Genomic DNA, 72,089 nt, shown 5'->3' with positions numbered 1-72,089 from the left:
CTTTTCCATCTCCTTACAATAGGCTAAAAGGTTACATTCCTGCTTGCCGGGGGGGCGAGCGCACTTCTGATTGACCGACAGTTCGGTGCAATCTTTGATGTTGCATGCAGAGGCAGCTTTGCTTCTATCTTCAGCATTGGAGGAGCTCAAGCAAATTGGCCAGCTTCAAAACAGCGCTTACAAGAACTATTGGAAAGAGTTTGTAAGTGTGGCACGTCTTGCCTAAGAGACCCTTGCAAATAGACTGTAGAGGTGGCCAGTAATCTAGGCAACGATCAGTATTCAATATTAGTAGCAAACTATGGTCCCTGAGAGCTGCAGGACTGTGGATCCAGTGGGTTTTAGGTATGGTGCAAATACTTTGCATTTTGGATTCAGGCTTGTTGATTTGACTCCTTCCAGTCTTCTAGGCTCCCAAGTGTCTCTGTTTGCAATAATTTCTCACCTTTTCCGATGTGTTCACTGTTTAAGAAGCTTATAATGAAGTCCTGTCAGTGTTAAGGCCCCGTCACACATAGCGAGATCGTTAGCGAGATCGCTGAAATGTCACAGATTTTGTGACGCAACAGTGACCTCGCCAGTGATCTCGCTACGTGTGACATATAGCGGCGACCGGCCCCCCCGCTGCGATATCGCTGATCGTTCTCGAATGTCCTAGGCCATTTTTTGACCGTTGGTGTCCCACTGGCCAGCATACATCACTGTGTTTGATACCGTAACGACGAGCGACCTCGTTGGCGACTCAGAACTAACACTTATCGAGGTCTGAGTCGTCAGAATAGCTGCTGTGTGACGAGGTCCCAACGACCGCCGAGGTCGTTATACGGATCGCCGTATTGTTGCTGCGTCGTTGAGTAGATCTGCCTGTTTGACAGCTTACTAGTGATCATGTAGTGACGCACCAGCGATCCTGACCAGGTCGTATCTTTGTCGGGATCGCTGGAGCGTCGCTATGTGTAACGGTACCCTAATGGATTTGCCTGAAGTCTAATTATAAAGGACTCCTAGAACGAGTTCATATACCCCACCTGGTGGCTGTCAGATATGACATCTGTAAGTCTATAACATTGATGTCAGACCTCTCTCCCCAGCACAATCGGGCCGTATGAGCGCGTCACCTGGACATGTGCAGGCTCAATGGCGCATGCTTTGTTTTTATTCTATTCTTTGCTTGTTTTACGCTTGTATGAAGACGGCAGGGTACGTACAAAGCTGTCACCGCCGTCATTGTCAGCGACATCACCAAACTTTGTATCCAGTGACAATGGAAATGAATGGGCAGATCTGAATTTTTTTCATCCTTGATGGACACGATATTTGGATTTTATGTTTCAGGTTTGCATCCAGTTTTTTGTGTTTTTTGCACCTTTTATAAAGTGTATTTTGTTTGCATGTTTTTTAACGTTCACTACTCTGGATAGAGTTTGGGATTTCCAAATTGTAACTTTTCTAAAAGTCTCAAAATTGTTGTGCCAATGTGCTCCCTCTCCACTGCCTCTAGTGATTTTATGTACCCTTCAAATTTCCGCATGAATTTACCTCCTGGACTCGAAAATCTGTAACGGCTCCCAGAAGTGCCGTTTATGATACTAATGTCTTCTTATGTGCAAGAGAACTATGGAGCCCCGCAATCACATGGATATGACTGACACCTAGGCAGCCCATAAAGCTACACCCCTGTGCACAGGCTCCGAATACTAAGACAAAATAGATTGTTAGGGTCCCCCTCGACACACAAGATGAGGGGCTTAGCCTCTCTCTGTCTAGAAAAAGAAAGTGGTTACAGCATTCTTCCAAAATGTGGCTGCGGTCCTTCAAATCCACGGGGAAATGGACAATACATAGAAGAGAAATAGGTAGCACTCCAAACATAGCAGAAAACGGGACAAAATATATATTCCAAGCCAAAGGTGCCAAAGTACCACAATCATTGCTATGTTTGGAGTGCAGCCTATTTTTTTCCTATCTATCTATCTATCTATCTATTATCTATCTGTCTTGGGCCCTGTGTTGTTCAACATCTTTATCAATGATTTAGATGAAGGAATTGAGGGTAAACTGATTACATTTGCTGATGATACAATGCTAGGAGGGATAGCTAATACTAGAGAAGAGAGAGAGAGGATTCAAAAAGATATAAATAAACTGGAGCAGTGGGCAGCAACTAACAGAATGGTTTTTAACAGGGAGAAATGCAAAGTACTACATCTGGGCAATAAAAATGAAAAAAGCATATACAGAATGGGAGGAATAGGGCTAAGTGACAGCACATGTGAAAAAGACTTGGGTATACTAATAGATCACAGACTGAATATGAGTCAACAGTGTGATGCAGCAGCAAAAAAGGCAAATGCAATTCTAGGATGTATTAACAGAAGCATACAGTCTAGATCACGTGAAGTCATTATTTCCCTCTACTGCTCTTTGGTCAGACCTCATCTGGAATACTGTGTCCAGTTTTGGGCACCACATTTTAAAAAAGACATCAACAAACTGGAGCAAGTTCAGAAAAGAGCGACCAGAATGGTGACCGGTCTGCAAACCCTGTCTTATGAGGAAAGGTTGCAGGATTTGGGAATGTTTAGCTTGCAGAAGAGAAGACTGAGAGGAGACTTGATAGCTGTCTACAAATATCTGAAGGGCTGTCACATTGTAGAAGGATCAACTTTATTCTCATTTGCACAAGGAAAGACTAGAAGCAATGGGATGAAACTGAATGGGAGGAGACACTGATTAGATATTAGAAACAACTTTTTGACAGTTAGAGTGATCAATGAGTGGACCAGGCTGCCAGGAGAGGTGGTGAGTTCTCCTTCAATAGAAGTCTTCAAACAGAGGCTGGACAGACATCTGACTGGGATGATTTAGCGAATCCTGCTTTGAGCAGGGGGTTGGACCAGATGACCCAGGAGGTCCCTTCCAACTCTACGATTCTATGATTCTATCTTTTATTGTCTATCTATATCTATCTCTTTATCTATTATCTATCTAGTATCTATTATCTATTTATTATCTATTATCTATCTATTATCAATATATCTATCTATCTGTTATCTATGTATCTACATATCTATCATCTATCTTTCTAGCTAATATCTATTATCTATCTATCATCTATCTATCTATTTATCCATCTTCTATCTTTTTTGTGCATTTTACTATAAATGTATTACAAAGCTTTAGTTTTCGTTAATTGATAGTAATGGCAGCCTACTGTAAATCCTTCCACCTGGGATGTGCTATAGATGTCAGCTGAATCATTTGCTCATGCAGAACATCTTGTCACATCATTTCAATTTAGTACAAAATGCAATAATTTAACACTGAAATTGTTTCCTTCCAAATGTTCCAAAATAACATAATGAACTATTACCTGAAGAAAAGAAAGTACGAACCTGCTGTGCTCCTTTTTTTTTTCCGCTTTGCTTCGTATTTGGTGGGTATATAGCAAAATAAGAGTGGTGAGTGTTGAATTTGCAGTAATGTTACATAACAGATATATTAGTAGACTGTATCATCGCCTATTAATATTTGACTCTGAACACCTACAGAGAGCCGAAAACGAGCCGGAGCGAAATAAAGAATGTGTTTTCATATGTGCACAGATGCTGCAATGTTCGGTTATTTTAAGTTAATCATCTTAATAAATTGATGACAGCAACAGACTGAGGCGGCACAATTATCCCGCTCGCTCCCATAATCCTCTTCAGAAAGAGCGCTCGATTCATGATGCAGCTGTGTATACAAAATTCATGCAAATGGGAGAATAAATTAGACTTTGGGGGGAAGAGACGAAATCGGAGAGGACCACTTTTCTAACGTCAATTAAAGGTGAAATGTAACACAATGTAACCACTTGGAAAAGTTTTATACTTTGGAAGAGTTGTTGGGGATTACAAAAAAAAGCAAGGGCTGTTTTAGAGACAAATTAGTTTTGTCTCCCAACCGCCTCGGTCCTGAAAAGCAGTTGAAATGCATCATGGACACATGACTTTGGTGCAGCAAGGCCATCCGGCTGCATCTTCAGAGGCTGTAGAAACTGCATGGCCATGGAGAAGTGGAGCAGTAGTGTGTCATGACACAGCTCCTTCCCTGGCCCTAACATTAGGAGGTGCCCTAGCTTGGCCTTCTCCCCAGAATACTTCTGAAGGTGAAGATGCCAGGGCTACCACCCTTGCCTTATCTCTTGAGTTAGCCCCCCATCTGTTCTCTTCCCCCATCCAGGGAAGAGGGGTGCTACAGTGCATTGTACTGCACCAACCCGACAAACAAGGCAACACAAACGGGTTAGCAGAAAACTCCAGGCATACAAAATATTCACTCACATATAACCAAGGAATTCAACAGGGTGTGGAGGTAGGGGAATAAACCAAAATAGAGAAGGATAAGGAATTACCACACATACAAACCAAGCAACAGTCACTGATAGCTCCTCCAACTCTCCTTCTCATATGAACTTCTCTCCCTTCGATAGCCATGCAGCAAATTATAGCTCTGACAAGGATTTGTAACGGAGCCCAGATTATAAAGGGGAAAGGAGTGTCTAACCGAGCTCAGCTGTGGGCACAGGGATTTCCAACATGGCCGATTAACCCCTATTTTGCCAGAAGGAATAAACACCATTAAAATGAAGGAGAAGTGCTTCTTCCCAGCACCAGAGTAGGCGCAATCAGACGCCATGGTCTTCTGGCTCCACACTGTTGCAGTAACCCCATGAGATACTGGCAGTGTTGAGTAATTCAGGAGATTCACTGAAGCAAGGTAGCAGAGTCCAGTGATGTAGCAAAGCTATATAGGTTCGAAGATTCACTGTAATGAAGGAGAAGAGTTGAGTATGTCAGGAGGCACACTGTGAGGCACACAAGGGCAAGTAGAGCAGTAGTGGCAGTGCTGGGTAATTCAGGAGATTCAGAATGAGGAGATGCCAGGCTTGGCTTGTCACTCTCCACAAGGAGAAATCTTACCCCGTAGACCCCAGTCCAGAGCCTCTCACCTAACCAAATCAGATCTCATACTTTTTTCCGATGAATTTCAACACCCCAAAATAAGTGTCTGTAAATTGAGACCCTAAGACCCCTGTCTAGAGCATCTCACCTAGCCAAATCAGATCTTATATTTTGCACTAATGAGGGTCAACACCCCGAAACACGTGTCTGCAAATTGAGATTCTGGTTTTGTCTTTTATCTTGTCATACTGCAAGGTTCGTTAAAGAGTCAATATTGACTTTTAGGATCGCTGCTTCCTATAGATGGAGCTAGAGTTCTAGTCCTCAGCTTCTCTGAAGAGACAATTTGCATATTTAATTTCAAAGAGGAGCATGCATGGCTTATAAGTCTCCTCACTCTGACATACCAGACTTGGTTTGTCACTCTTCACAAGGAGGAACGTTACTCTTTAGACCTCTGAAATTTTCAGAAACATTGTTATGGAGTAATATAAGGTGAGATAATGTCAACTCTACCCAAAAAATGGGCATTCTCGATTGTTTTGGGGCGTTCCTGGGGACAAGGCATGAACACACTTTTCTTACCAATGGTGATGTTACTAAATATGTAACTATATATTATTGAAGTACTTTGTATTTTTGTCATTACTCATTAAGCAACTCGCTGACTTCAATGTTTTACATATCCATTAAATATATAGGACGGTAGCGGGGTGCGGTAGCTGAACCACAGATAATAATTGAGAGCATGGAGACCGTAGCCGGCATTTTGCCGGTTCCCGCATCTTGTAGTCTCCTGTCTGTGACCCCCTGAGTTAAATCAGTGACTGGAGATGACTGATCTGCAATGTGCATCCGTTTTTCAGTCCATCAATGGAACATTATTAGTTAGAAGTAGCGAGGCGCGATGCATTAAAGCGACTCTCACATGTGTAGCAATGGATGGATCTGCTTGTTCCCCCATTTTATGCTCTGTTATAAGACTATAAATATTCATTGTAATGTAACTGAAAATTATTCAAGTGCAAAAAAAAAAAAAAAGGGAAGCAGGGAAGCCATTTGCTTCAATTCATAAACAGCATCTGTTAGGAAGTTATTCATAGATTGCTTCAGGCCCTGCTGAGCCGAAAACCAATGGAAAAGATGCCATTGCAAGTAAATTGGCCAAATCGGGCGACGGAGATGCTATTAAGCACGACTCGCTGACAGGCGGTGGGAATAATCAGGCGGTGGCTTATTTCATGTCTTTTATCACGGTGACACAGAAGTAGCCCCGAACCAAAGTTTCCAGCCATTCAGATTAGAAGCGCGGTCTGCTAAGTTCACTAAGGTCTGACGTTATTCCTCTAAGATGTTTCTCTGGGTTGGTTCATCTTCACTCCTGAACATAGTATTGGTGTTACCTTATCATTTGTGGTCTATCTGTTGGTAAAGTTAAAGGGGTATCCCGGTTAAAAAGGGGTTGGAGAAACTGGGCACGTTATCGTCTATCCACAGGAAAGATACAAGAAACCTTGAGGATAGTGGGGGGTCTAACCATTGGTGCTCCCATGGATCCAGTCAACAGGGTCAAACCTCTAACTCCCATTAAAGGGCTTCTCCCAAGCGGGCAAGCCTTCCTATCCACTAAAAAAATGAAGATCTTCTAAAATGGAGTGCATGTGCAACACGGCTCCCTTAGTTGGCCAACGTACTCTGGATGGAGAGAGTGGGACAGCGGCAGACATACCACAGGGTCCCAAGAGATAAGAGGCCCACTTCCACCTCCAAAACAAGTGAAATTGTGCATTATTATGAGCTACTGGACAGAAAAAGAGCCCATATATTGTTCTTGCACAAGGGCCCTACTCTGTTTGTGTCCAGTCCAACCCCAGTGCTTAGTCTACGGGACATCCCTATTTGGGATGGGGCAGAAGGATGGACCCCAGGTGGCCCCTCAGGACAGTGGTAACTTTACTTCAGGCTTCCGAGACAAAGCCCGCTATGGTACATAGGCCACAATGGCGTCAAGCAGGACACCAATACTTTCTTTGGTTCCAGATGGCTCTTCACTCATTCACTGCACATACAGCTCACTCACTTCTCACCCCACAGGTTTTTGTCCTTGTAGTGACACCCTGTTTATCTGCAGTACTTTCCCTTCTCGGTCTTTTGTAGTCTGACTGGCTTATACAATTTTGTCAGCAGACTTCAGGTAGCCATATCTCACCCACTCTGTTGACAGATTACGCTTACAGGTGTCAGCTTCTTTTTGCCCTTTCCTCATGGCTCTGACCTTCTGCCACTGAGGTACCTCTCTATAGGGGCAGCTCATTGCAAGTACAGCACCTCCTCCTCTCTTTATAGACAGCCCTAGATTATTTGCCTGGGACAATCACAGAGACAGACACCTCTCAATGTATAATTGAGGTGCATGTCCCACACCCATAAGTCTCTGGTTTGCGTGGGGCATACTGCTCAACTTACCACTCATGCCCTGTGCAAGTGACCCTGAGTGGTGGCAAATTAGTTCTTAAGTAACGTCCACCACAACAACATCTGCTATTTGTGTTCTCTGCAACTGACCCTGATTGACGGGAAATTTGTCCTTAAGTAACATGCGCCACAACTACAGTGCTCTCCACTTGCTAATTGTGTCCTCTGCAAGTGACCCTGAGTGGCGGGAAGTTGTCCTTAAGTGACATGCACCACAACTACAGTGCTCTCTACCTACTAATTGTGCCCTCTGCAAGTGACCCTGAGTGACGGGAAGTTTGTCTTTAATGTAACGCGCGCCACAACTACAGTGCTCCGCACCTGCTAATTGTGTCCTCTGCAAGTGACCCTCAGTGGCCATATGTTGGTCCTTTAATAACCTGTGCCACAACTACAGTGCCAACCCTCAAACATTTTCACCTGTTACAACTTGTCTCAGCAATTGGGACCCTGAGAAAGCCACCTTACGTGGCGACATGCGTCGGTCGTCTTTCTGCTACTATTTTAACCAATTTGTGAGTAGAGAACTTGATTACCATGACCATGAGCTTAATATTTCTTTGGGGGGGGGTTGTTACTTTAGCCCTGTGACCAGGACGTGATATACAACCTGGTGTACTCTATTACCATGTGCATTTAACAAGCCACCATTGGTGTGGTCGTGTGCTCAATGTAGGATTCACTTTACGATCTCAGACAGATGTCTGTCCAACCTCTGTCGGAAGACTTCCATTGAAGGAGAACTCACCATCTCTTGAGGAAGCCTGTTCCACTCATTGATCACCCTCAAAGTCAAAAAAGTTTTTTTCTAACATCTAATCTGCATCTTCTGTAATCAGAAGTTACCACAGACTACTGACATGGCAACTGAACCGGAGTCCTGTGAATTGATTTAGCTATCATAAAGAACAACTAATACGAGGTTGTACGAGGCGAGTATTCGACAGTTCGTTTTCACCCCTCTTACATGTAGCTGTGTTATAATGGAAAGTATAATAGAAGCCGCCTATTAGGAAGCCGCCGCATCCTAGTAGCTCGTGAGAAGTAACAGTCACATCCTGCTGATAATTAGAATTGTGCTTAGAACTTATTCCTCCTTGACAGCCGGCAAAATATAATCTGTGCGACTGCCGCGGCGTACGCTGCCATTTAGTGGGACGAACCATAATCAGCCGGTAAATTCACCAGGATTTAGGAATAATCATTGCAAGAAAAACTGTAACCGAAGTAATAGAAATCTCCCACTTGGAGTTTTCCTCCATAGTTATATCTCATTCTATAAAATCAGGGTGACGGCTTTCAGTCTATGGCTCCGAGACTGTCACCCAACTTTCCCGTCATCCAGAATTCTGCAAGAAAGAAATGTTCAATTGTTGGAACTATAGCATATAGTACTTTGCAAATTTGTTGGTTTTACGCCGAACGTGCGTCCTATAAATAAGCAAGACGGAAGATGGAGTAACGATATGGCTGAATATCAGACTACACAAGGTTTGTGTGTGTAATTATAGCTCTGCGCTGAAGCTGCATACACAAAACGGCAGGGGAGTCTTAATCAAGACTGTTTGCAAATATGCCTTATATAGAATAATTATGAATAGTCACATGGGGGCGACTTTCTACCTGTATTAATATACAGTAGTATTTATTAAAATGCGGCGCTAGATACGCAGCAGATCGTCAATGTAGCATCCATCGTCACATTCATTCATTTTGCATTGTTTGCTATGGGAGATCTGATTGACTGGTCACAAATGTCTATTCTGGGACTATCTCTTTAATAGGATTTCTGTGAATATGTCCCCTGTGTATACAGCATGCTTTAATGCGCATCTGTCATAGTGAAGATAGATTGTAAGCTTCAATGTGGCAAGGACTAATGTAAATGAATCCTATGTATACTATTTCCATATAGAATGTGCAGATGGTAGTAAAAGGAAATGCAGAGTCGTTGACGAGAATAGAGCAAATCTGGCATACCACTTGTACATGCAAAGGATTATACTGTATATAATGTCATATAAAAGTATATACTGTATATCTTAATTTTAAAGGGGTATTCTCAAGGTTAGGAATGATCACCCAAAACCCATGATTCTGCCAGAGAAGCAACCACTCCCGTATATGAAAATAAACTTTACTTTTCGGTAGACATTGTAGGAACCTATCTTCTGTGGATACGTGGTAGGTGCATAGCTTGTTGATTACATCTTCTGTCTTGCACATAGATGCACACATTGTAGTTACATGTGGCAGCACATTACTTATTAGAATTATTTCAATTAGGCAGCAAAGTTGACTTAGCCCTCCATTCTTCCAGCTCGCTTTCCTTCTGACCACAGTCCACTTCTGTGGAGTACCAATGCCCTAACACTGCAGGTTTTCGTCTCCCACATAGTGACCCCCCTCTCAGTAATAAGCCGTCACAGCATAATAGCTCAAAATCTCAATTTGGAGGCCACATTGGAAACCATTCAAAATCACTTACCCATAGCTGATTAGTATGCCACACGTGTAGCCCCTACGCGCGTTTCGCGTGGGCTTCGTCGGGGGGCTACACGTGTGGCATACTATGTCCCACTAGGTGGGATGTCTTGGATATTTTAGAGTAAGACTTGAAGCACTGGCACTTTATTCATATCTATATATCCAATATACACTTTTTACTCCATTGCTCATAGTATTGCTGCATGTGTTTTTTCTGCACCTGAATTCTTCATCATATGGAGCTCTTTAATTATGTGACCCGTCTTTATGTGTTTCTTGTTAAAATCATGAATCTTTGAGAATAAAACTATTTTAATTATTCTTCTTGGTGGATGTCTTTACTCCAAGTGTTTTTGTATACAAGGTTTCGTCTACACGTAGCCTCTGTTACAGTCTCCTCCTTCGCGGTCTCAGGGTCCCCACTAACCCATTGCTATACTTCTTGGGTCTCCGGTTCCATACTACTGAAGATGAGCTAGCCGATTTGTTCTCCTATCCCGCTCTCCTGGTCATGAAGACTTGACAGCTGTATTCAAATCCAACAGCAAGTATCCAATCCAGTTGCTTGCTTTTTGGTCTTCTTCCAACACACACACACCCTCTGAGGCCTTATTTGTCCGTCTCCTGTGAACTATTTAACTATAACAACTTCCTTGCAACATTCCTTTTTGCTCCCCTAACTCTGCCCAGCTGCAGGGCCTACAGTGCTTCTCTATAAATAAGACAGGGTCTTATATTATTTTTTGCTCTGAAAGATGGCTTAGGCTAGTTTCACACTTGCTTTTTTTTGCAGCGCGTTTTTCCCGCAAAAAAACGCATTGAAAAAACGCATACAAAAGCATACAACTGCTGCGTTTTTTTCAAGCATTTTTATGAGCATGCATGAAAAAAACGCAGCGTTTTTATGCGTTTGTATGCGTTTTTAGTGCGTTTTTACCGCGTTTGCGTTTTTTTCCAACATTAGGTGGCCCCTCACACTAACCCAAACCATGACTTTACTAACCCTAACCCTGACCCTAACCCTAACCCTAACCCTGACCCTAACCCTTAACCAAACCATACTTAACCCTAACCCAAACCCTAAACCCTAACTAACCCTAACCCTAACCCTAACCCTGACCCTAACCCTAACCCTAACCCTAACCCTGACCCTAACCCTAACCCTAACCCTGACCCTAACCCTTAACCAAACCATACTTAACCCTAACCCTGACCCTAACCCCAACCCTAACCCTGACCCTAACCCTTAACCAAACCATACTTAACCCTAACCCTGACCCTAACCCCAACCCTAACCCTGACCCTTAACCAAACCATACTTAACCCTAACCCTGACCCTAACCCCAACCCTAACCCTGACCCTGACCCTTAACCAAACCATACTTAACCCTAACCCTGACCCTAACCCCAATCCTAACCCTGACCCTGACCCTAACCCTAACCTCCCTTAACTAACCCTAACTCTAACCCAAACCCCTAAATTCCATGGTTAACAAAAAAAAACGCATGTGCAAAAAAACGCATACATGAGCATGCCAGTGCGCATGTATGCGCATCCATAGGCTATAATGGCCATTTTTAGCGCAAAACGTGCGCATATGTGCGCATGCGCTTTTTTGAAGGGCCAAAAAATGCAACATGCTGCGTCTGGAAAATACAAACGCACACCCCAAAAAAACGCAGCGCATGAAAATCGCATACATGCGCTTACCAGCGCGCAGGTATGCGCACCCATGTTAAATATAGGGGAAAAAACGCATGCGCACATATGCGTTTTTTTCCAGCGCAAAAAAACGCAAATGTGAAACCAGCCTTAGGGCTTATTTTCAGGGTATGTGTCTTTTATTTTTTTTTCCATAAACAATCCACATTTATTCTTGAATAAAACAACCACAATTATTCAAATATAATCATGTCTTCACATTCTGGAACATCGACATAACTTTCCAAACCCTGAATTCCGTTATGAATTTCTTGAGACCCTATTTCTTTTTTCCCCATGTACAACAATCTACTCTTTACACCTGCCAATAAAGAATGATGGGGTTAGAACGATCACTAATAGATCATTCTGTACCCATACACATCAAGTTATCGGCAGCACATCTCCTGCTTACACTGGGCGATGTGCTAACGGGAACAATGGCCCTGATTAATTTAGATTGGCCAGTCTCAATGAATGGGGGGCCGCTGGAGAAACACGCACCTAATTCACAAAAAGGCGGCCACCACTTGATAAATTCAGAATCTTACAAATGCCATGCGCCTCTGGCAGAAATGTACATACACATGTATATCCACACATAACACTGCATACACATACACGTGTATATACACACGTAATACTGCACGTACATACATGTGTATATACAGGTAAGAAGATGAGCCAAAACAGAGTCACCGGTTCTCTGTGCATGTTAGGGACGGAACTATCTTGCACTGTCGCCACTGTTGCCGGGGGACAATTTATCCGAGGGGAGAGGAGCTTTGCGCTGGATGGTAGGGGGCGTGGGGGAGATTAAAAGCACTGAGCGCGGGAACAGGAGGGATTTGGTGGGAAGGCGACACGAGAACAGGGTGAAGGTTGACTCCCTTCCCACTGCTCTGACTCGAGTTCCCTGCCGATTGACTTACCCTGGGAGAGCGTCCTGACTGAGTTGCCCTTGAATGTTGCTGTACCGGCCCGGTCCTTATCGCTCGCAGTGAAAGATACTTTTACTCGCCCTGAACATAGTGAACCCGTTAGAGGTCCGCACGCTGCCGTGGCCTGCGTGCCTGCATGCTGCTCTTGTTGTGCCACATCCCAGAGGAATCAACAAAAGAGACTGTTCCCACATAACAACGTACTCAAGTCAAGCGAGCCTGGATACATCGGCACGGTCGGGAGACAGTGCATTTCGTTCCTCCGCAACAGAGCCAGAGACATTGTCCACGGACTACAATGCGAGATATTCCAGCCTCTCCCCAACAAGAACTTCAAGCGATAAGTTACCTCTTTCATACACCCCCTTCCCCCCCAAATATTGTGTTTTTGTGCATATTCTGTTGTTGCGCTCAGTGTTCCTGCGCCATTTCGTTGTCGATTTCATCTCCCCGTGCGGAGTATCCCTTGTACTCAAAAAATCCTGTTTAAAGTAAACTCTGTTCACCCCTTCTCTGCCTCCTGCTCTTCATTGCATCCAACGAACCTTACTCCCAGTCTTACATACACATACATTGCACATACATACCAACCTGTCTCTTCTTCAGCTCTAGACTCCTGCGGGTAAGAGATCTTAAGCAACATCAGGGTCACATGACTGTGAAGTCACCCAAGGTTCATAGCAGTCATAACCTCAGAATAGTAACGCTGGGGGCCCCTAACAGAGTGGGGGCACTGAGCAATTGCCCTGACTTTAACTAGGGCTTATTTTTTGAGTAGGGCTTATATTTGAAGCATACTTTAAAAATTCTGTAAAATCATGGTGGGGCTGATTTTAGGGGTAGGTCTTATTTTTGGGGAAACTAACTGTTAACTCACTCTGTCTCTGGAACTTGCACAATTAGGAGAATATACAACATTAATTAAGAATGTAATTTGGTGCACCAGTCTTAATAAGGGGAATGCAGGATTAAGATGCCGCGAATTCATTAAAAGGCACACGCCACTTATTGAGTTCAGCTCTTATCAGTGCCTTCGTGCACCTCACCAGAAATGTCGGACTGGAGTAACATTTCTGGCATAAGAAAAGTAGCCACTTTCCATGAATTTGATGGATGACAAGATGTGACGAAACTCTGGCTCCTACCCTTTCCCACCTATTTTGATGGAGCTGCTTGAAACTGGCATGAAAATGACAAATGACAAGTCAAAGTGTTTTATACCAGTTTTCTTGCATAAAAACGTTGATGTATTGGTCTAATAGTGTATTATACATTACATCCAGCATGAAATCCGTTGTAATTACATGATGGAAACACACTTGCATGATTCCCAACTGTTCAGATCCAGGAGGACCATCCCACTATCCTGGAAGGATTATGTTCCAGTTTCCACTGTATCTGTGCTATTATGATGCAGATACTGTTTAGTACAATGGTGGAGCAGGGAGCAATGAGCAACCTGCTCCACCATGCAGACAGTGTCTGTGTCCTGTGCGGTCCGAGAAGGGGCAATGGCATCCTTTGAAACTGCCTGCTACACTGACCCTCCTACAGCGTAGGACATCACAAGTTTACTCATCACAGGAAAGGGGCTCAGACAGTGGTTGTTTGTTTTTGCCCATTGTGGGTGGGGTGGTGATATGGAGGTATCATACTGTGTAAGGGGCCCTAGTAGGACATCATACTGTGATGGGGCAGGCTGGTGGCATCGTACTGAATGGGAGACACTATGAGAGCATTATGTGATGTAATATTAGGGCAGTTACATGATGGAAACCCAAATGTGATGTCTCAATAGCATAGCTGATGAGAACACTTTTGTGACGTCACAGCAGCTTCTTAACATAATTGTGATTTTGCTGTAACAGGAGCATAGTTGATCAAAACATACTTGTGATGTCATAGCAGTTACCTGAGGCATGCCCCATAACCCCACACCTACATTATGATGCCCAAGCATGACTCCACACCTCCTTCCCACACAGCTCTAATCACATGCTGACGCGCCACCAATGTCAGATGAGCAGCCAGCCCCCTTCCTGCACAGCTCTCATCACAAGGTGACGCCTCCACCAATGTCAGATGAGCAGCCAACCCCCTTCCCGCACAGCTCTCATCACAAGGTGACACCTCCACCAATGTCAGATGAGCAGCCAGCCCCCTTCCTGCACAGCTCTCATCACAAGGTGACGCCTCCACCAGTGTCAGATGAGCAGCCAGCCCCCTTCCCGCACAGCTCTGATCACATGCTGACGCCGCCACCAATGTCAGGTGAGCAGCCAGCCCCCTTCCTGCACAGCTCTCATCACAAGGTGACGCCTCCACCAATGTCAGATGAGCAGCCAGCCCTCTTCCTGCACAGCTCTCATCACAAGGTGACGCCTCCACCAATGTCAGATGAGCAGCCAGCCCCCTTCCCGCACAGCTCTGATCACATGCTGATGCCGCCACCAACGTCAGGTGAGCAGCCAGCCCCCTTCCCGCACAGCTCTGATTACATGCTGACGCCGTCACCAATGTCAGATGAGCAGCCAGCCCCCTTCCCGCACAGCTCTGATCACATGCTGATGCCGCCACCAACGTCAGGTGAGCAGCCAGCCCCCTTCCGGCACAGCTCTGATCACATGCTGACGCCGCCACCAATGTCAGATGAGCAGCCAGCCCCCTTCCCGCACAGCTCTGATCACATGCTGACGCCGCCAGTGCCTTCTGACGGACCCCATGTACAGGCTGCACTATTCTCCCCAGTAAATGATGGATTCTATGTCAGAGTCTACAACGCCGACGCGAAAACAGCCTAATAGACCTACATTATCGGCGTGTTATGCCATAGAAATGTAACAATGCTCCTAATCCTAATTACAAAGTGATGATCTCACCATCTAAACGCGGTTTTATCACTGTTTTCGCCCTGCAATAATATAATTTAGTAGGGGAATTTCACAGCAGGAGCATTAATCATCTATATTAACATCGGAACATATTGCATATTTGTTCTTGCTTGTAATATTGCAGATGAAAACATTTCACAGTTACTTTTCGGAAGGCATTCCACATTACTTAGACTTAATTCTTTAAAGCTATTAACATCTGTTAAATATGCTGGAAGTATCACGAAAAGTGCAACAATAATATATTTCTCTGTTCCTCGGAGGGGAAAAAAAAGTTATAAAGTCTGATGCTTGAGAAAAATGGAGCAACTAATCCAGTTAGAATTTTTATTGTTCAAATGGAATTCGAAAAATGAGAGGTGAGATCCGATTGGCTGTTTTGAGCAACGGCTCAATTCTTAGAATTTTGATGAATGCCATGCAAAGTTATTTTTTGTTTTCTGATGAATATAATGTTTTGATTCGCAGCATTCTATGAAGTTATACTCGACTGTTAGATCTCTTCAGGCTTGGACTGGCCCATGGGAAAACAGGAGAATCCTCCGGTGGGCCACCATCCTCTTATATGAGATGTACTTGGCACAATATTCTCTAATCACTATGTCCAGAGAAAGGAGGTATCTTATTCATTTATCAATCTACCCAATTTATTACTAATTTTGTGAGTGCGGATAAAGTCATATTTGCATGTAGCTGAAAATTGGGACCCTGGAGTTGATGTTTCTGGTGGGCCCTTGACATCCCAGTCCGACACTGGATCTTTTCAAGGTTTGTTTTCCAACTGGGTGTGGTTCTCAAAAAAGACTCCAAAAGAGAAGAGATGACGGACATGCCCACTTGGTTAATAAAACTAGATTTCTATTCAAGGAAGTGAGACCCTTATCTCAGGAAAGGAGAGGCACAGGAACAAAAGTAAAACAACTATTCAGAAGAACACACCAGGTTAAAAATTATCATTTTTATAACAAGTGATAGTTTCTCTTTAAAGGGATTATCTGAGATTAGAGCTAAAACTTCTGATCCTTCCTCCCTAGAAACAGCGCCAATCTATTCCTTAGGCTGTGATGCCCCCTGAAGAAGTGTAGACGAAACGCGCATCGGGGTGGAGGGACACGGCACGAACTCCACACACTTAAGCAGGTAATATTATGTGGAGCTTTTTTGTACTATTTAAATTGTGGCATTGCATGCAGAGGATGGTGAAACTACAGAACTGCTTAAATTGAATTGTCTCTGGATAGACACTTTTTTAGCTTTATAATATCATTCCCCTTTCTGCATTGTGCACTTTAATTAAGTACTGTATAATTTGCTCTAATAATAGCAATATTTACCCCACCTATTTATGAGTGTGTTTAAAGGAGCCAGTAGCATTTCGTGTCCCTCAGTACTTTGAGGTTACTATTGATTGTAACTGATAGATTTTTGTCAAATACATTTTGTCTAATTAATATCTAAGATATTTATTTGGAATCTTTGTGTTTATTCTGTCCACTTTCACTTTTAGTGGAGTTTAAGTGGAACAGACGGATTTTTTTGTTATTAAATTAACACAAATTACTTTTGTGATGACCTTGCTTGAAATAATCCTTAGGCTGTGTCTGGTATTGCAATTTGCTTAGTCCCATTCAAGTGACTGCAATACCAGACACAGCCTATAGGTGGAGAGGCTGTTATGATGAGTCACCGAAGGAGGAAAAAACAAAATACCAGCTAAGTCCAGAAAAACCAGAGAGGTTGGCAGCTATCGGATTGCAGACCCCTGAACCTATCCACAACAACTAGCAGTAGCCATGGGGGGTTCCTACGGTGCCCTAGACCCCTCGATCACAGCCGGAGAACTACATAGCCTAAAGACAGAAAGGGGAAAAACTAAACTGCCCCAGAGCAGACCCCAAAGCAATAGGCAGCCCCCAACATATAATGACGGTGAAGCAAGATGAAAACACTAACACAGATAGAAAGATAGGTTGAGCAAATGATGGGGCCCAAGCTAACTACATAGGACAGGATAGGAAAGCTGCTGTCTGCCATCCGCAAAAACCCTATCAAAATGAGCCAACTGACTGATAGGAAAAACAGGCCCTGAAGTCGCTAGGCTTCAAAAGACCATATCAGCACTCAGGTATATTCTGAAGACAGAGCAAAAGATCAACAGATCAGAGACAAAAATGGAATTCAGCTCACCCCTGGCCGGGGATGGCAGAACTCCCAAAAAACAAGGCAAAACAAAAACAAAACTGAAGAGTACAAAGCAGAGCAGAAAAACTTAGCTTTGAGACGCAGGAATCAGACTGGTCTCCAAGAATCCAGCAGGAAAATCACCATCCAGGAAGAAGGGCGTCGGCAGCCTTATATCCAGTCCTCAATTCCAGCCACCCAGTCATCATCTAGTTGCCCAGGTGTTTGGTAATCAGTCTCACTACCTTCCTTCACTAGAGGAGGGAGTTCATCAGACCTCAATGGTGAAGGGAAAAATGAACTCACAACAAGAGGCGCTCTTTCTGGAATAAGAAGAAAGCCCACTTTTCTAATTATGGACAACTTGGATTTAAGGTGGACACTGTGTACTTCTATCTGGGGTATTAGATGTCTGACCCCAAATAATCATAATTTTATATCATAATTTTATCCTAGCTTCTGCCTAGCTATAAGTTGGCATTAGTTTCCAATATAATTCCCAACTATTTCAGGCATCATTCTAGTAAATCATTTGGGACATGGTTGATCCTGCCTCTCCCACTAGCACTGCACACTTTTATAAGAAGCGGTAAGAGTGGCGTAAAATTTCTGAAAATCTCAGGATATAATTTATCTTCTTTCATATTAAATACTTGAACAAAGGAAGGAAGGATAGAATATCTTCAGGCCTGGTTTGGTATATTACTTATTAGGCAGTAAAATTCTGATATTTGACTTTATGTAAAAAACACCTAAATTTATGCACAGAATGCCCATGTTCACGAATGGGTATAAATATACAGACACTCTGGGAATCTCTTGGAAATTATTGGAAATTGAATTTCTGTGTATTTCTTCTATTCTCTATGAATCCCATAAGTTTTAATTTAAGGGAAGGTTCACACGAGCATACAGTATAAAAAAATCGAGTGACATCCCGGAAAGTGGGATTTTTTATTTTCTCACTTGACAATCCGTTTTTTACAGCAGCAGCGATTCATCATTAACGGGACTGTTTAAAGATTCCTATGTTACAGAATTGCAGTGTATTTGTAAAAAAATGGATCCTTTACTGTGTCTCTGTGTTAGGAGTCAGGTTCCTGCGTCTGCTCTGCAGGAATCCAGACCCTTACATTTTGCGGTCTCTTGCTCTTTATCTACCGCAGAAGAGATTGCCTTGCAGCAAATCTCTCCAGGGGCTAAGTCCCTCTCTCCTCCTACTGAGCATGCTAATGAGACGGTTTCCCATTGGAGATCGGGAGTCATGTGCTCAGGTCCTGCTCCAGATCTGGAAGCTTCCGGAAGGTACCGGCTGCTATAAAAAGCGCGCATGGCCGTTCCGCCATGCGCTAGTATAGACTATACTGCTTTGTGTGAATGGTGACTGATGTATGATTCTGGTGACTGACTTATTATGAAACCCCTTCCCTCTGATATTACGCATGTGGTTAGGGAATTAGTTCAGTAGTCTGCACCAGTCTGTGGCAAGTCTTAGGCCACTGTGCACACCGCACCTCTGCGCTAGCGTCCGACATAGCGCCTGCTTTGTAGCTTTGTCGTCCAGCGGCAGTGTCCTGCGCCGTGCTGCAGTTGCAGCCCTTCTTGGCGTTCGCAGTAGTGACGCCGCACACACGGTAGGTCTAGACAGACGCAGCTCCTCTGTCTTAGGTCCTGCTCCTGTGACCTTACACCGTGTGTGCATTTACCTGAGGCCTGTGACTCTAACAGGCTCAGCCTTTTGTATGTTTTTGTTGCGGCGCCTCTGTGTGTGAACAGAGCCCACTCTGCGCACTTCGGGTGAAGTTGAACCCGTGTGCGTTATATCGCCATATTGCTCATCTGCCACCACTTAGCAGCAGTTACACCACCTACTGCACGGTGGACCCCGAGCAGCGAACGCACTTTATTATTTTTATTTAGTGCGTTCCGCCGTTCCTAACATTATACTAGCACCAGGGTCTGGCTAGTGATGGCAGATCAGCAGCAACTCCTTCAGTGCATTCGCCAGCTAGAGGGCCGGTTGGCTACTCTTGAGAGTGTTATCGCAGTGGCGAAGTCTTCAGAGGCTGCTGTACAGGCGACCGCAGAGGCGGTTTCTTGTATGTCCACGTCCTCCCACGCGCCGACAGTTACCCGCCTCCCGTTGCCCGATAAGTTTTCTGGCGATGGCGCCTCCTGTAGGGGTTTCGTCAGCCAGTGCTCTATCCAGCTGGAGTTACTGGCTGCGCAATTCCCTACGAAGCAGGCCAAGGTGGGGTTTATTGTTTCCCTTCTGTCGGGTAAGGCGTTGGAGTAGGCTACGCCACTATGGGAGCGTGGTGACCCAGAGGTTCAGACCGCTGCTCAGTTTTTAACAGCTATTAAGCAGGTCTTCCTGGGAACACGGGTCATGCACGACACCTCTCTACAGCTACTGGCTTTGACTCAGGGTTCCCTCTCGGTTAGTCAGTCTGCCGTTCGTTTTCGGACACTGGCTTCCGAGCTGGAGTGGTCTGATAAAGCCCTCATCCCTGTGTTTTGGAGAGGTTTAGCTGAGCATGTTAAGGATGCTCTTTCTGCCAGAGAGGTTCCTGCAAGTCTGGAGGAGCTGATTGCCATTGCTACCCGTATTGATCTCCGTTTTTCGGAGCGCGGGCTGGAGCATGCTCAATCTAGACCAGGGGTCCTCAAACTTTTTAAACAGGGGGCCAGATCACGGTCCCTCGGACCATTGGAGGGCCGGAATATAGTTTAAAAAAAATTATGAATAAATTCCTGTGCACACTGCACATATCTTATTTAGAAGTAATAAAACAAAAATAGGAACAAATACAATATTAAAAATGAAGTTAAATCATCAAACTTACCGATTTTTTGGGTTCTTCGAATATCCTACACTTCGAGTCAATTTTTTCTCTTTCTTGATATCATTGTTTCCTAGGGATTCAAAATTGCTATTAGTAAAATACCAACATATATACAGCGCTACAAAAACAATATACCAGCAATAAAATTGCCCACACAGAGACGTACAGACTTCACTGCCCATCAATGCAGCCTGATCAGTGCCCATCAATGCAGCCTGATCAGTGCCCATCAATGCAGCCTGATCAGTGCCCATCAATGCAGCCTGATCAGTGCCCATCAATGCAGCCTGATCAGTGCCCATCAATGCAGCCTGATCAGTGCCCATCAATGCAACCTGATCAGTGCCCATCAGCGCAGCCTGATCAGTGCCCATCAATGCAGCCTGATCAGTGCCCATCAATGCAGCCTGATCAGTGCACATCAATGCAGCCTGATCAGTGCCCATCAATGCAGCCTGATCAGTGCCCATCAATGCAGCCTCACCAGTGCCCATATTGGTGGAACACCACTTTTACCTCAGGCTCAGACTGGTGTGGTGCAAGAATCCCCAATAGGCAGCACAGGTCCCCAATAGACAGGTAAATGTCCCCAATAGGCAGCATAGGTCCCCAATAGGCAGGTAAATGTCCCCAATAGGCAGCACAGGTCCCCAATAGGCAGGTAAATGTCCCCAATATGCAGCACAGGTCCCCATTAGGCAGCACAGGTTCCCAATTAGGCAGGTAAATGTCCCCAATAGGCAGGTAAATGTCCCCATTAGGCAGCACAAGTCCCCAATAGGCAGGTAGATGTCCCCATTAGGCAGGTAAATGTCCCCATTAGGCAGGTAAATGTCCCCAATAGGCAGGTAAATGTCCCCAATAGGCAGGTAAATGTCTCCAATAGGCAGCACAGGTCCCCATTAGGCAGCACAGGTCCCCATTAGGCAGCACAGGTCCCCAATAGGCAGGTAAATGTCCCCATTAGGCAGCACAGGTCCCCATTAGGCAGCACAGGTCCCCAATAGGCAGGTAAATGTCCCCATTAGGCAGCACAGGTCCCCAATAGGCAGGTAAATGTCCCCAATAGGCAGCACAGGTCCCCAATAGGCAGCACAGGTCCCCATTAGGCAGGTAAATGTCCCCATTAGGCAGCACAGGTCCCCATTAGGCAGCACAGGTCCCCAATAGGCAGGTAAATGTCCCCATTAGGCAGCATAGGTCCCCATTAGGCAGGTAAATGTCCCCATTAGGCAGATAAATGTCCCCATTAGGCAGCAAAGGTCCCCAATAGGCAGGTAAATGTCCCCAATAGGCAGCACAGGTCCCCAATAGGCAGCACAGTCCCCATTAGGCAGCACAGGTCCCCATTAGGCAGGTAAATGTCCCCATTAGGCAGCACAAGTCTCCAATAGGCAGGTAGATGTCCCCATTAGGCAGATAAATGTCCCCAATAGGCAGCACAGTCCCCATTAGGCAGCACAGGTCCCCATTAGGCAGGTAAATGTCCCCATTAGGCAGCACAGGTCCCCATTAGGCAGCACAGGTCCCCATTAGGCAGGTAAATGTCCCCATTAAGCAGCATAGGTCCCCATTAGGCAGGTAAATGTCCCCATTAGGCAGATAAATGTCCCCATTAGGCAGCACAGGTCCCCAATAGGCAGGTAAATGTCCCCATTAGGCAGGTAAATGTCCCCATTAGGCAGATAAATGTCCCCATTAGGCAGCACAGGTCCCCAATAGGCAGCACAGGTCCCCAATAGGCAGGTAAATGTCCCCATTAGGCAGCACATGTCCCCATTAGGCAGGTAAATGTCCCCATTAGGCAGGTAAATGTCCCCATTAGGCAGCACAGGTCCCCATTAGGCAGGTAAATGTCCCCATTAGGCGGATAAATGTCCCCAATAGGCAGCACAGGTCCCCATTAGGCAGCACATGTCCCCATTAGGCAGGTAAATGACCCCAATAGGACCCGGCGTTAAAAAAAAAAAAAGTACTCACCTATGTCCCCCGCTGCTCTGAAGAGGCGCCCGCTCATCTCAGTCTTCTTCCTGCACAGGCACACAGGCGGCGTGACGTCATCAGGCCGCGCAGGCGGCGTGATGATAATCAGGCCGTCTGTGTGCACTGTGCTCTGCTGCATACGGAGGGCTGCGTAACGCCTTTCCTCGGCGCCTCGTCCTGCCCGCGATTACAGGGCCCGCCGGCATTGAACTGCAGTGCAGTTCATAAGTTCAATGTCGGCCTGGCGGGGGGCCGGATAAAAGTCCTTGGCGGGCCGCATGTGGCCCACGGGCCGTAGTTTGAGGACCCCTGATCTAGACGGAAGGTTACTCCGGCTCCAAACCTCTTTGAACCTCTGGAATCACCCGAGCCAGAGTGTTCACTCCCAGAGCCCATGGAAGTGTCTCGTGCCAGTCTCGAGGCGCGTCTGACACTAAGTTCCACTTGCGGCTGCCACTGTCAGCACTCTGTTCACCAGGATAACGGGGCCCCGCAATGGCCAAACTCTTTGCCGCCGGGCAAGACCTTTGTCCCCCCTCGCCTTCGGCTGAAGGTCCTCGCGTGGGCACACGCGTCCAGGGCGGGTGGTCACTGTGGCTACATGCATACCACAAAACTCCTGGCAGGCTTGTATTGGTGGCCGCACAGGGCTCGGGACATTAAGAAATATATTCAGGCATGCGCCTCGTGTGCTCGGGTAAGCTTCCTTAAACAGAGAGTGGAAACATTCGCCGACACACTGCGGTGTCCCACTTCAACTTATGCTCCGGGTGGTTTTTCCGCTCCCGTTGTCTCCCACGTGTCCCTTCTTAAACCTGGCGATCTTGCCGCCTCTGATACCTTCCACGTGTCCCGGTTTTCCGTGTCTCCTACCGGGACATCAGATTTGCCTTCGGACGAGTCTGAGGCCTATGCCTCTGATGGGCACAGGGTGGTGGATTGGAAGGCTCAGAGAGAAGGGGGCCCTAGGAGGGGGGGTAATGTTAGGAGTCAGGTTCCTGTGTCTGCTCTGCAGGAATCCAGACCCTTACATTCTGCGGTCTCTTGCTCTTTATCTACCGCAGAGGAGATTGCCTTGCAGCAAATCTCTCCAGGGGCTAAGTCCCTCTGTCCTCCTACTGAGCATGCTCATGAGACGGTTTCCCATTGGAGATCGGGAGTCATGTGCTCAGGTCCTGCTCCAGATCTCATTGGTCCATCTCAGAGATCTGGAAGCTTCCGGAAGGTCCCGGCTGCTATAAAAAGCGCGCATGGCCGTTCCGCCATGCGCTAGTATAGACTATACTGCTATGTGTGAATGGTGACGGATATAAGATTCTGGTGACTGACTTATTATGAAACCCCTTCCCTCTGATATTACGCATGTGGTTAGGGAATTAGTTCAGTAGTCTGCGCCAGTCTGTGGCAAGCCTTAGGCCACTCTGCACACCGCACCTCTGCGCTAGCGTCCGACATAGCGCCTGCTTTGTAGCTGTGTCGTCCAGCGGCAGTGTCCTGCGCCGTGCTGCAGTTGCAGCCCTTCTTGGTGTTCGCAGTAGCGACGCCGCACACGCGGTAGGTCTAGACGGACGCAGCCCCTCTGTCTTAGTTCCTGCTCCTGTGACCTTACACCGTGTGTGCATTTACCTGAGGCCTGTGACTCTAACAGGCTCAGCCTTTTTGTATGTTTTTGTTGCGGCGCCTCTGTGTGTGAACAGAGCCCGCTCTGCGCACTTCGGGTGAAGTTGAACCCGTGCGCATTATACCGCCATATTGCTCGTCTGCCATTACTCAGCAGCGATTGTAATACCTACTGCACAGTGGACCCCCAAGCAGCGAACGCACTTTATTATTATTTTTATTTAGTGAGTTCCACCATTCCTAACACTCTGTTTGGCATCCAATTTTTTCTGTACTGCCCCATTGGATAACAAGACACCGCCTTAATTTACGATATGATACACTTTATTGATCCCAAGGGAAATTATGGTATCACAGCAGTGTTACAACAGCATTACAAACAAAACATTAAGAACAGCATTACTACATTACAAACAGCATTACATAGAGTAATTACCAGACACAGACCTTGCACATGACTAACCACAATACGTAACAAGCAAAGGTACGCAAGATCCTTTACATTAGTGCGCCATCCCTAGGTCGCAGCCATCTTTCACCCTTAGTGAATTGTTATACATCCCCATAGCAGTAGGCACAAACGAGTTTCTGAATTTTTCCTTCTTGCACCTTAGTAGGATTAGACGGCTGCTGAATGTGCTCTTCTGATTCAAGAACAGCCCGAATAGTGGGTGTGTATTATTGTTCATTATTCCCTGCACTTCTTCTGAATCCTATCTTCCACTACCTCCTCAAAAGAGTCAAGATGGAGGCCAACAGCCGCACTTGCCTTCTTGATAAGTTTGTTGAGTTTATTAGCGTCAGCTGCTCGCACACTACTGCCCCAGCAGATGATAGCAAAAAAGATGGCGCTCGCTACAACGGACTGGTAGAACATTTCCAGCATTTTACTGCACACATTGAACGACCTGAGCTTCTGCAGAAAGTACAGTCTGCGCATTCCCTTCTTTTGAACCTTCTCTGTATGACACCTCCAATCAAGTTTGCTGTCAATGTGAACCCCCAAATATTTGTAGCTCTCAACCATTTCCACCTCCTGGCCAGCAATAGTGATCGGTAAGTAATCCTCCTTTTTCCTTCTATAACTCACCACCATCTCCCTTGGTTTTCTTTACATTTAGTTCTAGACAGTTAGTCTGGCACCAATCTACAAAGTCAGAAACCACCCTTCTATTTTCCTCCTCACCCCGGTCCCCCACAATGCCCCCTACAATCACGGAGTCATCTGAGAATTTTTGGAAGTGACAGAGATCGGATTTATACCGAAAGACAGCTGTATACAATGTGAAGAGGAAGAGTGACAGCACTGTACACTGAATGGCTCCCACAATGCTCCGTACACTGCCAGATACCACCTCCCCCATCCTTACAAACTGTGGCCTGTCCGTCAGGTAGTCACTTATCCAGTTCACCATCCCCTCATCCACTGCCATATCAGTCAACTTATTTCTTGCAGTGCAAGAAATGTGTGTATGAGTGCCCACTTACAAATCTCTTACATATTGGGCATCTGCGACACTTATCACTAACGCAAACAGGGCCAGTACCCAGTTTTCATGGGCCCCGGGCGAAAGAATCTCAGTGGGCCCCTTTAAAACCTACCACGATTCATGATGCACAGAGAAATAAAGGTATAGCACAATGCCAAAGATTTCACTTACTTCTTACAATACATTAGTGATATGTAATGTAAATTTTACAATAGCTCAGGAAACTGTGAGCGCGTGTCATAGGGGCATTCAAAAGTTTTCATTTTAGACCGGACAGTATAGTCCTCCACACAGTATTATGGGCACCACATAAGACCTCCATACAGTATAATGGACCCCATAAAACGCTCCATACAGAATATCGGACCTCATATAATGCTCCATACAGAATTATGGGCACCATATAATGCGCCATACAAAATAATGAACCCCATATTCTGCTCCATACAGAATGGGCCCCATATAATACTCTATACAAGACAGGCCCTCAAACTGCTCCATACAGAATGAGACCTAAATATTGCTCCATACAGAATGGGCCCCTTATAATGCACCAAACAGAATGGACCCCATATATTGCTTCAAACAGAATAGGCTCCTTATAATGCTCCATACAGAATGGGCCCCATATAATACTCCATAAAGGACAGGCCCGCAAACTACTCCATACAGAATGGACCCCATATATTTCTCCATACAGAATGGGCCCCATATAATATGGGGAGTTTGTTTTAGACACACATGGACCAATCATATGATAATGTAATCAATTGATTATTCTCACTGAGCATCATTGTGCTTGGAACCATCATAGAGAAACCCTCGAACCAGGAATTATGTACCTGGCGGGACCACAATACGCACCACACTGAAAAATGATCCCATGTCGTATAGCTTACAATTCAATGAAATTAAACACATTATTTATTGCTAAATATTTGCCAATCATCATTCAGGATGACATATTGAAAAAAAAATACACAAAGATTGCAGGTATATAGCCAGGAGAGGCCGATCCCTAGGCAATATTCTCTCTCCCAGTCTTTTTTACGCACAATCTTCTATTTCCAAAAGGTTGTCAAAAGACACCAATTTCATCTAGCACAAGGTGACAGCCGCACTATTGACTCCTTTATTAATTGAGACTTTCATCATGTTATATACTGCATCGAATGCTGTGTCGTGAGGATGTCACGTCCCTCTGGAAGACCTAGAGTTAGATAGTCACGTCGGGTAATGAATCACAGGTTTTCTTTAGAAATGGAGTGATTCATGCCCTATTCTAAATGGATTTGGTTTCCTTCGGTTCTGAGCGGGTTAAGGACTCTTTTCATGCTGGCTGAGACCATTCAGCCGGGTTGGTCTCAGCTGCAACATCTTATCATTTACTCCCTCTTTATAAGCTGGCTCTGGTCGGTTAGTCCCTGCCGGTGAAAGATTTGTCTTCCTGTGCGTAGTGCTAAAGCTAAGTGATTAGAGTAGAGTTGTTGTAGTATTGATCTGTAGATTGCTGTAGTACACGTGTGGTTATCTCCTGGTCCCTTTTACAATTTAGTTTTTTTTCTCCCTGTCCCTATCCTCCTCCCTATTGTTGCTTAGTACTTTTGTGTGATAGAGGTTTTCTGTTATCCCTGTTTTGTATTTGTGCCTTATTTATCTTATATTTCTGTCTCAAGCCTCATGGGGTGGTGGAGGGGACAGATCAGGGTTTAACAGGAGCATAGAAAGGTCGGAGACTCAGGCCTCTCTACCTTCAGGAGTACCCCTGAGACAAGGATATTTAGGGTCCCAGTTCCATGGATAGTTTGAGGCCCCCCTTCCTTACTGAAGACTGTCACAGCCTGATATGCTGTGACTGTAATGTCCAGAACATCGGGTGTACAACTCAAACATTTAAATAAAAATTAATTGCTGAACATTTGTCAAACATTTCTAATAAAAACAGCTTCTATTCTAGATCTAAACCCTTTGTTAAAAATACATAATAGTGACGTCTCATAGATGCTGCGGCGCGCTGAGCTGTCAGTGTCGGGAGTGACGGTTTAGCTGTCCAATCAGGGCCAGGGTGTGCCGGAGCTTCATCCATGTGTCTCCTGTCCAGAGTTATTACCTGGCTATTTAACCATCTCTCTGCTTTACATTGCTGACAATTGTAGCTTTGCTCATGAGGTGTGTGCGCTCTGTGCTCCTAGTCTGGTATTCTGATCTATGCTGTTCAACCATGGATTTGTCTTGACCATCCATTTGCCTAGCCCTTTTGGCATGACCTTCTTGGAACTCTGACCTGGGACAGTTTCCTGACTATGCCTTTGTCTCACCCCTCTGTCTATGACTTACTCTCTTGGCTTTTGACCTCGGACCTCTTGACTACCCAACCTCAGGACTTATCCATGAGTAGTGACTAGAGTCACATCCATTTAATCCTCTCACAGGCAGTATTACTCAGTGTTAATAATTAATTACATTACCCTATGATTGGTCCATGTGTGTTTAAAACAAACACCCCATGATTCCTTGGATCATACTATGTTTAAGTGCGGACAGATCAGTTTGTTTTAAAGATTTTTCAATAAAGGATTCACCATTTTATGGGATGTCTGTGCTGTCTTGAATCTGCTTTTCCTTCATGTCATTACTTCTCTGCACCGGTGAGATTCGGCACCCACCAATGATGTTGTCTCAGCTCCTTTTCTTCAAGCGTGGTGCGCTCTTTTCTGTTTACCTTTACTTATTGTTGCAGATTATAGTAGACATAGGGAGCAGCAGTGGAGACGCAACTCCGGACCCGGTGAGGGTAAGCAGAGTAAAACTGCAGCCAGAGGAGAGTCGTACTCCAAAATTGAAAATCGGTGCCACCGCAGTTCATAGGCTTCATGTTTGTCATCGAAGATCAGTGTCATTCATTCAATTGAGCAAGATGGAGAAAAAGAAGACCTTTTTTTTTTTTTTTAAGGCATCAACCTCTGTTACAACTGCCGAATCCATTTCACAACCTAAAAAGACATTAATTAGTGCGAAGAAAAACTGTTTGAACTCTCATTCTCATTCGCGCTAAGTTGTTAAATCCTGGAAGGCCACAGAGAGGCAATTGTTGAGAATTCTACCTTTCACACATGTGTCTGCTTTCCCGGAGTCTTATGTTCACATTCATCAAAAGAACTATTCTTTTAATAGCGGAGAGATTTCAAAAAGGACGTGACAGTTGTTTTTGTCAGTGGTTTTCTAGAACAGACTGTGTTCTAATTGTCAGAAGTCGAGAAATCTGTCTTAAAACAACTATTAACATATGGAGATCTTGGCTGAGTACACAGAACGCAATGAGAGACATTTTCCTTTCCGCCTCAAATGGGGGCCTGTAACTAATGGCTGTGTGTTAGAGATGTCTGGGATTGTGTGGTAGATATTACGGATACAGAGAAAGTGCAAAATTGAGAAATCAAAATTGAGAAATCAAACTTTTCGGATTTTGGCGCGCACGGCGCACCGTCAAAAGTGCGCAGCGCAGGTCAAAGCGCAACTAGCGCATGGCCTGCGCACGATCTGCGCACCCTATGCTAAAGATAGGGTGCGCCGATCGCAGGCGCCGCTGTCCGCTAGTAGGCGGCGCTACAAGCAAGGGGCGGGCACGCCGGGCAGAGAGCCGGCTCGGGGGCGGAGCTACCCCCGGCCGTGCGTGCGCTTAAAAAGCGCTAATGTGAAACCGGCCTAAGTGAAGCCTCAATGTGAAGAGAATTATCACATCAAAGACAGCCACAGACAGGTTAGTGAGGAACTGTGACACGGTCGCTTGTTGAATGGCCTGCCAGAGTGGGGAAGTTGCCAGACAAGAGCTGTAAAGATGGTGTCTTTAGCCCCATGAGACTATGAGAAGGGGCAGTGACAATTCTATTATTGCGTGCTTAGCTTTACTCTTATGAGATCAAGAGTTAGAGTCCTTGTGAAGGAAGTGCTGCTGAAGTGTTTGCCAGCAGATTGTTGCAAATATGAGCAACGAGTTGCCAGTGTAGTTCATTGCTGTATCATACTATCTACTAAAATTAAAAGCAGTTCACTGAAAAGGGCATCAAATTGAAAAAAAAAAAAACAGTCTTACCAATATCAGGTCACAATACTTATTCATGAAAGGAGGCAGCAGGTCCCAATGATTAAAGGTGAAGGTAGAATACTGATGAAACAACCACTCACACACCTATTATTTGTGATTTGAGTGGTGCCATATCATTATAAATACACACAGATAAGGCTTGTATAAGGTACCAACCACCAGATAAGAGTAGTTCAAAACGCCAACGTTCAGGATATTGATGATGCCTATTCTGCCTTCAGGAACGCTGACACGATGTGCAATCCAGCATACAGTATAAACCACAGCTCTGTCTTCCAAAATAAGCAGACTGTTCTCTGTAGTCTAACTTGTTTATTTGTGAAGAGTATAGAACATGCGCGGTAAAACTACAAGGAATACAAATAACATGCATAAGTATTGGGTAGATTATCACAACTAACACAATCACAGAAGTGTACATTGTGATACAAACATTACATAGGAATACATTAGTTTATGATTAAATTTACTGAGAACTGGCAACTAAAGGGTTAATGACATCTCTTGGCTGCTAGACAGTAAATAACACCTCTCAATCACTGCATTGCAAGAAAACATTGACTCTCACCAGATATGCTTTAGCTGGGTAGTGACTCAAGTAGAGAAGTTGCAGGAAAAACAAAGGTTACACAGGAGGACAAAATAACATGTGCATCCTATGAGATCCACAGAAACAAAATGGCCCTTCTTCATCCCAGAATACATTGCTTCCTTCCCACAAAGCACTGCTTTAATCCCATAGTGCATTGCTTCTGTTAAAGTCACAGGCTTTATAATGCTATTGAAGACACTGCTATAAATTCAGCCACCACTAGATGGTGTTATAATTAACCTAGCACATAATAAAGCATTCTTTGCCCTATTAAGAGGGCAGAACACTCCCCGCTTGGCATTAACTAATGCCACTTACAGGCTCTTTAGGCGAAAGCAATAGAATTAGCTCTGCAACTGGTCTGAGGAATAGTTTACTCTCCCCAGCCTTCCACACTTTGACCTCGACCTTGCGCACCTTCTTATCTTTGCTTGGGAACACATTGGTGACGAGGCCCAGAGGCCACTCATTTCGATGTGACTGACTTCCCTTCATGAGGACAATATCACCGGGTTTGATGTTCGACTTGTCGATGTGACGGACTCAGCTCCTGCTGAGCCCATTTTTTGAGTGGACCCTCTGGGTCGTGGCACCCACCCACCGAGGGCGAGCTGACCTTGTGAGAATCCACCCCCTATACAGGGAGTGTCAGGGGCAAGACCAAGGGGGCGAGCCACCACGACTGCTGGGACCAGATGGCCAGCTCGGGGGTCACTAGACGAGTGTCTGACGACAAGGACGAGCAGGAAGCAAGACGAGACTAGACGTAGGTGCAAGGTATCTTCATTAGAATAACTCAGGATCACATACAGTGTAAACAAGCAAAACGTGCAAGGTGCGCGCGTGGGCACGCCAAGGTCCATAACATGGTACGTGCCAGGTGGCATGCCTAGGTACAGGTAATGGCATCGGACTCCGGACTGCTGGCAAACCGACAGGGTCCAGGGATCAGGCTGCGGACGTCAGCTCCGGACATCAGGCCGTAGTCATCTGGTTCCGGACCTCTGGCAACGGTCGGCAGGTTCCGGGCATCCGGCAGGCAAACCAGGGTTCAGGCAAGGAGGCACGACAGATATCCAAGCAGGGTGCGTGTTTAGGGAACACACCAAGGTCCAAGGCTAGGTGCGTGTGTAGGGGACACGCCAGGGTTCAAGGCTAAGTGCGTGTGTAGGGGACACACCAAGGTTCACAAACGAGACAGGGTGCGTGTGTAGAGCCACGCCAAAGCATACGATAAGACAGAGTGCGTGTAGAGACACGCCAAGGCACAAGACAGAGTGTGTGTAGAGACACGCCAAGGCACAAGGTACAAGACAGAGAGCATGTAGAGACACGCCAAGGCACAAGACAGGGTGCGTGTAGCGACACGCCAGGGTCCAAGGTACAAGACAGAGTGCGTGTAGAGACACGCCAAGGTTCAAGGCAGAGTGCGTGCTAAGAGCCACGCCAGGGTTCAAGGCGGGGCTGCGTGCTAGGAGCCACGCAGAGACGCACACCTCACTGGCCAATGCACATGGCTGTAACGCCAGCACGAGGCACGACTAAGGCACAGGAGGCGGGCAAAGGAACCTTCGTGCTAGGAGCCACGCCAGGTTCAGGGCAGGGTGCGTGCTAGGAGCCACGCAGGGGGCACGCCACACTGGCCAGTGCACACGGCTGTACACAAACACGTGGCACTTACCACGGCACAGGAGACGGCCAAGGGGAACCCACGCCGGGGTTCAATGCAAGGACAAGGCAGGGAACAAGGCAAGGAACAAGCAGAAACAGAGCCAGGTCAGAGCCTAGCAGCGGAGCGTAGGCAGAAGCCCAGAGCCGGGCCAAGGGAAGACCTTGGGACTAGACAAAGAAACGAGCACTAAGGAGAGGAGAAATGGTGCGTGTGCCAGGGAGCACTACAGAGCACCATAGGAGAGAGCGATGCAGAGCAAGCAAAGACTGAGACCATAGGGAGGAACACAAAGCAAGGAATAGCAAGGCAGAGAACACAGGGAGGACTACAAGTCAAAGCATAGCAAAAGCAAGACATGGCAAAACAGGCGAGGCAGAGAACACAGGAAGGACTACAAGTCAAAGCATAGCTAAGGCGAGACAAAGCAAAACAGACTAAGACAGAGAACAGCAGAAAGACTACAAGGCAAAGCAAGGCAAAGACAAACAGGGCACGAGAGACAACACAAGACATGGCACAAGACAAGAGGCGGAATACGAGCACGGAGCGTGTGCAGAGACGCACTACAGAGCAAAGTGCAAGGGCACAGAATAGAGGGAGCAACCCCACAGACCCAGAGCCTTGCAGGGAAGCAACACAATAATCAGGCCCTGAGCATAGGAAGGGGCGGCCTGATATAGGGCATAGCACCTCCTCCTCAGGTCAGGACCAGGGGAGCACTTCCGGGATTCTAGGCATGACGAGATGATAGCAGAACCAGACAGTACAGGATCTTAGGAAACGTCACATGATCAGGGTTTCAGACATGACGAGATGATCACCGAACCAGCCAGTGCAGGATCCTAGGAAGAACACATGATCCGGGACTCTAGACATGACGAGATGATTGCAGAACCAGACAGTGCAGGATCTTAAGAAACGTCACATGATCAAGGACTCCAGACATGACGAGAAGATCACAGAAGGCAGAGCAGAAACGCAGGCATCCTGCAGCTAGACATGAGGTGAGTGTGCACACTGCTCTAAGGAACATGCAGGACAGCAGACAAAACATGCGCATGCACATCGCTCCAGGAGTTCTTGAGACGAACAGACATGGCAGACATGGCGGACGTGACAGTCGATCTGTAACTTCTTCCTAGGCTGTAAGGTTGAGAGGTATTGCTTTCTCAATCTGTCCCAGAAAGTATTGGAGAGACTTTGAACTTGTCTCCATTGACGTCTGTAGAGGACCTTGCTGCTGAATTCTCCCAGTGGAGCGCTAGGAGCGTCAGTTTTCTGAGTAACATAGCGGGAGTGAGAATGGTTGGATCTTCAGCATCACTGGAGAGTGCAGTCAATGGTCTGGCATTTATGATGGCAGAAACTTCTGCCAAGAATGTAGTCAAACCTTCGTGTGTGAGTCTTGTGCTACCTTCTTGCAAGAAGATAGAATCTAAGATTCTGCGTGCTATTCCTATCATCCTGTCCCAAGCACCTCCCATGTGAGAAGAGTGTGGTAAATTGAAGGTCCAGGTACATCCCTGTTCACTCAGGTATCTTTCCACACTGGTAATGTCAAGGTTGAAAGGAATTTGGAGTTCTTTCACTGCTCCTATGACATTTGTGCCTCTGAGTGCATTTATGAAACTTGATGTGTCCATGGATTCAATCACTTCGATGATTGCTGGCACGAGCCGGTGTGTGACAGTCATGTCTAGTGTGCGGTGCATCACCATACCTGTAAGATGCTTGTGACTCTGGATAGTCTGTGCGGGTACCTTGTTGGTGAAGAAGGTGTCTCTTTAAGGCGGCATGGGAGCTGTACCTTCTTTTCAGTGGAACAGTAGCTGTAGTCGACATCTCTGTGCTGGACGTCTCCTCGCCTATGGTAGTGAAGGTGGGGGTTGGATCGCTGGTAATCGGCATGGGCTGATTGATATGATGCGCCTGGGCTGTCATCTACGCTGGAATGTTGACGGACGTACTCTGCGACGTGTTGCGCTGGATCTTGCTGCTCTAGATCTGGTTCGAGAATGTTGCTGTGCATTCATAATCAGGATCTTTCATAGCTTCCAAATACTCTGCTTTAGCTATTGCAGCTGCTGTCTCTTTGTCTGCAGCAAGTCTTTCTAGTTCTGCCTGCAGGCATGCAGTTTCCGCTTCTCTCTCTGCCTGCAAACGTATGGTTTCGGCTTGCAGGCATGCAGCTTCCATATCTTGATCTGCTTGTCTCAGCTTTAAAGTAGATGCATATCTCGTTCGGCAAAGGAAAATCTTGCTTTGGCTGCCTCAGCGCGAGCGGCGGCAGCTAGCTCTGCTAATGACGATCTGCAGGAGCTTGCTTGTGACCTCGTTTTGAGTGAGGATGTGCTTTTCCGAGACATTGTGCGTTTGGCTGAGTACTGCTGAGTATATTGGAGGGAAATAGTCTATGTATGGCAGCTTCCGCATGGCGGGCGAAGATGTAGCACTTCCTGGCGGGCTGCGGTAGCATTCTGCGGCTGTATGGCGGCTGCTGTGATACCCGTATGCGGAGCAGTGTGGGTGTTAGCGGTCCCGTACAGTCAATGCAATCACCGCGTGCGACCGGCGGTCCTTTACTGAGCCCTGGGCTTGTCTCCTGCGGCTGCTGTAGTACCTGTGTGCGGAGCAGTCTGGGTGATAGCGGTCCCTTACAGCTTGAATTCACTGTCGCAGGCGTATGGCGTAACTGTTTTACTAGGCCCTGGACTTGTCTCCTGCGACTGTATGGCGGCTGCTGTAGTACCCGTATGCGGAGTAGTCTGGGTGATAGCGGTCCCTTACAGCTTTAATTCACTATCGCAGGCGTCTGGCTTTCTGTTTTACTATTCTGCCTTCAGTCACGCTGACACGATGTGCAATCCAGCATACAGTATAAACCACAGCTCTGTCTTCCAAAATAAGCAGACTGTTCTCTGTAGTCTAACTTGTTTATTTGTGAAGAGTATAGAACATGCGTGGTAAAACTACAATGAATACAAATAACATGCATAAGTATTGGGCAGATGATCACAGCTAACACAATCACAGAAGTGTACATTGTGATGCAAACATTACATAGGAATACATTAGTTTATGATTACATTTACTGAGAACTGGCATCTAAAGGGTTAATGACATCTCTTGGCTGCTAGACAGTAAATAACACCTCTCTGAATCACTGCATTGCAAGAAAACAATGACTCTCACCAGATATTCTTTAGCCGGGTAGTGACTCAAAGAGAGAAGTTGCAGGAAAAACAAAGGTTACACAGGAGGACAAAAAAACATGTGCATCCTATGAGATCCACAGAAGCAAAATGGCCCTTCTTCATCCCAGAATACATTGCTTCCTTCCCACAAAGCACTGCTTTAATCCCATAGTGCATTGCTTCTGTTATAGTCACAGGCTTTATAATGCTATTGAAGACACTGCTATAAATTCAGCCACCACTAGATGGTGTTATAATTAACCCAGCACATAATAAAACATTCTTTGCCCTATTAAGAGGGCAGAACAATGCCCATATTATTAGATCAGAGGGGTTGACCAGTACTATATAAGTGCACCTCACAAGGACGGGCACCTCAGTTTTCCCCATCAACATTACAGGACCTGTGAACTGTTTTTAATTTTAGCTTGGATCTCGCAACACAATGAGCACCTTTCATGTGCTTTGCAAGCTTGTGTATTTTTTCATCTTAACAGAATGGGGTGTATATCCTTGTGGGGGTACACTTATATAGTGCTGGGCAGTCTGCCTGATCGTATGATGATCGTATGGGCATCACTAATTACATGTTGCAGCACACATATGTGTGAATAGCTCCTTATACAAGCTTCATCCATGTGAATTTACGGTACTAAGCATCCAGGTTCAATGGATGGTCCGCATGTGAGTAGTTGCTCATCAGTATTTTGCATTTGTTCTCCCTTCGCCTTATATCATTGGGACTACTGCATCCTGCAAGTGAATTAGCATTGTGACCTGGTAGTAGTAAGTATTGCAGCTCTAACGTGAAAACATCAGGAGTTAGCTAGTCTGTGTGAAGGAAGTGCTGCTGAAGTGTTTGCCAGCAGACAGTTGCAAGTATGAGCAAAGTGTCACCAGTGTATTTCATTGTTGTACCAGACTGTTTACTGAAATTAAAAGCAATTCACTGAAAAGAGCATCAAATAAAAAAAACAGCCATACTTTTCAATAGCAGGTAAGACCACACCATCCAGTGCACCCCTGATAGAAATTTTTCACACATTGCTACTCAACAGCAAATATTATACAAAACCTACAAAAGAACCTACAAAATGAAAAAACCCCTGCTGTAATTAAATAGGTAAAAAGCAAAAGTGCATTTAAATCATACAGAGTTCTTAGTAATACTGTATTTGATCAAACATAGCATAAAAGCCGTCCCACCATCGACAATGGTGACTCTATGGTCGGGGTGGTCCTACACTGTCTAATATTAAAAACCTTATCATGTGTCAAAGTTGACGCCTGTGTGAATAAGGGCAGACAAGGACCAGGTCCCAACCACTTGACCCCAGTCAGGGGAAGCCTTTAAATACAATTTCCAGCTCAGGAGAGGGAGGCCACACCCCAGCTTGCACAGAATGCAAAAATGCAAAAAAAAACCACAAAAATGAGCTTGGTTTGAGTTGGTACACATGCAGCATATAAATGCAGAGTTCTTAGTCAGACCGCCCCGACCACAGAGTCACCTTGTCGATGGTGGGACGGCTTTTATGCTGTTTGATCAAATACAGTATTACTAAGAACTCTGCATGATTTAAATGCACTTTTCCTCTTTACTTATTTAATTACAGCAGGGTTTTTTTCATTTTGTCTTTTGTAGGCTTTGTATGCTTTTTGGCCATGTGAACATGCATTTATATGCTGCAGGTGTACCAACTCAAACCAAGCTCATTTTTGTGTTTTTTCTCAACAGCAGATATTGTCGTGTTACATTAGAAAAAATCTCCATGTACACCCAGCCTTAAAAGCGTTGCTTGCTTTGGACAATCCCTCCTTATTAAAGCCATCTCTTTAAACTTAGCTGAACACAAATTGCCCCCCTTGTAGGAACTGTCAGCTATTTGTTATGATCTGTAGGAAAGTTGTTCAAATTCCCTTCGGTGCCACTACAGGGCAAATGAACAATTACACACTATTCATTATGGACGTGCTGCGAAAATAAACTGTTTGTAAGCGATGAAGGTCGTGAACACCGGGCGCCTTATTGGCACATTGAAAATGTCTTGTCTCTTCTAAACAACCCATTTAAGATTATGTACATGATTAAAAAATAGCACCACGTTTCTCATTGGGTTGTGTCTGTTATTGCATGTGTTTTAGCTGCAATACCAGACACACCCTGTGAACTGTGGGCTGTTTCTGTTAAAGGGAATCTGTCACCGGAAATTGGCGGCCTATATAAATGGCCGGTGTCCGGTCCGATGGGCGGTGTTTCTTCTTTTTTTCTCCACCCCATCCGTGGCCCCCATCCGCAATCTTTTCCGGAATTCTAGTAGTTCGAGTCCATAGTTTGCGCGTGTGCAAAGCAATCTTGCTTCACGCATGCGCAGTATGCTTTGCCCAACCGAAAATCATTACTGCACATGCACCGGTACATTATGTCCCAGAAGTATTTCGCTGTGATCCGGGACATAGTGTAACGGCGCATTCGCAATCATGATTTTTGGCTTTGCCCGCAGTTGGGTAAAGCATGCTGCGCGTGCGCGAAACAAGATTGCTTTGCGCACACGCGAACTATGAAGTTGAACTACTAGAATTCCGGAAAAGATCGCGGACGGGGACCACGGATGGGGTGGAGAAAAAAAGAAGAAACACCGCCCATCGGACCGGACACAGACCATTTACATAGGCCGCCAACTTCCAGTGACAGATTCCCTTTAGGTGAGACTAAACTGCAATACCAGACATAGCCAAGACATAAGAGTGGCGCTGTGCCAGGAAAAAAGAAAAAATTGAACTGCTCTAATTTCTTGCGATGAAACCTTCTACTATCCGAGTGAAATCCAGCTTTTTTTCAAAATAAACCATCATGGAATGCTTATAAATGTATACGTAGAAACCAATATCCATTTGTTATAGTCTTCATTGTTTAAAATAATGCACCTTGCCAAAACCCATAAACTATTGTTTCTGCTGTCTGCTATTAAGTGGCTTTAAAAAGCTGCCTGAAGGTCAAGTGATTTATCTGCGTAGCCAGAACATTGGGATCAAGTTTCATCTTGATAACAAGAACATATGCATTATCATAAGACCTCGAGTAATGAATAGAGGACCGCGTACATCAGAGAACTCACCCTGCCAGGAAAATACATTGTTTATAGGAAACATTTATTGCGCTGGAAACCTGAGTTTGATAAGTGACTTTTTTTTTTTTTTTACAATGTATTTCTGGAACCGGAACAGCGATAATAAATGTCAGGTCACAAAAAAGATCCCATTGACAAAACATCGCCATAAAATGCCAAAAATACACCTAAACCCATAATTTGTGCATCTGTCAGTAAGAGATAAATGTCCTTACTGCGCCTCCACAGGCGATATGAAGCATTGCACAACTGTGTGAAAAAGGTAAACCCCATGGAAGCATTCTGGGTCTTAAACGCTATGCTTTTTTACAAATGTTAAAAACTAAACTTCAGTTAAGAAAATTGCACTGTTTCTGTCTGCAAACTTCCTTCTTTCATTCATTTTCAGACTCCCGGATATGCAGTTTGCATCATGATCGAATTTTAAGATTTTTCTCTTACGGGAGTGTCTCTCTCAGTAATACAGGCTGAATGTGGATCAAGGGTGGTAAGATTTTTCTCTTATGAGAGTGCCTCTCTCAGTAAAACAAGCTGGATGTGTATCCAGGGTGCTAAGATTTTTCTCTTATGAGAGTGTCTCTCTCAGTAAGACAGGCTGGATGTGGATCCAGGATGCTAGGATTTTTCTCTTATGAGAGTGTCTCTCTCAGCAAGATAGGCTGGATGTGGATCCAGGGTGCTAGGATTTTTCTCTTATGGGAGTGTTTCTCCCAGTAATAAAGGCTGGATATGTTTCCAGGGTTCCAAGATTGTTCTATTATAGCAGTATCTCTCCCAGTAATACAGGCTTGATGTGTATCCAGGGTGCTAAGATTGTTCTCTTATGGCAGTGTCTCTCTGAGGAATACAGGCTGGATGTGTACAAGGGTGCTAAGATTCTTCTCATATGGCAGGGTCAATCCCAGGAATACAGGCTGGATGTGGATCCAGGGTGCTAAGATTTTTTTTCTTATGCCAGTGTCAATCCCAGTAATACAGGCTGGATGTGTACCAGGGTGCTAAGATTGTTCTCTTATGGCAGTGTCAATCCCAGGAATACAGGCTGGATGTGGATCCAGGGTGCTAAGATTTTTTTTCTTATGGCAGTGTCAATCCCAGGAATACAGGCTAGATGTGTTCCAGTGTGCTAAGATTGTTCCCTTATGGCAGTGTCTCTCAAAGTAATACAGGCTGGATGTGAATCCAGGGTGCTTAGTTCTTATATCAGTACAGCGTCTATCCTGCCCTCATTTCTTCTTCATGTGATTTCTGCCCTATTAAAAAAAAATAGATGCCTTGCAGTTTTCTCGCTGCTCACTGGGGATAATACTAGACTCATTCTTCCTGTTCTTTCAGTAAATTCACATGGACATTAACAGCAATAGATTGTAACATACATTATCTTTTGCATAGAAGCCTAGTCATTGTACTTCTGCCTGTGATGCTAACGAGACTGGTAAAAAGTGTGAAGATAGCAAGATAACTAGTTTAAAAAAATACAGATTATAAATTTTAAAAAAATAAGTAAAATAAACATTTTAATAAATAATGACATAAAACCCTGATCTAAAGTGTCATTCCAGGAGAACTTGCAGCAGAATGTAAGTCCCTGCCTCTAGCTCCTCCCCTCTCCATAGAATCTTATAAGCACCAACTGTCATCTCCTATCTCAGTAATGGAAAAGTCTGTACTCACTAATGACATGTTTTCTCAGTGAATTGAGACTTTTGAGAATAAAACAATCAGTCCAAGATGTGAAAATAAGAGGATATTTTTAATAATATATTTATGAAATTTATGAAATACAAATGTATTCAACAGTTACTCTTTAAAGAGTACTCAAGGAAATATGCACCTCTATAATATAGCTTATTAGATCAATTTGCTTCTTTCTCCTCTTGGACTGATCCCAGTTTCAATTAATGGATAAAATCTGTATTCAGTGAAGACAGCCTTTCCCCATTACTGAGATTCGAAATGACAGTTGGTGCTTATGAAGTTCTATGGAGAGATGAAGCTCCTGTGTCTTCTGTCTTCTGAAGCAGAAATTTGCATATCTTCTGTGAACACAAACTTTCCCATTTCTGAAATAGGATATGACAGTTGGTGCTTTTAAAATTCTATGGAGGACTAGGAGCTTCATCTCTCCATAGGACTTCATAAGCACCAACTGTCATTTCCTATTTCAGTAATGGGAAAGTTTGTGTTCACAGAAGATATGCAAATTTCCTCTTCAGAAGACAGAAGATACAGGAGCTTCATCTCTCCATAGAACTTCATAAGCACCAACTGTCATCTTCTATTTCAGTAATGGGAAAGTTTGTGTTCACAGAAGACACATTTTACCTGTAAAACCAGTCCTGGAGGAGAAAGAAGCAGATCTCTCTGATAAGATATTTTACAAAGTTTATTATTTTCACTTCTACTACTGATTTATGAAAACAATGGTGACTCATAAACAATAGGCCATTTTCTGCTGATGTTTTCCCTTTAAGATCTACAGGAGTGGACTTCTATGCGATAACTGCAATGTGGAGCCACTGAAGTGAGTAGATCCGTTTTTTTCCTAGGGACATGGAATGTTGTTCAAGAATGCACACAGGGCCGCAGCATATGTTGGCGCCATTAAATAACACATATTGAATAATAAATAATATTTGGGATGACGGTTTCCTGTAAAACCATCGTAGGCGATTATGTCTGAGGTCCTCGAATCCATTTCTCGATTATTACACGAGCCTCGGATGTCAATCTATAAATCTTAAATTTACCGAGTATTCTGGAATCAAAGCGGTAATGTTCCCCCGATCGATAAGCAGCCCCACGTAAACCACAAGCCGTAATGATAAATAAACCATTTCTTGTATTAATTGTAAATAATTGATCTGTAACAGAAGAACATGGGGGATATCAAACTGTCATCATCAGAGGAACGGGATGAGTTCAGGATTATCAGCCAGTCTATTTCCCACCGATCCCACGGGATTGATGCAGCCGACTGTAAGTACCTTCCAGTAATGGATATGCTGGCAAGGCTGGGACCCGCAGTGATTACACGATGGATGAAAAAGAAGTCATCGAGAGCGGAACCGGACTGGATGAATCGTCACGTCGCCTCCTTGCCATTTTGTAATTACCTCTTTTGATTTTGCCAGTACCGAGCCCCCTCCACCAGATTTACCTTCTTTATATTTTGGATCCGCCGTCCCGCACGCTGCCTGCTTTGCAGAATATAAATAACTTCCACTTATACATTATTAATAATAAAAAAAAAACATTCCTTTTCATTTTTCCTACTGACAGGAGCACGGCAGAATTGATAGTATGGCTGTTCGGAAGCAATGTGTTTTCTGAGCGTCACCGAGTACAAGAGCAATGCAAGACACGGAGAACGTCGGCTACATGTGTATTCTGTGAACTCATCCACGCGTATTAGTAGTGCCGACCGTAGTATGGAAGCCAATGCTAGAACAATGAAGACTGGAAACTCATAAAAAAAATGTTTCCTGCAAAACAGAAGAACCGTTCATCATCTTTACTCAAAATATAATTGAAGGATTTAAAAATGGGATTATTTTGGAAGGGGCCGTGGAAACTTTTCCTTATCTAATATCCGTAGGGTAGTAAATGGGTTAATGTCAAGTGTCCTGGTGGTCTATGTACAGGAGAGAGATCAACGGCAACATCCTTAGTAGTCTAACATATTGGAGAGGTCTCTGATGCTCTAGGGCAGGAAAGGGGTTGTTTATAGTATCCCTGGTGGTCTACGATGGGGGGGATATCACTACCTCTGGTGCTATAGGGCAGGGAAGGAACTGTTTACAGTATCCCCGGTGGTCTAGGATGGGGAGGGGGGATATCACTACCTCTGGTGCTATAGGGCAGGAAAGGGGTTGTTTATAGTATCCCTGGTGGTCTAAGATGGGGGATATCACTACCTCTGGTGCTATAGGGCAGGGAAGGAACTGTTTACAGTATCCCCGGTGGTCTAGGATGGGGAGGGGGGATATCACTACCTCTGGTGCTATAGGGAAGGGGTTGTTTATAGTATCCCTGGTGGTCTAGGATGGGGAGATATCATTACCTCTTGTGCTCTAGGGCAGGAAATGAGTTTTTGAGAGTATCCCTTGTGGTCTAGGATGGGGAAAAGGGGGATATCACCAACTATCACCAGTATCCCTGGTGGTTTAGGATGGGTAAGGGGGTTATAAGCACCGCTGGTAATCCTGAGCAGGGAAGAGGTTAATGTCACCTTTCCTGGAGATCTGAGCTCTGATGGGGTCTCAGCTAAATGCGTAAATGGTCTAACATAATGGAGAGGTCGATGAAAAAACCACTGGTGGTCTAGGGGTGAGAATGGGTTAATGTCATCAATCATGGTGGTCTTAGGCTAGTTTCACATTTCAGGTTTTAAAATCTGGCGTGCTGCGGCGAAAAGTTGCCAAACCGGATCCGGCAGAAGCCGCAGACACTGGATCATCATTTTCGGACGGATGCAGTGCAGCAGAGATTTAAAGTGACATTGCATTAGAAACCAGGAATAGCGATCGGGGAGGGGGAGTGAGAGAGAATTTTTTTTCTTCGTTGTCACTTCCAGGGTTAAAATTCACATTCTCCGGGCATGTGCTGTTCAAAAATGCAGTCCGGCACTGTAAAAAAACGTTGCATGGAACGTTATTTGCAGCCGCCGGACAGACAATTTTTGCCGTTTCCGGCAAAAGCCGGACACGACACATGACCATCCGGCGCAAAGCGGCGACAATGAAAGTATATGGGTAAAAAAAAGCGGATCCAGGGGGGAACCAGCTCTGGATCCGTTTTTTTACATATTACGCCGCATTGCGCCTGATGCTAAAAAACTGAAGTGTGAAAGTAGCCTTATGCAGGGAAAAAGTGATTGCAAATCTTCCTAGTTTACTAGTACAGGAAAGTGGTTTATGTCAGCTTCCCCCCCCCCGGGTCTGGGTATTGAAGAGATCAATGCCAGCACTTTAAGGTGCCTAGTGTATTGGCGAGGTCACTGACATGTCCCCTGCTAGCCTAAGAGAGGGAAGGTTTAGGATGGGGAAAGGGAGAATATCAGCACCTCTATGGATCAAGGGCAGGCGAAAGGTTAATGCTAGCATTCCTGGTAGTCTAGGGAAACGGAAGAGTCGATTTCAGCATCCCTGGTGATCTAGGTACTTAATAGAGTCACAGCCAAACCCTATCGTGTTGGAATGATCGGTGACAAAATCCCTGGTGGTCTAGGGCTGACAATGGGTTAACGTCAACATCCCTGGTGGTCTTAAGCAGAGAAACGGTTAGAGGATTTTTTTTTTTTACGGGATAGAGCATCAATATCAGATCAGTAATCAGTCAATAATAGGAGCTGATCTGCAGCACCTGGCAGCGGCCACTACGTGGTGTGATGTATCGGTGGTGCTCACTTTTTACATCCATCCCCTGCTGGAGGTTATAAGAGATGATTGGTGGTTGAACCAGGTGTCGAACCTCAACTGGTCTGTAATTGATGACTTGTCTTTGAGATAAGTCACGGATCTAAAAGTAGTGGAATAACCCCTTTAAGATTTGATCTTTCTATTTCTTAGATTGTTTTAGTCTCTTGCTTGATACATTTCACTCTGTATCAATATTTCAGAGGTTTCCTTAAAACATAATACCCTACTGAATGCACAACATAAATCCCCTGTACTGTCCTCCATCCCAAGTGCAGGAGCCGCTTTCTAGTCAACCTCCATAAGCAGGCATGACAAACAGTATAAAAGCGTTGTATATATGGGAGGCAGCATAGAGATCTCTTGTAAAGCAATTATACTCCTATAAATCAATACCATGGCTCCAACACATCACGTTCAAACAGTTCATTGGTAACTGGATTAGATGGGTCCTCACTGGTACTTAGCACACGAGAGAGAGCGCTGACTCCCGGAGAGATGGAGCAAGATTAAATATTGCTTTATAACCACCGTGTACATATAAAGCGGTGGGGATAACATTACCACAGTGTTGTGAGATCCGAGCCGTCCAGGTTTTATGGGTCACAATGAATATTTCAGTTACTGATTACTTTCTATATATTGGAAGTTGGTATCAGAGAGGAGGTGAGAGTTTCTTCAAAGTGGTGTGCAAAATTATAGTAGCTTCATCGTAGGGAAACATATGTGCATAAGAAACAGTCATTTTGAAAATTTATTGTCAATTTTGAGAGTCCTGGCCTTCCCAATTTGGGTCCCACTTCTGTGATTGGCACATATCGGTAAAAGAGGCGGGCTTGGATTGGCCCACTCGAGAACAGGTGAATCATCTGCTGGGCCTCTGTAAGCAAGTTACCCCCCAATATGAGCAGTAGTTGATCCAATACATTTGATTTTTACGTACAAACGAAAACAGAACCTCATCATTAATTAGTTAATTCATTCATTTATTTATTCATTCATTCATTTATTCAACAAAGTCCTATTATATAGAAGCAGAGAGAAATTTGTGAGTGAGGGTAATGTAATATTTGCATGTAGCTGAATAGTAGGTTCTCAGAGTCAGTGTTACTGGTGGGCCATTACCACTCCAGTATGGCTACTTTCACACTTGCTTTTTATTGCAGCGTGTTTTTCCCGCAAAAAAACGCATGGAAAAAACGCATACAAATGCTGTGTTTTTTTTCAAACATTTTTATGCTCATGCATGAAAAAAACGCAGCGTTTTTATGCGTTTTTAGTGCGTTTTTACCGCGTTTGCATTTTTTTCCAACATTAGTTGGCCTCACCAAAAAAATCAAGATAGGGTTAGGATTAACAATAACCCAAACCATTACTTTACTAACCCTAACCATACTAACCCTAACCCTTAACCAAACCATACTAACCCTAACCCTTAACCAAACCCTACTAACCCTAACCCAAACCCTAACCCTAAACCCTAACTAGCCCTAAACCCTAACCCTTAACCAAACCATACTAACCCAAACCCTAACCCTAATCCCCCTTAACTAACCCTAACTCTAACCCAAACCCCTAATTTCCATTGTCTAACCAATGGTCAACAAAAAAAACGCATGCGCGTAAAAACGCATACAAACGCATGTGTATGCGCACATAAGCGCATCCCATGCAAAATATAGGGGAAAAAAGCGCATGCGTTTTTCAGCGCTAAAATACAGCGCAAAAAAACGCAAGTGTGAAACCAGTCTATGACACCGATTTTGTAATAAGAGAAGATTGAATCTCACGAAATTCATATTGCTCAGATTTGCTCGATTCGGCCGGCAAGTTCGATTTGATACACATAAAACTGGTCCAAAATCAAAATTCTACCATTTGCCATGAAAAGACTATTAGGCATAATAAATGGAGGGGTATGGAATTCTATTCATTACATTCACCGGTCCTAAGCCGCCACCTGACTCTTTATGTCCCTCCACTGCTACCGATGCTCCATGATTCTCTTAGTCTTTGGTTCTTTTGACTCTGAAGTCCAACTGGTGACGGCGTCACCACCACCAGTGCCGTTCAGAGGACCGGGGAGTCTCAACGAAACGGAAGGCAATTTTGACTTTGGAAGAAATGAAGACCGGCATGGAGGTGCAGGAAGCTGTGTTGGAGGTGGCATAAGAAGTCAGGTGAAGGTAAAGGACGGTTAGTATAATATTTTAATTTTTGTTGCCATTTTGCTGGATTTGTGTAAATCCAACTTCCATAAACGACATCTACAATGGGGAAAAGATGTTGAGTAGGATTAGTGAATGGTTCACACGAGATCTCCTTTTCTTTGTAAATGAAATGTGGAAATTGGTTCTGTCCTGTATTTTTGGCGGTAATGTAATGTAACACTACAGTTTCCGTCCAATCTGTGGATACTGGCGATGGATGAATGCAGCTTCTTCAAAGCAGTGTGAACAGAGCCTAACATTGGAATATCTCGTTAATCTGTCTGGTCAATGGTTCTGGGTTATTACATCAACAGATTAATACATTTTTTAGCCAGGAATGAGAAAGATTTCTTGAGCACAAATATCTTCCCAGATGTATTCCACTTAAATGGGTAAAGGAAATGCAGGGACATGATGCAGGCTTCAGTTTCATCTGGTTATTATCCTGCAGAGCACCCGCAGAGAAAAATGTAGGAAAGCCATAACTGGCTCGCCATAGTGAGGAGGAGATTTAAAATGCGGGTAGAATATAGATTATCTTCCTCTTTACTTTAAATGACACCAAATTCTCCACCGGTGGACATGCACTCTAAGCGTACGGACTGCGCAGTCTGTGTGGGCAATATATCGCAGTATATCTTCACTATATTTACTAGGAATGAGCCAAGCTGTCGAAATTCGAACTTAGATTTGGCCAGGAAATTCGATTTCCATTGACGTTATTCATTGGCCGATTGAATGTTCCTTATTACGCTCCGGGGCCTATTCTGTTCCTAGAACATAATATTTGTACTAGGGATGAGCGAGTATACTCGTTAGGATTCGGTGCTCGGCGAGTAATGCGGTACTCGCGGTACTCGAAACATAGCGAGTTTTTCACTACTCACCTCGCAATATTCGGCACAGCCCGCACAGCCCATCACAGTCCCCGTACAGTCCCCGCACAGCCCAGCACAGTCCCGCTCAGCCTGGCACAGTCCCCGCACAGCCCGGCACAGTCCCCGCATAGTCCACCACAGTCCTGCACAGCCCAGCACAGTCCCGCACAGCCCGACACAGTCCCCTCATAGTCCAGCACAGTCCTGCACAGCCCACAGCCCGACACAGTCCCTGCAAAGCTAGGCACACTCCTGCACAGCCTGGCACAGTCCCCGCACAGCCCAGCACAGTCCCGCAGAGCCAGGCACAGTCCCACACAGCCCGGTACAGTCCCGCACAGCCCGGTACTGTCCCGCACAGCTCGGCACAGTCCCCGCATAGTCCAACACAGTCCTGCACAGCCCAGCACAGCCCGACACAGTCCCTGCACAGCCAGGCACAGTCCCGCACAACCTGGTACAGTCCCGCACTGCCCGGTACAGTCCCGCACAGCCCGGCACAGTCCCCGCACAGCTCAGCACAGTCCTGCACAGCCCATTACTCGCATTTCCCATAGACTTACATTAGACTCGCTACGTGTTACCAGTACCCGAGTATTAAGAGGTACTCGTAACGAGTACAGCGAGTCCGAGTGTTTCACTACTCGCTCATCCCTAATTAGGTTGAAAAAAACCCAACAACTCACCTTTCCGCTAACCTTCCTTTTAGAACCAGATGGGTGCCATTGTGCTGAATTTACGCAAAGCGATTCACCAAAAATTCATAAACAGGAGAATCAGAATTTTTTGACACATTTCCAATTCGCTTCTAACCATTTATTACTCTGTAATATTTACCATTTCTTGCATACATCTATACAATATAGGGGAATATAGGAAACATTGTAATATATCTTATCAGAGAAATCAGCTTCCTTCCTAATTTATAAGCCACTTCTTCCTCTATTCCCTACCTCCTGGACTTGTCATCCACTCAGAAAAAAGCAGCCAAAATCCATCTTTCTCAGATTGTCATGATCCAGTCCAGAGTTTGTTTTCTGCTGTCTTCTCTTTGGACTGGTCATGTGGGGGTTAATCCCCTCTGCCTCGTTCTGGAGCTGGCTGGGCTATTTCAGTCCTCTGCAGCCTGCGGGCCGACGTCAGCTATATTGCAAGCTTCCGAGCTAGTGCCTCTGACCTGTATTCTTTTAGTGTACCTTCTGCCCCTGATTACCTGGACTTGTGTATGACTCAGCTTGATCTCTGGACTCTGCTTCTGGCTTTTCCATTTCAGATACCATGCTTTCGAACTGGCTTTTGACCCTCTGGCTTGCACCTTGACTACGGCTTAAGTCTTATGTTTCTGATACCACGTTCCTGGTAGGTCCTGACTTCTCGCTCGTCCCTGACTATGCACTTGGGGTCTCCCTTGGTACTTCTGCTCCTGACAGTTGCTGACTTCGGCTAGTCTGACCACTCTTTCGTTACCCGTGACACCTGTGCTGTTGCTCTGTGTTACTACGTGCTCTGCTACTGTGTGTGTATGCAACCTCTCTTCCCTCACCAGCACCCCTGGTGGAGATTGAGCTGTACTGCACTGCAGCAGCACGTTACACAGATAAGATGTACTGCAGGCTCACTGTGGGATTATGTGAAATCTATCATTATATTCTATGAAGAAGGTAGGAGTGAGGAGCAGGGAGAGGAAACAAGCAGAGAAAGACACAGAAAGAATGTAGTGAGCTTTCTAACAAGTCTATTGCCTCACGCCAGAGCTGATTTACATCTAAACAGCTCAGCACTGCTGTATAATATCCTAAATGTTATTGTGATTGCATCTGCGGGATAAAATAATTAATGAAAGGAAGCAGGAATCTATCTTTGTGTGTTGACCTGTGTATGAGAAGAAAGTTCTCTCCAGCTAGTCTCCACCCAACAGCTCATTTCATATTTTTGTAGGAGATGAAGTCGGCTAGATCCTATTTTTCTACAGGTCTTTTGCGCAAGGAAAAGTATTATTGTAAATTAATATAGTGCCGGTATGACTGTGGTTGGTAACAAGCAGTGCAGTAGTCATATAGTACTTAACTCCCTCAGAAATATACATAAAACACTTTCCATATCCTTGGAAATTCTCGTTAAGGTTCGTAATGAAGGTACTAATGGCCAGGATAAACATGTGATTACGGTGTCTCCTCGAGGATCCGATAGATTGCGGGAAATTCTAATCTCAATTTTGAAACAGAAATCAATCCCAGATAACTTGTATCTTAAACATGATTAACAAGAGCAGTAATTGGAGCTTGGAAGAGTCGGAACCAATGCAATGTATACAGTATATACTCATCGCAACAGAGCATGGCTCTGACTTATGTGACCAGTAATGAACATTACAAACGTCGCTGGGATGCCTGTGAAACTGAAAAGTAACTCCTGCTCTGGTAAAAAAAAATGGTCCCTGTTCCTTCAACAAACTATATAGATCAATAGTAGAAGCCAAAATAAGAAACATTGTAATATATATAATCAAAGAAATCTTTCTCCATTTTCATCCACTGTGATTCTTGATCAAAACTAGAAGGACTACTAGCTTACTGAGAGATCAGATTACAGTTCCCTATTGAAGTATATGGAGAGATGAGTGGAGGGAAGAAGGAGCGCCTTTAGAGAACAGGCTTACGGACTCTCAAAGATTTTTATTTCTTCTTTCTAGTGAGTGTTTTATCTCACCCAATTACTGGATTCCCAGCTACACTGCTCAGTACTGCTGTATAATGTCCACCATGCTTCTGCTGATTATGAACATGTGCTTCATAGAGTTAGGAGAGCTTATGTCTGCTGTGTATAGGAGATGTACTAGCTTGAGTAGCTTAAAGAAGCACTCCACCTCCTCTTCCCATTAACATTTTTATCCTTTTTATTATATTGCAGTCATCACATTATATAGCACTGTGAACTTATAATTGCTCATTTTACCTTTCTACACAGTTAATTCTTTTCTTTGCCATTAGGTCTATGACGTCACATGATTAATAACTGACTAGCTGAATGTAGAAACAGGAGGTCAATTTTCTCTGCACAAATCAGACGTGTGAATAGGTGTCTTATAGACGCTTTCCATTAATAAGCTGTGGGCTTGATGTCACCGGACAATACAAAGGTGACACCAACTCCACAAATATGAACCCCACATGCCACCTCTGCATCTCAAATGGGAAGAGCCAGGTAAAGTGCCAGAATTGGTGCATCTAATAGATGTGCCTTTTCTGGGGCAGTTGCGGGCTGCTATTTTTAGGCTGGGGGGCAATATCCATGGCCCCTTGCCAGCTTGAGAATACCAGCCTCCAGCTGTCAGTTTTAGCTTGGCTGGTTGTCAAAAAATGGGGGGGACTCCACACCGTTTTGTAAAATTATTTATTTAAACAATGAAAAAATCAGCATGGGGACCCCTCTGTTCTTGATAAACAACCTTGCTGAAGCTGAGGGTTGCAGCCCGCAGCTGTCAGTTTTGCCTGGCTGGTTATCAAAAATACAAGGGAACCAGCGTCAATTTTTTTAAAATTATTTGTTTGATGGGTCAATTGATGCCACCTTTCCTGATATGTACCTCTAATTTGAGCTATTTTGGAAACTTTTGGGCCCCTGAAGGTGTTGTCTGTGCGTTTGGTTTTGCATTCCATTGAATTCAATGGTGTTTGGTTATATTCAGCGACTATCGGGAAGTTTGGCGAACACAGCAATCTCTCATTGTAAATACACAGTGCTATAAAATATGATCATTGCAATACATTAATAGGATAAACATTTTGACGGGAGGAAGAGGAGGGCTTCTTTAAAGGGTTCATTCCAACTTGGACATCCATGACTATCACGTCAAAGTGAGTTATGAAAATTGTAGAGCAGCTGCTGGTGAGATGGGGAACAGGGGAGATGAGTTCCCCAAAAATGTAGGACCTGCATTTATCGTGTCTTTTTCGTATATCCTGTGGATATTCCATAAAAGTCCAAGTAGGGAAGTTGGGGATACCCTTTTTATTCTAAGTAGGAGTTGTCTCACGCTCTTCGAAGACCAAAGTGGTTGTTTGATATTTGAATGTTAAAAAGAGTGACTGTGCCTGGTCTTGAAGTGCTGCCCATGTAAATCGATGGGCCGAGCTGTAGGGACAGCCACACTCATATGGACGGCACTGTGCATGGATAAACAATGAAAAGGGTTAGGCTTCTTAAAGGGTTTGTCCACTACCTGAACAACCTCTTCTCAATCGCTATATTTCCCCCCTGTAAAATCAAAAGAGATTATACTCACCTCGGGTGCCTGCACCATTCCAGCGACGTTGTGTACAGTACAGTCATGGCCAAAAGTTTTGAGAATGACCCAAATATTAATTTTTACAAAGTCTACTGCTTCATTTTTTCTAATGGCAATTTGCATATACTCCAGAATGTTATAAAGAGTGATCAGCTTAACAGCAATTACTTGCAAAGTCAATATTTGCCTAGAAAATGAACTTTATCCCCCAAAACACATTTCAACATCATTGCAGCCCTGCCTTAAAAGGACCAGCTAACATCGTTTCAGTGATTGCTCCATTAACACAGGTGTGGGTGTTGATGAGGACAGGGCTGGAGATCAATCTGTCATGATTAAGTAAGAATGACACCACTGGACACTTTAAAAGGAGGCTGGTGCTTGGCATCATTGTTTCTCTTCTGTTAACCATGGTTATCTCTAAAGAAACACGTGCAGTCATCATTGCACTGCACAAAAATGGCCTAACAGGGAAGAGTATCGTAGCTAGAAAGATTGCACCTCAGTCAACAATCTATCGCATCATCAAGAACTTCAAGGAGAGAGGTTCCCTTGTTACCAAAAAGGCTCCAGGGCGCCCAAGAAAGACCAGCAAGCGCCAGGACCGTCTCTTAAAAGTGTTTCAGCTGCGGGATCGGGCTACCAGCAGTGCAGAGCTTGCTCAGGAATGGCAGCAGGAAGGTGTGAGTGCATCTGCACGCACTGTGAGACGGAGACTCTTGGAGCAAGGCCTGGTCTCAAGGAGGGCAGCAAAGTAGCCACTTCTCTCCAGGAAAAACATCATGGACAGACTGATATTCTGCAAGAGGTACAGGGAGTGGACTGCTGAGGACTGGGGTAAAGTCATTTTCTCTGATGAATCCCCTTTTCGATTGTTTGGGACATCTGGAAAACGGCTTATTCGGAGAAGACCAGGTGAGCGCTACCACCAGTCTTGTCTCATGCCAACTGTCAAGCATCCTGAAACCATTCATGTGTGGGGTGGCTTCTCAGCCAAGGGAATGGGCTCTCTCTCAGTCTTGCCTAAAAACATAGCCATGAATAAAGAATGGTACCAGAATGTCCTCCAAGAGCAACATCTCCCAACCGTCCAAGAGCAGTTTGGCGATCAACAATGCCTTTTTCAACATGATGGAGCACCTTGCCATAAAGCAAAGGTGATAACTAAATGGCTCAGGGAACAAAACATAGAGATTTTGGGACCATGGCCTGGAAACTCCCCAGATCTTAATCCCATTGAGAACTTGTGGTCAATCATCAAGAGACGGGTGGACAAACAAAAACCTTCAAATTCAGACAAAATAAAAGCATTGATTTTGCAAGAATGGACTGCTATCAGTCAGGATTTGATCCAGAAGTTGATTGAGAGCATGCCAGGGAGAATTGCTGAGGTCCTGAAGAAGAAGGGTCAACACTGCAAATATTGACTTGCTGCATTAACTCATTCTAACTGTCAATATAACCTTTTGCTACTCATAATATGATTGCAATTATATTTCTGTATGTAATAAAAACATCTGACAAACACACATAAAAACCAGAGGCCAGCAGATCATGTGAAAATATAATATTTGTGTCATTCTCTAAACTTTTGGCCATGACTGTAGTAGTGGACAATCCCTTTAACAATAGGGATCCTGAATGCCAGAATCTCTGACTCTCATACTTGGGGTATACGTACATGGAATTATTTTTGAGGCAGTCAAAAACAACATGTTTTCTAGTTGAAACTACTGTCAAAAATTCTTTTTGTTTGGGAAGCTTTTGGAGGAGTTTTAAAGAGTTTTTGAAGCGTTTTAGAAAACTTTTTTTTCCACCCCAAAAGACTACAAAGTAAGATGAGTCTTACAACCATTTTTTCAGTGATTTTTCAGGATTTTTTTTTTTTTTTTACAGCAGACCCACTTTAAAAACCTCTTAAAAAAGAACCTCAACGTTCACTTGCCCTAAAAAATTGGCCATTGTTAGTTAAAAAAATCCCTCCAAATAAAATAAAAGCGCAAATTGTATAACGACATAACGGTAAATACCAAACGTCTACATCTTAACAAATGCAATAAATAGAACTAACATAAACTATTTATTTCCCATAACAGGTAAACGGAAAATCACATGACGGATTGCCATTGATTGCCATCCTGGTAAATGCAGGATAATGCATTTAGATATTAGTGTCCCTGGATTTATAGATGATAGATAAAAAAAAAAACATCTGAGCATCACAATCCCTTTATATTTATTTATTTATTTTTTTTGCAAATAGGAGATAAATTGTGAACCTTACTCCTTCTCCATTGACGGCTGTGTTTTATTGGCTCTGCAAATGCACTTACATTGGCATGAAGAATGCCGTGATGGATTTGCAATAGATTGAGGCGTACTACAAGCGATGGGTGCTTCCGAACAGGAAATGGCAAGTATATTATGAGCTCCTTGCCTTAAGTGCAGTATAAAACAACTTTAAGAAATCCCCATTGACAAGACTCATACATTTAAGTCAGTGCAACTAATGGAACATTCATTTAAATTTTCTTTTATGGTAATAAGTTACACCGAACGCTCGGCGTCGGAGCCGAAAACTTCCCTTTGTGTGATACTGTTCATCTCGGGGCATTCGGAGGCAGCGACTGTTAAGAACATTATCCTTTTGTAGCTTTTTCTTCTAGGAAAATAGCATTAAATGAGCATCAATTTCTCATCTATTTACATTTTTACTACTCTTTATCCGGTAAGGTTTTATTTGACTTTCCTATAAAATAAACGGCTGGTGTATGTTAAGCCTTTTTTTTTTTTTAACAAAAATAAAATACGTTGTGTTTATTGCTACAGTCGGAGTTAGAAGAGGACACGGTTTTATATCATGGCTTTAATAGTATTCTGCGTTAGTGTTTTATACTGTGTTTTACAATGTTACAAAATGATTCCATTTCTTACCTGTAACTATGGGAACTGGAGCCAGGCTTCTACTAATACGGGTAGTAAAGGTGGAATTCGGAGGCTGCACTACACTTATGAAGGTTGAAAATGAACTATTCTTTTTCTGTTAAATATATTTTTTCCCCCATATTAAAAATAAAAAATAGATATCTTGCAATTTTCTCACTGGCCACTTACTGGAGCTTTGTTTTGGACCTTAACTTTCTGTTGCTGCAGGAAATGACACATGCATATAGCCACAATGTTGCAGGAAACAACACATGTACATTGCTGATCCTATTTTTTGCATTGATACATCTAATGAGTGTACTTTATACTGTATTTTACAATGTTCCAAAATGATTCCATTTCTTACCTGTGACTATGGGAACTGGAGCCAGGCTTCTACTAATATGGGCAGTAAAGGTGGAATTCGGAGGCTGCACTACACTTATGAAGGTTGAAAATGAACTATTCTTTCTCTGTTAAATATATTTTTCCCCATATTAAAAACAAAAAATAGATATCTTGCAATTTTCTCACTGGCCACTTACTGGAGCTTTGTTTTGGATCTTAACTTCCTGTTGCTGCAGGAAATGACACATGCATATAGCCACAATGTTGCAGGAAACACATGTACATTGCTGATCCTATTTTTTGTATTGATACATCTAATGAGTGTACTTTATACTGTATTTTACAATGCTCCAAAATGATTCCATTTCTTAGCTGTGACTGTTGTGAGTTCATTTTCCCCTTCACCATTGAGGTCTGATGAACTCCCTCTTCTGGTGAAGGAAGGTAGTGAGGCTGATTACAAAGCACCTGAGCAGAATGATGATGACTGGGTGACTGGGATTGCTGACTGGATATAAGGCAGCCGACGCCCTTCTGCCTTGCAGGTGATTACTCTGAGGGATTCTTGGAGACCAGTCTGATTCCTGCTCCTCAAAAGCTAAGTTTCCTACTCTACTTTTTGCATTTGTGTTTTGGTTTTGTTTTGCCTTGTTTTTCTGGATTTCTGCCTTTCCCTGCTGGGTGAGCTGAATTCCTTTTTGCTCTGTCTTCAGATAATACCTGAGTTCTGATATAGTCTTTTTGAAGCCTAGCGTCTTCAGGGCTTTTTTTCCTATCAGTCTGTTGGCTCTGGTTTTTGAGAGGGTTTTGGTGGATTGCAGACAGCAGCTTTTCTATTCTGTCCTATTTAGTTAGCTTGGGCCCCATCATTTGCTCAGCCTATCTTTCTATCTGTGTGAGTGTTTTTTCATCTTGCTTCACCGTCATTATATGTTGGGGGCTGCCTATTGCTTTGGGGTCTGCTCTGGGGCAGTTTAGATTTCCCATTCTGTCTTTAGGCTATGTAGTTCTCCGGCTGTGATCGAGGGGTCTAGGGCAACGTAGGAACCCCCCACGGCTACTGCTACTTGTTGTTGTTAGGTTCAGGGGTCTGCAATCCGATAGTTGCCAACTTCTCTGGTTTTCTGGACTTAGCTAGTATTTCTGTTTTTTCCTCCTACGGTGACTCATTCATAACATGTGACTATGGGAACTGGAGCCAGGCTTCTACTAATATGGGTAGTAAAGGTGGAATTTGGAGGCTGCGCTACACGTATGACTGTTGAAAATGAACTATTCTTTTTCTGTTAAATATATTTTTTCCCCATATTAAAAATAAAAAATAGATATCTTACAATTTTCTCACTGGCCAATTACTGGAGCTTTTCTTTGGACCATAACTTCCTGTTGTTGCAGGAAATAACACATGCGTATAGCCACAATGTTGCAGGAAACAACACATGTACATAGTCGACCATATACTTTGTATTGACTCATCTAATGAGCGTGTTTTATACTGTGTTTTACAATGTTTCAATATGAGTCAATTTCTTACCTGTAGTTATGGGAAATGGAGCCAGGCTTCTACCAATATAGATAGTAAAGGTGGAATTCGGAGGCTGCGCTACATGTATTATTGTTGAAAATGATCTATTTGTTAAATAAGGTTTCTGTGTTAAATATATATTTTTTCCCTGTATAACAATCTGTATTAAAAATAAAAAATAGCTATCTTGCAATTTTCTCACTGACTGCTCATTGGAGTCTTTTTAGACTGTAACTTCCTGTTGCCAAAAATAACACATGCACATAGCCACAATGTAGCAGGAAACAACACATTTACATAGCTGATCCTATCTTTTGTGTTGATACAGCTAATGAGTGTGTTTTATACTGTCTTCTACGATGTTCCAAAAATTATTGCATTTCTTACCTGTGACTATGAGAACTGGACGCAGGCTTCTACTAATACAAGTAATAAAAGTGGAATTTGGAGCCTGCACTACACATATGATTGTTTTCATACAAAATCTGGAATGTGAACAAATATCTAAGCTCTTGTATATTGGAGTAATATAATTTAAGATTGATTTTTTTTACTTTATCAAAAAAATGACCCATTTTTAAATCAGGTTTTTGTATTACATGTATTTTTCCCCATATAACAATCCATATTAAAAAATAAAAAAATAGCTATCTTGCCGTTTTCCCACTGGCCATTTGTTTTTTTTTCGACTTTAACTTCATGTTGTTTCAGGAAACAACACATGTACATAGCCGCAATGTTGCAGGAGACTACACATGTACATGAAATAGTTTGTTTCAGGAAACTACTATTCTGGCTCCATATATATCAAGTATTTTCAGCAGCGGCGGAGTCTGCAAACAGCTTCGGAGATCTGGGTTCGAGATCCCACTTATCTGATATTAATGACCTATCCTGATGAAAAGTAGTCGATCGCTAATTCCTGAGCAACCCCTTTAATAAAAAATTGGACCAATTACTACTTGAGAAATGGCGGCAGGTTTATTAGCTAAGTAATGTTTCTTTTGTTATTTTGCTTTTTTTTGCTATTTCATGCAATTTCCACCCTTAGGCCAATTTTTGAATAAGTGGATACAAATCTTTAACAGGATAGCAGCTTTTAGGGGCGCAGAGGTAGCAGTCATCCTTAAGTAGTGCCATGAATGTGTGATAGATATGGGTTCCACTACTGGAAACAAGCCTCGTCTTATGATGGTCCACAGGTACATGACACTATTAATTTGCATATATGGGAATTCCAAATTTGCCATACATTTTTTGGAAGGCAATAACCCTTTAGGGTAACTTAAAACTCCTGTGTCCAATGCAAAACCCAACTATCGTGTGCAATTTTTATTAATGGTGTCCCGCTCTGTGGTTTTGGCCGACAGGAGACACAAGGCCTCGGATGTGACGGCAACCCTTGCACCCCCAATAATAACTCCCCTGGATATGATTCCCAACCCTAATCAAGTGCGTTATTTCTATATTACTATGGTGGGTTTTTTAGAGCAGTGGTCCCCAACCTTTTTTGCACCAGGGACCGACTTCAAGCAAGACCATTCTTCCATGGCCCGGCAGGGCGGGGATGGAGGTGTGACAGGGGTGGGGCTTTGGTCATAAGGGGGCGGGGCTATGGACGCGGTTGTAGTTTAGCAGTGCATACTTATCATTTAATTATAACATTTATAATGTGACTCAACTCACCATAGGTTTTGAATGAGTGGGAGCACCTGGCTTGTTTCTCTGTTTCAGTGGGAGCACTGGGCTACTTCTACTGATGACTGTCACTGCTAATGATGATTGGAACCTACAAGGAAATGGAGCATTGAGCACTTAAGAAAAATTGTACTGGAGTACTGTACATGCTGATTATTTTCTAATCATCAGAAAATGTATGTGTGGTTCCCCCCGTCCTGTCCAGCTCTGTGTGGCTTCCCCTGTTGTATGCATGGCTCCCCTGTCCCATCCTTGTATACATGGCTCTGCTCCCATCCTCCCATCCTTGTATACATGGCTCCGCTCCCACCCTCCCATCCTGTACACATGGCTCTGCTCCCACTCTCCCATCCTGTGTACATGGCTCTGCTTTTACTCTCCCATCCTGTATATGTGGGAGGAACGGCCTCCGTCAAGTGCCCGGGCCGGAACCATGGGAGCCGTCATCTAGGTTCCGGGGGAAACTGTCCCCGGGGGACAAGATTCAGGGACGGACCACTGTGACAGACAGATGGGCTGGGGGAGGGACCAATATAAAGAAGGGGAATTCCCAGGGCGATGAGTCAGCAGACCGACTCAGAGAGAGCAGGAGACAGTGGGAGTGGCTGCAAGCCAGAGCGACAAACCTGTGCGAGAGAGGACGCTTACTGAGGACTCCAGAGAGACGGTGCCAAGGGGATCATCCAAGACTAGCTGCCCTGCTCCAGCCCGCGGCCACAGTGGCCCCAGTCCAACCCGCGGCCGCTGCCGCCTCCTCTCATCCCGCGGCCGCGGCCTACCCGCGGCTGCTGCCGCCTCTCCTCCGCCTGCAGCTGCGGCCTGCTCCCCGCCACCCGCAGCCGCCCCGTGCTCGCCTGTGGCCGCAGCAAGTACCATGCCATCGACGGTCACCGCCATCCCGCTCAGGGCCGCAGCAGGGATCGGGCCTCTGCTGACCGCGGATTCCCTGTCGCAGCCATTAGTTGCGCAGATGGCCTGTCATCCGCCACCACACATCGCTGCCGCTTGCCTCAGTTCGGGGACTGCGGCCCTCCTGTCCAAGGACTCCGCCGGGGCCTTTCGGGCTCCAGTGTCACCAGCGCGCCGAAGGGCGCGAAGACTCCGCCAGCGCTTCAGCAACTGGGCCCAGCAACTATTATGCCGAAAGACCACCGACCCGAACGGCGAGGGACATCTGGACAGCTAAGTAGACTCTATAATTAAGGACCCATAGTCGGCCATACCGCAGCCCTATAGCGACCGGCCGTTGCTGGAAGTAGTCGTGTGCTTTACATCTGTCTTTGCCTATTTAGACCCCCTGCGTGGGCCACCTGTGTTACCCCCTTTTTGTTGGTGATCAGGCCGTGACTGAGGAAAGTACCCTCGAGTCCCATAAACGTTATTATATAAAACACCGAATCGTCTCGCGACTCGACACTGCATCCTGCGTACCTGCGAGTACTACATATACATGGCTCTGCTCCTATCCTCCTATCCTTGTATACATGGCTCTGTTCACACCCTCCCATCCTGTATACATGGCTCTGCTCCCACTCTCCCATCCTGTATACATGGCTCCGCTCCCATCCTGTATACATGGCTCCGCTCCCACTCTCCCATCCTGTATACATGGCTCTGCTCCTACTCTCCCATGCTGTATACATGACTCTGCTCCCACCCTCCCATCCTGTATACATGGCTGTGCTCCCACCCTCCCATCCTGTATACATGGCTCTGCTCCCACTCTCCCATCCTGTATACATGGCTCCCCTGTGCCATCCTGTATGCATGGCTCCCCTGTCCCATCCTGTATGCATGGCTCCGCTCCCACTCTCCCTCCCTTGTATATATGGCTCCGCTCCCAGTCTCCCTCCCTTGTATATATGGCTCTGCTTCCACTCTCCCTCCCTTGTATATATGGCTCCGCTCGGCTCCCCCATCCTCCCCCATCATACTTACCCTCACATCGCTGAACTTCCCTCCCGTCGCTGAACTTCCCACCCTGCATCTCGCGGCGCTTCAGCTTCTTCCTGTGCGGAGCGGTCACGTGCTACCGCTCATTAAGGTGCATGAATGTGGACGCCACGCCTATGGGAGAGGAGTGGCATCCATATTCATGACCTTAAATGAGCAGTACACTTGACAGCTCAGCGCTGGATGAAGCCACCGCGCCGGCAGGGACCGCTATGAAGGGTGAGTATCAGCTGCTACACAGCCGCCGGCTCCTCTTGTGTCCGCGGACCGGCAAGAGCACTGCAACGGCCCGGTGCTGGGCCGCAGACCGGTGGTTGGGGACCCCTGTTTTAGAGAATTACTGAGGTTTGGGGAGCGTTCTCTATCACTGTGATTACACATCTGTCTTCATCTGAGCTATGAAGCCAGTATGCAAAATTTGCCATAAATCTGTATTTCCATCAGACAACTGACAGTATAAAACAAATGAGGCGGCAGATCCTGGTAATTAAAGATTGCAATAAACAAAGCGCTGTATTATAATGAGGCGTAATGTAACATCTGTTTTCATCTTCTTTCCGCAATTATGACATATGAAAGTATAAGGATGTCACATGGTTCAGAAGAAGAGAATTTTAGTCCTCAGATCTGGAAATGTAACATTAATGCAAATTGTCCAACATGATCTATTCCAACATAAGATAAAAGGTAGAAAAAGAGAGGTGACTCCCAAATGTTTAAAGGAGTATGTGATAAACTGAAGATCGAAGGGGGTCCAAATGCTAAGCATTGATCTGGGGAAAGGGCTCTAAAATGCCAGTACAAACAGTGATCTACTGTTCAGCACAGCGTCTCCAAGGAGCTAGACAAAGCAAAGAGGCTCTGGCCAGGTTTTATAGGGAGAGGTAATGACCAGATCAGAAGCAGCTGAAAAAAAAAAATATATAATGGACTATCTCTTTAATATGTTGCGACCTCGTTCAGAATCTATAACTGTGGATTTACGCTTACTGCTAACAGTTTCAGGTGGCAGTAGTCTTTTATTTCTCGATTTTTGCTTAGGTTGATATTTTTTTCCCCGCTTTCTTTCCCTCTACATAAGAGAGATCAGCCTGTGGGTATGCTCCTCTACTCTTCAGATGTGAGAAGCGTTCATGCAATAAATATTATATTACATGCCTTTAACAAAACGCTGCGTTTAGATTCATCCCAGCCTCAGAAACGACCCAAATAGTGTGACAATATCACAGATGTTTCCCTGGCGCTCTTCGCTCGTTATTGCCGTTCTAAATGATGTTTTAATACAAAAACACAACTGTTGTTTCCACTTTATGGCTGTCAAAATGTTGCCTCATATTTAAGGAAATGAGTTTTATAAGCAGAAGCTTTATTGATGGCTTCTATTGTTCTCCCCTCTCTATAAAGAGGAACGTGAATTGCACCTGCCGTTTCCCTTCCTATGGTTTAACCCCGCTGTTGACATTTCAGGATGCGTTATTGGGCAGAACTGACCGGTGCGCGTTGTTGAATGTGTCATTGCCGGCGATCTGTGGGGATTCTCTGCTGCGTATTGAGAAGGCAATGAGCTACGTTAAAGTAGGCTGATGTATTTTCACACCCCCTCGACTGCCAGACGATTCACCAAGTCACTGTTCTTTTTGTTACCGCAGATGTTTCCAAACACATTTTTATCTATCTGCATTTGTAAGGGATTTCTTTTATTTTTTTTCACTACATTGTAATTCTTTATTAACTCTGTGGTTGATCTTTTGTTTGAAAACCTAAAGTTGTGATCAAATAAAAGAAGCCAATGTCATACATTTCATGTCACATTTAGTTGAATTTAACTATACAAGACCAAAAGTGAATGTGTAAGAGGGGCGTCGAGCTTCATTTGTAGACACGTGTTTAGGAGTGTATGCTGTTATGAATGGGTCACCGAGGAGGAACAACAAAAAGCTAAGTCCCAGAAAACCAGAGAGGTTGGTAACTATGCAGATTGCAGATCCCTGATCTTAACCACACAACAGTAGCAGTGGAGCGTTCCTGCGATGTTCCTAAACGCCACGTCACCGCCGGAGGACTACATAAACCTAAAGCAAGAAAAGGGAAAACTAACTGCCCCAGAGCAGACCCCAAAGGAATAGACAGCCCCCACACATGTATTGACGGTGAAGCAAGATGAAAACACAAACACAGGCAGGAAAATAGGCTGAGCAAACGATGGGGCCCGACTAACTAGAAAGGACAGGAAAGGAAAGCCACTGTCTGCAATCTGCCAAAAAAACCCTACCAAAATAATGTCCAATGTCTAATGTCCAAGCTGACCACACAAGAAACTGAATTGACCAACAAGCGCAAGTATGAACATTAGCAAAAAACAAACTTAACTTGAGAAGACTGGAGAGAGCTGAAGTCCAAGACCTGAGAAGCAGACTGAATCACCAGCACCAGGATAGGGCGTCGGCTGTCTTATATCCAGTCTGATACTCCAGAGATCCAATCGTTATCCTCCTCATCAGGTGGCAGATCACTACCACTTAAACCAACCTCACTACCTCCTGTCACCAGCAGAGGGAGAACGGAAGGAGAACTCTCAACTGGTGGAGCAGAAAATGAGCTCATAACAGTACCCCCCCCTTGAGGAGGGGTCACCGAACCCTCATCCATGCCACCAGGCCGATCAGGATGGGCCCGGTGAAAAGCACGAACCAATTTATTGGCATGAATATCAGAGGCAGAGACCCAAGAATTATCCTCCAGGCCATAACCCTTCCATTTGACCAAATACTGGAGTCTCCGTATAACCAAACGAGAATCCAATATTTTCTCTACCTCATATTCCACATTGCATTTAACCAATACAGGGTCAGGATGTGCCGCCACAGGAACTACTGGCTCAACAAACCTCTTCAACAGTGACTTGTGAAACACGTTATGGATTTTTAACATAACTGGAAGATCCAATTGAAAAGAAACAGGATTAAGAATCTCCAAAATCTTATAAGGTCCAATAAATCTGGGCTTAAATTTTGGAGATGCAACGTTCATAGGAATATTCTTAGACGACAACCAAATCATATCACCCACTTTAAACCGGGGACCAATGGTCCTATGCCGGTCAGAAAAACGCTGGGCCTTTTCCTGAGATAGTGACAACTTATCCACCACTTGGTCCCATATCTGCTGCATTCTCACAACCACAGTGTCCACACCTGGGCAGGACGAAGATTCCACTTGCCCTGAAGAGAATAGAGGATGAAACCCAAAATTACAGAAAAAGGGTGACATCAAAGTGGCAGAACTAGCTCTATTGATCAGCGCAAATTCGGCCAAGGGCAAAAATGAGACCCAATCATCTTGATCAGCAGATATAAAACATCTTAAATAAGACTCCATGGTCTGGTTTGTTCTCTCAGTCTGCCCATTGGTCTGGGGATGAAACGCGGAGGAGAAGGATAACTGAATTCCCAGATTGGAACAAAAGGCTTTCCAGAATCTGGAAGCAAACTGGACCCCTCTATCGGACACAATGTTCTCAGGAATCCCGTGTAACCGAACCACCTGTTGTAAAAACAAGGGTACCAACTCAGCGGAAGATGGCAACTTTGGGAGTGGTACAAGATGGACCATCTTCGAAAATCTATCACAAATCACCCAGATAACAGTCATTCTCTGAGAGACAGGAAGATTAGAAATTAAATCCATTGAGATATGGGTCCATGGCCTCTTGGGCACCGGCAGGGGCATCAGCAACCCACTAGAATGAGAACAGGGTTTAGACTGAGAACAAGTCCCACAGGACTGTACAAAATTCCTGACATCACGAGATAAGGCAGGCCACCAAAATGACCGACTCACCAAATCTCTGGTACCAAAAATACCCGGATAACCAGCCAATGCGGAGCAATGGACTTCAGACATCACTCTCTTTCTCCACTGGTCAGGAACATACAATCTTCCCATAGGGCAACGCTCTGGTTTATCCTCCTGAAATTCCTCCAGGGCGCATCTCAAATCGGGCGAAATGGCAGAAAGAACTACCCCCTCACCTAGGATATTAGTAGGCTCGGTCACATTAAGAGAATCAGCAAAGAAACTCCTAGAAAGGGTGTCTGCCTTAGCATTCTTAGTGCCTAGAAGAAAAGAGACCACAAAATTTAAACGGGTGAAAAACAAGGCCCATCTAGCCTGTCTAGGATTCAAGCGTTTGGCCGACTCCAGATAAATTAGATTCTTGTGATCGGTGAGGACCACAAATTGATGTCATAGAATCATAGAGTCATAGAATCGTAGAGTTGGAAGGGACCTCCTGGGCCATCTGGTCCAACCCCCTGCTCAAAGCAGGATTCGCTAAATCATCCCAGTCAGATGTCTGTCCAGCCTCTGTTTGAAGACTTCCATTGAAGGAGAACTCACCACTTCTCGTGGCAGCCTGTTCCACTCATTGATCACTCTAACTGTCAAAAAGTTTTTTCTAATATCTAATCTGTGTCTCCTCCCATTCAGTTTCATCCCATTGCTTCTAGTCTTTCGTTGTGCAAATGAGAATAAGGTTGGTCCTTCTACAATGTGACAGCCCTTGAGATATTTGTAGACAGCTATTAAGTCTCCTCTCAGTCTTCTCTTTTGCAAACTAAACATTCCCAAATCCTGCAACCTTTCCTCATAAGACAGGGTTTGCAGACCGGTCACCATTCTGGTCGCTCTTTTCTGAACTTGCTCCAGTTTGTTGATGTATTTTTTAAAATGTGGTGCCCAAAACTGGACACAATATTCCAGATGAGGTCTGACCAAAGAGGAGTAGAGGGAAATAATGACTTCACATGATCTAGACTGTATGCTTCTGTTAATACATCCTAGAATTGCATTTGCCTTTTTTGCTGCTGCATCACACTGTTGACTCATTCAGTCTGTGATCTATTAGTATACCCAAGTCTTTTTCACATGTGCTGTTGTTTAGCCCTATTCCTCCTATTCTGTATATGCTTTTTTCATTTTTATTGCCCAGATGTAGTACTTTGCATTTTTCCCCGTTAAAAACCATTCTGTTAGTTGCTGCCCACTTCTCCAGTTTATTTATATCTTTTTGAATCCTCTCTCTCTCTTCTCTAGTATTAGCTATCCCTCCTAGCTTTGCGTCATCAGCAAATTTAATCAGTTTACCCTCAATTCCTTCATCTAAATCGTTGATAAAGATGTTGAACAATACAGGGCCCAGGACAGAGCCCTGTGGTACCCCACTTGAGACATTCTTCCAACTGGATGTGCAGCCATTTACGACCACTCTTTGGGTCCGATCACTAAGCCAGTTATGAATCCACCTAACAGTTGCCTTGTCCATTCCATACTTAGTCATTTTTTCAGTAAGGATTGTATGAGATACTTTGTCAAATGCTTTGCTGAAGTCAAGATATACTATATCTACAGCATTTCCTTGATCCACCCAATCAGTGATTCCGTCATAGAAGGAAATTAAGTTAGTCTGACATGACTTATTAGTTACAAACCCATGCTGACTCTGTTTAATCACTTCATTCTTATCCAGGTACTGACATACATGTTGTTTAATAATTTGTTCAAAGATCTTTCCTGGTATAGAAGTCAGACTCACCGGCCTATAGTTGCCTGGGTCCACCTGGGTCCACCTTCTTCCCCTTGGAGCTCCCTCCAACCAATGTCTCCACTCCTCAAATGCCCATTTCATGGCCAACAATTCCCGATTACCCATGTCATAGTTGCGTTCAGATGGGGAGAACTTTCGAGAAAAGAAGGCACAGGGATTCATCTTAGAAGTCACAGGGTCTTTTTGGGACAAAACAGCTCCTGCACCAATCTCAGAAGCGTCCACCTCCACTTGAAATGGAAGTGAGACATCAGTTTGCCATAAAACTGGAGCTGAAGTAAATCTCCACTTAAGCTCCTGAAATGCTGAGACAGCCTCAGGAGACCAATTCAGCACATCAGCTCCCTTCTTGGTCAGATCAGTCAGTGGTTTGACAATACTAGAAACATTACTTATAAATTTACGATAGAAATTAGAAAAACCCCAAAACTTCTGGAGAGCCTTCAAAGAAGTAGGCTGAACCCAATCATAAATGGCCTGCCTGTACCTTGGCCGGGTCCATTTCAATAGTCGATGGAGACAAGATAAATCCCAAAAATGGAATCCTTGGTACACCAAAGAGGCACTTCGATTGCTTAACAAACAGGGAATTCTCCCTCAAAATCCGGAACACAGTCCGGACATGTTCCACATGGGAATCCCAATCACTAGAAAAGATCAAAATATCATCCAGATAGATGATCAAAAACGTATCCACAAAGTCTCGGAAAATATCATTCATAAAGGACTGGAGGACAGAAGGGGCATTAGAGAGCCCAAAAGGCATCACCAGGTACTCAAAATGTCCCTCCGGAGTATTAAACGCCGTCTTCCATTCATCCCAGTGCTTGATGCAAATAAGATTATACGCCCCCTGAGGTCAAGCTTAGTAAACCAGCAGGCACTCTTAACTCTGGAGAATAAATCAGACATCAGAGTTAACGGGTACTGATATTTAACCGTCATCTTGTTAAGGGAACGATAATCAATACACGGTCTTAATGAACCATCTTTCTTGGCCACAAAAAAAACCCAGCACCTTAAGGTGACGAGGATGGTCTAATATGACCCTTCTCCAACTACTCCTTAATATAGGATCGCATAGCATCCTGTTCGGGTACAGATAAGTTGAAAACCCGACCCTTGGGAAATTTACACCCAGGCATCAACTCAATTGCACAGTCATAACTCCTATGAGGAGGCAAAGACGCAGACTTACTCTCACTAAATACATCAGAGAAATCAGCCAGATAATCAGGAATATCATGACACTGAGGAGAGGTGGAGAAAACAGGAGCGTCCCTAAGAACACACTGACAACCCCAACTCACCACAGACACAGATTTCCAATCCAAAACTGGGTTATGAGTTTGCAACCAGGGGAACCCCAGAACAATAGTATCGTGCAAATTATGCAGCACCAAAAATTTACAATTTTATTGGTGGTCTGGGGCAACTCGCATTATCACCTGGGTCCAAAACTGAGGTTTATTCTCCGCAAAAGGAGTAGCATCAATACCCCTCAAAGGAATAGGCGTCTGCAGAGGCGTCATGGACAAACCACAAAGTTTAGCAAAGTCCAAATCCATCAGATTCAGAGCTGCTCCTGAATCCACAAAAGCCTTAGTGGAAAATGTCGACAAGGAGCAGATCAGAGTAATTGCCAAAAGGAACTTAGGTTGTATAATGCCCACAGCAATTGTGTGTGCAAAATGTTTCTCTTGTTTAGGGCAGACAGAAATAGTATGAGAGGCATCTCCACAGAAAAAACACAGCTTATTACGCCTTCTAAACTCCTGACGTTGCGCCCTAGACAAAACCCCATCACATTGCATAGGTTCAGACATTTGTTCAAAAGGTGGCAGCGCCTGCTGTGTAGTTTTATGTTCACGTAAACGCCGATCAACTTGAATGGCTAATGACATAGAGCCATCCAGACCAGAGGGAACAGGAATTCCCACCATAACATCTTTTACGGTCTCTGACAAACCTTTCTGAAAGAGGGCTGCCAATGCACTATCATTCCATGTAGTGAGGACCACCCACTTTCGGAATTTTTGACAGTACAACTCTGTAGGATCCTGACCCTGGTCTAATGCCAACAGGGTTCTCTCAGCTTGATCAACAGCATTAGGTTCATCATACAACAACCCCAAGGCTTGAAAAAATGCATCCACATTAGTCAAAATAGGATTTTCAGGTGTCAGAGAAAAAGCCCAATCCTGGGGATCGACGCACAGCAAGGAGATGACAATTTTAACCTGCTGCACAGAGCTCCCCGATGAATTAGGCTTCAAGGCAAGAAATAATTTACAATTATTCTTAAAATTCAGAAATTTAGACCGATCCCCAGAAAACACATCAGGAGTAGAAATCTTAGGTTCAGCAGCATGTGACTGAATGAGGTAGGTGGAAATTCCCTGCACTTCAGCAGCAAGTTGCTCCACACGATCAGACAATTGCTTAATCTCCATTATGAAAAAACAAAAAAATCCTCCTACGGCCCCAGAAAAAAAAGAGGAAAAAATATATATATATAAAAAAAAAAATTCTGACACTTTTTTTTTTCTTTTTCTTTTAAACAACTCTTCCCTGCTTTTGAGTACCCTAAAATCTGCGGTATGGCTGGTGATTCTGTTATGAATGGGTCACCGAGGAGGAACAACAAAAAGCTAAGTCCCAGAAAACCAGAGAGGTTGGTAACTATGCAGATTGCAGATCCCTGATCTTAACTACACAACTAACAGTAGCAGTGGAGCGTTCCTACGATGTTCCTAGACGCCTTGTCACCACCGGAGGACTACATAAACCTAAAGCAAGAAAAGGGAAAACTAACTTCCCCAGAGCAGACCCCAAAGGAATAGACAGCCCCCACACATGTATTGACGGTGAAGCAAGATGAAAACACAAACACAGGCAGGAAAATAGGCTGAGCAAACGATGGGGCCCGACTAACTAGAAAGGACAGGAAAGGAAAGCCACTGTCTGCAATCTGCCAAAAAAACCCTACCAAAATAATGTCCAACACGTCTGATAGCAAAATTAACCCTGAAGTCACTAGACTTCTCCCACTATATCAGCACTCTGAAATATTCTGAAACAGAGCAAAAAGAGGCCAATCTAATATGGGACAAAAAGGCAAATTGGCAATTACAGATACATAGGAGTGGAAGTTCAGCATAGCCCCAGCAGGGGCAAGCTGACCACACAAGCAACTGAATTGACCAACAAGCGCAAGTGTGAACATTAGCAAAAAACAAACTTAACTTGAGAAGACTGGAGAGAGCTGAAGTCCAAGACCCGAGAAGCAGACTGAATCACCAGCACCAGGATAGGGCGTCGGCTGTCTTATATCTAGTCTGATACTCCAGAGATCCAATCATTATCCTCCTCATCAGGTAGCAGATCACTACCACTTAAACCAACCTCACTACCTCCTGTCACCACCAGAGGGAGAACGGAAGGAGAACTCTCAACTGTTGGAGCAGAAAATGAGGTCATAACAGTATGCCCCTCATCAGCGCAAAGTAGCAGATCTGATCAGGCTGTACATGAGGCCTCTGGCTGTGGTTATAAGGGGGAACTTTTCTCATTGTGGAGAGTGCCAAGCCAAGGAGATGGCTTTGCAATGACTCTCTGGGAATTTTAATACGCAAATATCCTCTTCAGAGAGCGAAAAGAATGGATTGTGGGTAGCAATCTTCAAAGTCAAAAGCGACCCCTTAACGAGTCTTGCCACATGACTTACAATAAGAAGTCAAACCAGGCACTCCATTTGCATATACGGTTTTGGGATGTTTGCCTCTCATCAGGGCAAAGCAGAAGATCTGATTTGGCTGGATGAGAGGCCTCTGACAGGGTATATAAAGGGCATATGTTTCTCATTGTGGAGAGTGCAAGGCAAATATAAGGAGCCAGCCTTCCAATGTCCCTCTGGGAATTTTAATATGCAAATATCCTCTCGAAAGCACTATAACTCAAAGGGCAACCTATTGCGAGTAGAAATCCTAAAAGTCAGAATTAACCCTTTAACGAGCCTTGCTATATAATTTAGGAGAAGAAAGCCAAACCAGATCTCTATTTGCAGATACGTGTTTCAGATTGCTTGCCCCTCATCAGTGCAAAGCAGAAAATCTGATTTTGAGGATTAGACAGCAGATAGTGAGCACTGGAGGGGCCGGACAGGTGAGTCATGAGGTGAATACAGTATAAGTTTTTTTTATTCTTTACATTTTTGTTGGATATGCTCTAGAGCATAATTTGGGACACGCAATTCCCGTAGAATAACTTTTCTGCAAATTGAATTTCCTAAGAAAATCTTGATAAATATTACATTTATTAGATTCACTCATCTCAACTAAGAGCCCATGAGGGGACTCTTAACTCTTGTAACTCTTATATCTGTCTTTTTCTGAGCTCCTCTCAGCTTATTTATGACCACAGACCAAATCAAAGTTGAATGTGCGGGAAATAAAAAAACCTGTAAAAGTCAAACGGTGCTACATTTTTTAATGCAACCCAATTGCAAAAACGATTTTTTTTCACCCCCATTACATGCATTTAAGAAAAAATAATGTCTCCGAAGTTGGAAAAACCCATTTAAACATTGAACATATTTAAAAAAAAATGAAAATTTTGCTTGTTCTGATTCTACTCGGTTATTAGATTTTTCATGATTTTTCAATAAATTTTTTTTACTATTGTGTGGACTCAAAGTTTAAAGGGGTTGTCCGAGACTTTGACATTGATGGCCTATCCTTAGGATTGGTTATCTATGTCTGATAAGTGGGGGTGTGACACTCGGCACGCCGGACAATCAGCTATTCCCAGTATGTGCTGGAACTGCTCAGTTGCGGAGCTGCACAAATGGAATAGTGGACACGGGTGGGTACTGCATATCCGCCATTTCAAATCAGTAGGGGGTGGATGTGCAATACCTGGCCGCGGCTTCTATTCCTTGGGCCGGCACATGGGACACCTGATCATCGGAGGGTGATGGGTAGGGAGTGGATGTGCAATACCTGGCCACGGCCACTATTCTGTGTGCCAGCACATGGGACAGGTGACCGTCGAGGGGTGATGGGTAGGAGGTGGATGTGCAATACCTGGCCACGGTCACTATTCCATGTGCCGGCACATAGGACACGTGATTGTGGGGGGTGACGGGTAGGGGGTGTATGTGCAATACCTGGCCACGGCCACTATTCCGTGTGCCGACACATAGAACACCTGATCGAAGGGGGGTGACGGGTAGGGAGTGGATGTGTAATACCTGGCCGTACCCACTATTCCATGTGCCGACACATGGAACAGCTGATCGTCCGGGGTGTAATGGGTAGGGGGTGGATGTGCATTACCTATCCGCGGCTGCCGACCAGTATTCCGTGTGCCGACACATGGAACATCTGATCGTCGGGGGGTGCTAGGTGTCGCACCCTCACCAAATCAGATATTAATGACCTATCCTAAGGATAGGCCATCAATGTTAAAGTCACAACCAACCCTTTTAACACAAGAACATAGGAGAGGAAAAACAAGTTAATCTGCGCTGTATTAATAGGCCTCTCGGGGGCGCTGATACTTATTTGCTATTTTCTTAGCCTGACATAGTAACAGGATCCAGTTTACTTTTGTACTTAATAAAGAGATACTTTACATTGCGGAGACCCCGGCGGTGCCGTCACGTTAATTCGGCGAGATTGGCACACGGATAACGACGCTTATGCTTTGATTATGTCAGTGGGCTCTAATTAGTCTACTTTATATCAGCTATATAATCCAGAGTATTAATGACATGCATCAGCAGGACAGTAAAGTGAAGGACACTTAAGACGAACACATTCCACCATCTGTATCTAATTGCCGGCGTTCCAAAATGACTAATACAGTTTTAAATATTTACAGGTATGGATTCAGGAGGATTACGCGCTTTAATTATCTGAGTCGCCTTGAAAAAAAATATGGAGTATATTAGAGAAAGTGTTCATATAATATATTATATCGTGGTGGGAACTGACCAGAATGTGAGCGGCAGGAGAAAGTCCTTAATGCAGCCAAAGTCTCCTGGTCGTCAATCACAGGCTGAGATTAAATGTGCGGTGATGGGGAGCCGTTCTGCGCAGATCCAGTCCGGCTGCATTTGCTCAGTTACCAAAGTAGAATATAAAATAAAAACTACTTAAACGGTAGTTGCAGCCCACTTTTTTTTTATTATGGCATGAGATTCTACCTGCTGCGAATGGAGCTAGCTCTGGTCGCACCAGTATAACCCCTTACATGCCACTGTCAATCAAGACAACAGCATTTAGGAGGTTGGGAATGGGAGAGGAATCCCTTCTTATTGCCATTGTTCCCTTCCTATATATGGCTTTATCAAGGCCCCCCCATGTCTGCCATGTTTGTACACCTTTGAAATCCAGACTGTGGCCATGCTTCATGGGAGTTCGATAATAAAATGCACTGCGATATTACAGTATTACTGTACTAAAGGAACCAATAAAAAAACACAACAATGGGAAAAGACATTTCTCCAAAACAAAAAAACACATATCTATAGAAAACTTCATATCACTGCATTTTGTCAGAATGTAAATCGAATATGAAAAAAAAAATTAACGTATCGCCGAAACGTATATCTGTAAGAACTTAAAAAAAGATCTTAAAAGGCATATCCGGGACTTTGCTTAAAAATAAAAAAAATATGCCTAAGCACTAACAGGCAGGTGGTTGCGACCCAACTGGCTGCTGTGCCTGGCACCGTTCTCTGCCGACACAGAGCGGTTACTGACCGCTCCTGCCAGCGATTCAGTGGCTTCTGCTGGCATCATGTCAACAGAGCGGTAGTTTCTTTTCTGCTCTGATCTGTTGACGGGTGTGACTGTGATGTCATGCTGATTGACAGTCGGATCCCCGCTGCCAAACTAATGGAGCCGTCTGTCAATCAGCATGATGCCAGCAGACCAGCAGGGCAGGACGGAAGAGGAAGTGCTGCTCTGCTGACAGTCGCC

This window comes from Dendrobates tinctorius, unplaced genomic scaffold, assembly GCF_039654945.1.
Source record: "Dendrobates tinctorius isolate UK_male_01 unplaced genomic scaffold, ASM3965494v1 ptg000027l, whole genome shotgun sequence".
Taxonomy (NCBI): domain Eukaryota; kingdom Metazoa; phylum Chordata; class Amphibia; order Anura; family Dendrobatidae; genus Dendrobates; species Dendrobates tinctorius.
This window is presented reverse-complemented; position numbering follows the sequence as displayed.